The 72,089-nt window shown below is 41.8% G+C and overlaps 3 protein-coding genes across 3 annotated transcripts in view; 1 reads left to right on the top strand and 2 right to left on the bottom strand.

The window, feature by feature from the left end:
* Window positions 1–22,516: 22,516 nt before the first annotated feature.
* LOC146507468 (alpha-(1,3)-fucosyltransferase 7) lies at window positions 22,517–37,321 on the bottom strand. Its single transcript, XM_085180346.1, has 3 exons — window positions 36,913–37,321; window positions 31,305–31,429; window positions 22,517–28,049 (listed from the first exon to the last, which is right to left on the bottom strand). Exon 3 carries the CDS (start codon window positions 27,995–27,997, stop codon window positions 26,957–26,959), a length of 1,041 nt encoding a protein of 346 aa, XP_085036472.1. The 5' UTR covers window positions 27,998–28,049; window positions 31,305–31,429; window positions 36,913–37,321; the 3' UTR covers window positions 22,517–26,956.
* A 9,342-nt stretch (window positions 37,322–46,663) lies between these two features.
* On the bottom strand, window positions 46,664–50,852 carry LOC146507469 (cytochrome P450 2K1-like). The gene is made up of 9 exons (XM_085180345.1): window positions 50,405–50,852; window positions 50,155–50,317; window positions 49,922–50,071; window positions 49,679–49,839; window positions 49,380–49,559; window positions 48,939–49,080; window positions 47,877–48,061; window positions 47,388–47,529; window positions 46,664–47,314 (listed from the first exon to the last, which is right to left on the bottom strand). Exons 1-9 carry the CDS (start codon window positions 50,609–50,611, stop codon window positions 47,127–47,129), a joined length of 1,518 nt encoding a protein of 505 aa, XP_085036471.1. The 5' UTR covers window positions 50,612–50,852; the 3' UTR covers window positions 46,664–47,126.
* Window positions 50,853–59,621: 8,769 nt separating this feature from the next.
* The window catches only part of abca2 (ATP-binding cassette, sub-family A (ABC1), member 2), an 87,413-nt gene continuing 74,945 nt past the window's right edge, over window positions 59,622–72,089 (top strand). Inside the window, exon 1 of the mRNA XM_085178918.1 lies at window positions 59,622–60,028. Coding sequence (XP_085035044.1) covers window positions 59,963–60,028 — 66 coding nt within the window. The 5' untranslated portion in view covers window positions 59,622–59,962. The remainder of the gene's footprint in view (window positions 60,029–72,089) is intronic.

The raw sequence follows: 72,089 nt of genomic DNA on the forward strand, positions 1-72,089 counted from the left end.
TTTGACCCAGCGCTTTGTGTTTTCTATTATTGTGATTTTGGTTCTGTTCTTCCTCTGTTTAGTGTTTATTCAGTTCTGCTCATGTGTTCCTGTGTTAAGTCCGCGTTTCTTAGTCTGTGTCCTTTCATGTGTAAGTTCCTGTTTTATTGTGAAAGTCTGTGTCTTATGTCAGTGTGTTCTGGTTACGTTTCCCCTGCCTTGTCAGCTGTGATGTCTTCCAGGTGTGTGCCCCTCCTGTTTCCCATCCCCTGATTCCTGCCATGTGTATTTATAGTGTGTGTTACCTCGTCCTCGTTGCTGGTTCGTCTGTGTTATTCCCCTCCATTTTCCTGTGTGTTCTGGCTGCATTACTCTCCCTGCATCTCCGTTTCATGTCTCAAGGTTTCAGGTTTGTTTTTGCTTAGCTTTTCCCAGTTTAGTTTACTCTTAGGTTTTGGTTTGTGTCACCCTTTGGTTAATAAACCTCGCTCACCATTTAAGCAGTCTGCATCTTGGGTCCATTTATATTCACACACGGCCAATAATATAATATTATTATTGTATAGGAACTAGTGATGGTGAGATGAAGCCTCATGATGAACTGAAGCTTTCCACCCAATTGGTCGACTCATGGTTCGAAGCATTGTGATGATTCATTTGCTCTACTGCGCCATCAAGTGGACAATTCAAGTGAAGGCTCTGTGATTATAATGATGTGTAAACCTCTAAACTGAATAAATAAATTGTTTTCTTGGTTATTTATCCCGAATATTGTCTCAGTATGTGTGATACAAAAGAGAAAGTGGAAACTATCAGGACAGAGTTTTGGTATGTTTGTGTAACTGTTAGCCTCAGACAGTCAGTCAATAGTATAATTCAGATCATAGATCAGTACATTTGCATATTTTTATAACTATAAAAAGAAAGCTGACACTTTCGAGACTTTATCTAATGTGTAAGCATCACAGCAGATGTCTTAGATTAGAATCAGTGAGCTGTCGGCTTTCAGCCCCGACCGTGTCCGTGCTGTCTGGTAAGAAAGGCGACATTTCACTGATTCTGACGCGTCAGCGCTTTGTGTTTTTGCACGTCTGCACGTCTTTGTGCAGAATTGGTGTACCTGCTCTCATTCACTGTTTTAGCTGTTTGGTGGTGGTTGAAATGTAGTAATATTTATATTAAAAATCGATTCAGAATTTTAATGAATCGATATCACGTTATCCAAGCTAGAATCGATTTTAATCAATAATCAAAACCCGCTAGTACCTGTGTAATCATGCTTATGTACATCTGGATAATGACACAAACTAGTATTTGGCGCTTCACTTTTTAATAAACTAAAAGACAGAAATCAGATTATAGGATCTGTAGTGTTGTTTATTTATATTATGGTGCTTATCATTTGTGATATTTATTACTGTGTGCATACTTTATTAGGAGAGATAAAATAAAATATAAAATCTCTTCCTTCCTGGTTCCATCGATTAAGGAAATGCTCAAGTAACTATGTAACACGTACGTAATCCAATTCCACAACACAGTGTGATGGAAATCAGCTGTGTTTTTCTGTCCATTTTATTTCGAATCTGGCGCGAACCGGTGAACCAGTCCCTGAATCAGTCACGTGGTACGGACTGCCCGCGAGGCCTCGAACGTCACTGCATACGTAATCAAAGCAAGCCTCGATACGCGCTTCACAGACACGCCCCCGAGATTACCCGGCACACGATTCGACGCTTCGACACACAGGACACATCACTAATAGGAACTACTACGTCAAATATATACCCTAGTAAGCTATAGTACTTTTTCCTTTGGGAAGATACCATCTGTGCAGTCTGCAATTCTGTTGAAGAAAGATGTTGAATCTATTTAATTATTGTGGAAAAATAAATAATTTATTGTGATTATTTTTTTTTTTTTTACACGTGCATTAAATTAAAGTTGATTACCTCGATTAAGCATCATGAGGTGGAGGGCGGGGGGTGGTTCCCTATTTTTCTCTGCTGGTAGTTGACAACCCTATTAGTTAGGTTGCTTAATATTTCTGCTAAGTGCTCTTTAAAATACCAGAATAGGGAGGATTGAGTAGGTTTAAATTTATTAGATTGATCAGTGTTGCTGAACTATGAAATATTTTGGGTGAGTGTATTTTTTGCATACAGGTATAACAGAATAGCTTTAGTGTTTTGTTTTTTTTTAAACTTGAGTATGAACTTATACAAAATGAGGCAAGATATTTTTAAAAAAAAAAGTTTTATTGATTAAAAAACACTATATCGGATTCATATCGGTATCGGCAGATATCCAAATTTATGATATCGGTATCGAACATAAAAAAGTGGTATCGTGCCATCTCTAGGCTTGACTACTGTAACAGCATCTTTACAGGTCTACCTAAAAAATCAGTCAGAATTCTACAGCTCATTCAGAGCTCTGCTGCTCGAGTCCTCACTAAGACCAACAAGTGGACCCCATCAGTCCAGCTCTGAGGTCTTTACACTGGCTGCCTATCAGAGGATAGACTTTAAAGTTCTGATGCTGGTCTATGAAGCTCTGGATGGTTTAGGACCAAAATAAATCAGTGACCTCCTGACCCAGTATGAACCTTCCAGATCCCTCAGGTCATCTGGATCCGGTCTTTTATCAGTTCCCAGAGTCAGAACCAGAAACGGAGAAGCTGCATTCAGCTTTTATGCTCCTTATATCTGGAACAAACTCCCAGAAAGCCTCAGATCAGCTGAAACACTCAGTTTATTTAAACCCAGCTTGAAGACTCACCTGTTCTCAGCTGCATTTGAATAAAGCACCAAATCCACACTGTTTTACTTTTAAGCTTAAATTTCAAAACTTACATTTTAACTACTGATTTTATCTACTGTTTTTTTAATCAATTTTAAATCACGCTTTTTATTTGTTTTTGTTTTTTAATGTCTTTGTAAAGCACTTTGAATCACCTTGTTGTTGAATTGTGCTGTATAAATAAACTTGCCTTACTTCGTAGGTCGCATCTGAAGGCCGAGTCAGTGCATCCTTCATAACCCAACCTATCCCAGAATTCATAGCGCTGCCCAGCCAATTTGTTTCCAACAATGGCGGCAGCTACTTAGTTTTAATATTACTCTTTCTGGGTCACAAAATAAACTTCTTTTTTTATCATCAACAATTTTTATTTATTTCATTTTAAACTTCAATAACAGAACTTAAAAATAAATACATAAATAAATAATTTTAAAAAACAACAACATAAACAAAATAACAAAAAACAACAAAAAACAAAAACAAAGTTATCCTATTCTTTCTTCGCGCACCAATCCCCACACCACCACTCTGTCATTACTCCTGTTCTTCAAGTTACAGAAAGCCAGCTTGTAAAGGGCCAAATACAATCATATTGATGCAATTTGTCTAATAAACCATAAGTCACTTTTTCGTAAGATGCCAACTTAGCCATTGTCTTTAGCCACTCTTCATAGGGAGGGGGGCTCTTTTTCCGCCAATGTCTTAGCAGTAAGAGCCAGAATAATCCATCTTTTTGTATAACTGGAAAAATCTCCATCAGAAGCTTCTGTGGTTATACCAAGTATGGACAGTTTTGGTGAGATACCAAATCTCTTTTCAAAACACTGAAAATTACCTCCATTATGTTTCCCACTGTCGGATTATGATATTATTTTATGCCATGTTAGACCCCTAATTAAAGATTGTGGATTATTATGTAGTTTTAGTTTGCATTATTCTCCTGAATTAGAAGAAGGTATAACTATTACATTTGGTAAACTGATTTGCATTACATTAGACTGCTGATTTATTGTGAATGAATGATATTGTTTTATGATGCATTATACTGCTGAGTTATAAGAAATACTGTTCACAGAAAGTCATTGTCTCATTTGTCTGGTTAGAAGAGAACAGAGCATACTGCCCCATCTCAGCAGGAGCAGATAAACAGGGAGCCAAGGTCGTAGCTTGGGCGCTGTGTGTGAGAAAGAATGTGAATGTTTAGGCTTTTATGATTAGGTGGGGGCCACTAGAGGCTATAAGAGTTTGATCAAGGCTCCACCATTTTGAGATCTGATGCTGTCTGCTGTATGGTGTCCATCTCCCACGCGTGTGTTCATTAAATCATCGTTTGACTTGACCCGGCCGGACCAGTGTTGTTATTTTTGGTTTTCCTCTTGTATCCATCCTCAATATTTGAATCCGTAACAGTTTTGGGGGCTCGTCCTGTGGTATTGGGGTGGAAGTTTTGGAGGTTTGGACGGTCCGAGGTGGTTGAACGGGCAGGCACGAGCCAGTGGTCTGACGTGAGTGGGCAAGCCGGCACATCTAAAGGTGAGGCAAAACCTGTTGAATGTAAATCCAAACTGTGCCAAATTGGACTGTATAAATTAAAAGCCTACTCACTGAAATTACTGGTGAAGGCCTGTTTTGATTTTGATGAAAAATCTCATGAGTGTTGAAACTTGAAGTAAGCTTATAAGTAATAATACTGGGTTAGAGTCCCAAGATAAGTAATAATACTGGGTTAGAGTCCCAAGAAAAAGGAAAATAATACTGGGTTAGAGTCCCAGGTAGTTTGATAGGGAATTGGTCAGTTTGTGAGTTAGAGTCTCCATTGGTCTAAAGGATTGCATCTGTGTTGGCCATGTTGCGAGTTAGAGTCTCCATTGTCCATAACGTTGCATCTGCGTCAGTCATACTCTTGTTTTAGAGGGTTGACGGTAGGGTTGCAAAGGGGCGGAAAATTTCCGGTAAACTTCCGAAAAGTTTCCGGTAAATTTCTATGGTAAGTTAAGCTTGGGAATTTTGGAAATATTCCATATTGGAAACTTTCCATGGAAATAATGGGAATTATGGAAATTAATGGGAATTTAGGAGAACTAACTGGGAATATATTATTTCCAAGCATAAATATAAACAGAAATCATAAGAAAACCTCCATGCAAAATGTTTTAACAGATATTTCAACAGATTTATTTGTAAGTACAGTAGAGTAGAACACGTTTCAATAACTTGTTTCATGGATGAATAAAAACAAAAATGTTGAGTTCAATATTACCATCCCCTAACCCCGCTCATTCAAAAATGCCCCCTGTCCAAAAATCTCCACAAAGTCCCATTCAAAAGGTTAAATGAAAAATGCCACTTATCCTCCAAAACGACCCATTAAACATGCAAATCTTCCTTCAAGCAATCCTCTTTTCTCATTTTTGCTCAGTCAATAGACTCTTCCTGGACCTCATCATCATCCAACAACATGTCCACTTCCTCAGCATCCAACTCTGAGTCTTCCTCTTCAGTGTCACTTTCCAGCCTTGTTGAGGATGGCTCTGTGTCAGGCTCAAAGAGCCGTAGGTTTGCCCGAATGCCGACCAGCTTTTCCACTCTCACATTTGTGAGCCTGTTGCGAACCTTTGTGTGGGTGTTCCCAAACAGTGACCAGTTGCGCTCGGAGGCGGCTGATGATGGTGGGATTTGGAGGAGGATGGAGGCTACAGGTGCAAGGGCCTCAGATTCACATAGTCCCTTCCACCAGGTGGCTGCAGATATGTGCTGGCATGACTGCCATATTCCATCCCCTTTCCAAAGGCCTTGCTTTGTTCGATACTTTGCCAAACTGCCTAGAACTTTGCCTTTATCGAGACCCAGGTGGTCAGACATGGCTGTAATGACCGCATAGGCACCGTTGATCTCTTCCCCAGAAAGTATGCCCTTGTCATATTTGGGGTCCAGCATGTATGCTGCTGCATGCACTGGCTTCATGCAGAACTCCCTCCGCTGTTCCAATGACTTGACCACAGCCGTTTCCTCTGCTTTCAGTAGTAGGGAAGTGGGCAGAATTGTCTGGATTTCTTCTTTGAGTTCTGCAAAAAGGCACTGGACATCTGACAAGATGGCACCATCCCCCTCTATCTTCGCTAATGCTGCTGCAATAGGTTTGAGGATTTTCTGACTGCTAGATACTCTTTCCCAGAACACATCATCCAAGATGACCTTCTTGATGTCACTGTCGATACCTACAGACTGGGATATGGCCATTTCTTGCAGAGACTCCTTTCCCTCCAGAAGGCTGTCAAACATGATAACAACATCACCCCATTGCATTATGCTGGGAAGCTTCAGTGTAGTACTCTTGTTCTTTTCCTTTTGCTTTGACAGAAATGTAGCGGAAGTTACTTGTTTGCCTTTAACATATTTCAGAACTTGCTTCGCTCTCTTATTCAGAGTGTCCATTGTTTTTAGTGCCATTATGTCTTTTAGGAGAAGATTTAGTGTATGGGCAGCACAGCCAATAGTAGTTATATGAGGGTAGGTCTCCTCCACATGTGCCCAGGCAACCTTCATGTTGGCTGCGTTGTCAGTGACCAGTGCAAAAACCTTATCTGGTCCAAGGTCATTGATGATCACTTTTAGCTCATCTGCAATGTATTGGCCTGTGTGTCTGTTTTCCTTTGTGTCTACACACTTGTAGAACACAGGCTGAGGAGTGGTGATTATGTAGTTAATAATTCCTTGTCCCCTGATATTGGACCATCAATCAGAGATGACTGAAATACAGTCAGCTTGATCAATGGTCTGTTTCATCTTTGCTTGAACTCGACTGAACTCTTCATCCAGTAGATGAGTAGACAATGCATGTCTGGTTGGGGGAATGTATGCTGGTCGGAGAACATTCAAAAATCTCTTCCAGGACACATTGGATGTCAGCATCAGGGGTGAGCCAGTTGCATAGATTGCACGAGCGAAACACTCATCTGCGTTTTTCTGACTAGTGTCATCCATAAAATCAAAGAATCCTCTGATGCCAGAGGGACTAGGAGCTGATGAGTGGGTATCTGACTCTGATACAGCTGAAACAGATTCATTTTCCCCTTGAGTGGAACTCCTGGCTGCTGCATGTGTTGGGCCTTGAGGAATTTTTTTGCACTTTGCAATGTGCTGCATCATTTTTGTGGCATTCTTCATGTACGTCTTATCACAATACTTACACATATATACAGATTTCCCTTGTACATTAGCTGGTGTAAAATGTCTCCACACATCAGATAGCACGCGTGGCATTTTTCTGTAAAATAAAACAAGAGCTTGTAAAAATGCTAATGCAATGCAAGAGATCGTAATAATACAATTGCAATATGATAATAAACAGATATAAATAGTAAGGCTAGCTAAACAACTGGAATGATCTTCAAAACAAAACAGCCAAATGAGGAAGCTAGCATCTTCTTTATGTTATACTAGCTATGGCTTATTTAGCATCTAACAGATGCTAGCATTTTATTTAGCATCTTATCAGATTGCTATCTACCAGATTAATACATTTTATGTGATATTCACAATTTAAACATTTAATGAATATATTTTCCCATAATATCATCAAAACTTACCTCACTTGTTAAGTCCACAGGCTCAAATGTGTGCCTTCAATACTCTTTGTCCTTCAGGCTCAAAAGTGTGGTCCATGTGTACATGTGATGGAGGCATGCACAGTGCCAGTAGGTGGTCTCAATAGCCATGCAGCAAGCATGTGCTCTGTACATGTGATTAAGGAATGGCATGGATATTCAAGTGTATTTGAATTGCATTTGTTTGTTTTTGTCAATATTATGCTAAAATATACTTTGCTCAACTATATTTAAGTTCCCTAAGAAGAGCCAACCTTCAATTTTGAAAATTCCCAGTTTATTCCCATAAATTCCCGTTAATTCCCATTTATTCCCATGGAAAGTTTCCATCTTTGAAAATTCCGGGAATTTTGCAACCCTAGTTGACGGCGGTTTAAAAGTATTATAAATTTTGTGAGAACGGTGGTTAGAGTCCACTAAGAGGCGCATAGCCCGGAGGTTACGCTCCCTCCTGGCCGCGGACGCGCGACCTTGACCTGTCGGCGAACAGGGTTAGTTCAGTTTGGCTTGACTGTGGGGTACAGGGCATCCTGGAATAAGCTAGGAGTTAGTCTCCTTACCGTTTGAAACAGTATCTGCGCTTTTTTGGGCAGCAAAGGTTGGACCTTGGGTGTTGGACACTTTTAAATTGAGTTAGGGATTTTAGAGATGAGGCCAGATACAGTTAGAGTCTGATACTGGTTAATTGATTACAAAAAAGTTGGACTTTCTTCGGTTGGACCCGTTATCTTAAATTTGTCAAAATTGTGTAGGCGCTAAAACTTTCAGGCCTGAGAGTGATTGTAAATATAAGACGTCTTTGTAATATAATAGAGAGTTGAGTGTGAAACGAGGCTGTGTGTGACGACAGCGCGCTGCAGCGCTGCGAGCTATTTTTTAGATAGTGTGTGAACATGCAAATGAGGTGGCTGCTTTGAAGCCCACAGAGGACTTCCTGTTTAGCGTGTTATTGAGTTTTATAAGTATGATTTGCAAACAATGATACATGCCTGTAATTAAAACGCTGATTTTGCTGATTATAATATTACAAATAAAGTTTTGAATGACTACAGTGAATGTTTGATGTTTGGCTGGGTTTTGATATAGGAGAGACGGCTTCGCAGCTGCTGGGGGTGAGTGACCGGAAATTTGTATGCCCATAAAAGGCAACTGCCTGACTGTGTGAACTATGCACCAAGAGAGAGAGTAAAATCTAGGCAGATGAACCAAATGGATGTTGTAAGAAAAATAGTAAATGAATGTTTTAGTCTCTTAATACAGGTGGATTTCTCTCAACCAGGAGACCTGAGTACAGCAGCAAAAGGATAGATTAACAAAATTGGGACGACAGACAGGCCAAGCTCTGGCTCAAAATTTTACAGCTTGACCTCTTACGTTGTCCTCACCCTGAAAAGAAGCTTAAAGGACATCTTCTCCTCCAGTTATCGGTTACCATCACTGGAAATTTTCAGGCAAGTTTTTCACTGAATTGTTTTTGGCACCATGTGTCCCTGAACCTCACAAGCAAGCTCTAATTCCTGGCTGAAGACATGGAATGTTGTTATTTAAGGTGGGAAATCAAAATTTGGGAAACAAAATTAAAAACACACACAATTAGAGAAATGCCTTGTTGGAGAAAAAGTTAAAATAACCCACCCACAAACGCACACACACGCAATGAAGAAACAGCTTACATTCATGAACACGTGAAGATTTTCCAGCAAGGTTAAAGCAGCGAAACTTAAAATACACCTGATGTTAAATGATAAAGTTTATCCACTAATAACAAATAAACTCTCTGGGTTGCAGGACAACAAATTAACTTCAAAAAGAAAGACACTGGTATGATAAACCAGTGATGAAACAACAAATTTAGTGGTTAAAAGAGTCGAATTGTGACATGTTTTCCTCTGATTGATTAATATAAGTGATTATTGAATGAAATAAAATTCATTTTTTGAGTTATTAAACATGATCTTAAGAATTTTAACATGTACCTGTGTTGTCCTGTCAACTTGGTGGGTTATGAGTTGATTATATAGTGAGAAAAAACAAAAAAAAGGGGGGGAGAAGGCTGACACAGGGCCTGGCCCCTCTCTGAATAACACAGCCAAAACAACATCATTTTCCTGTTTTTCTCTTTATGCTTAATTACAGGCTGCTTTGTCGGCCCGGAAAGCCGAGGCTGACCTGGACTCCTGCTCTCCCCTCTACCATCTTTGCTCTCCCTTCTACCATCTTTGATGTGACCCTGACCAAATGCTACAGCAGCTGGACCCACAACAACAGCCTGAGAATGTCAACAGTGCTGCAGGAAAGCGATCTCATGCAGCGGAGACGGAGAACGTTAAATCCAAGGCCCGTTTCACTACACGGGGGAGATTTCCAGACGGCTTCAGCTGACAGAGCTGTGACGAGACGCCTACTAAGCCCGGATGAAAAGTGAGGCCGAGCAAAAAATGCTGACCTTAACAACTCTGCATTAAACCTGTGCAGGACAGTGACGGACCAACACGGATGATCGGGCAGCAAAAAGGGCGTGCCAGAGACATGAGGAGTAACTGAGGTCAGGAGGCACCTCAGATTGGACAAAAGCACCAGAAGAACATAAGCTGAAGGCACAGGTGTCGGGGCTCGGCCAGGAGCTGACCTCTGAGAAGAGCCGAACAGCAGAGCTGCAGAAGGCCGTGGAGCAAAGCAAGGAAAACATCAATAAACTTCAATCTGACGTGTACGGAAAAGACTCTGAGGTTTCTGCCCTCAGTGAGAGCTCAAGACATCAGAGCAGAAACTGAGCATGGCTCAGGAGGAGCTGGCTGCTAATCGAACCCATCAGTCAGGCTTGGAGTCCCAGATACAGGACTTAAAATCAGGCCGGAGCTTGCTGGAGCAGGAGGTTGCCAAATCTGACGAGAAGCTCCAACACAGGAGCAAACCCTGAAGGAGCTACAGAAGCAAAAGGGTCAAGTTAAGGAGGAGCTGGACAAGGAGAAGATGCAGGACACTGGAGAAAAGGACTGCCTCAATTGGGGCCAGAACCAGTATGGACAGAACTTTGGGCAGCAGTACCAATGGACCCAAACGGACTGAAAAGGGGGAGGCAGGACCCCAGGGGCTTCAGGCCATGGTTTACCCAGAACACCAGAACAGGAAAGTGATGAACACAAACACACACAAACACACACATCTACACACACTGACTCATAATCAAGAGAAACACACATATGAACACATATGCACTCGTTGATTGACTGAGAAATGACACACACACACGCACACAAATCGAAATGCTGATTCAATTCACTGAGAAGTGATCCACACACACACACACACATACACATGTTTGTGCAATGAAGAGTGATACACACACACGCTGATGCAATGAAGAATGCTTTACTAACAAATGCTATGCTGATACGCAAAATGCTGCACACAGACCTACAAATACAGAATTTGTTACAACAACAAGAAGCCATTGATTGTTAATTGGTTAAATGCATTTCATGTCACCCAGAGGGCATTTGTGTAGATTTAGGGGACAGGGTCTAGAGCAGTTTGGTTATGAAAACAATGTCTGTGAGTGATGTCTGTTTATGGCTCAAGGCCTCGACTGAATTGTTTACTGTGCTTCACACAGCCTGATAAGGAGCAGTGGTACAGAGTGAAAATGATGAATTAACGGTGTGAGTCGTATTTCGGAGCGCCACATTTTTGTGATTGAGATTTAATTGAAGGAGGAACACACTAAAAAAAAAAAAGAAAAAAAAGAAGAAAAGGGGGCCAGCCCTTGGATTTACGTAAGCATCCCATGTGTATTTAACACAATTGCCTCAGGCTCTAAAGATCTGTACAAAATTCAACAGGAAATCATAGCTTCCCTGTATTTCCTACATTGTTGGCATGCTGGTGAGTGCTGTTGCTCCACAGTAAGAAGGTCCTGGGTGCAATTCCACAGTCTGGCTAGTTTGCAGTGGTTTCTCTCTGGGTATTCTGGTTTCCTGCCACAGTGAAAAGTCATGCAGCTGTTAGAGCTAGGTTAATTGATGATTCTAAATTATCCGTGAATGTAAGTGTAAATGGTTGTTTGTTTCTAGGTGATAGACTGGTGACCTGTTCGGGGTGCACCCTGCCTCGTAACCTACCACTTCAGGGTTATTTCCCAGCCCTCCTGCAATCAGGATAAAGATAGGAGGATGGTAGTTGTTGTAGACCCATTCAATTTTTATGGTAACCAGAATCTAGACTTTGTTGAACCGTAGGCAATAGGGATGGGTATCGTTTAGGTTTTATCCGATACCGGTGCCAAACCGGTACTTTTGAAACGGTGCCGGTGCTTAAACGGTGCCCAAACCGGTGCTTAAAGAATGGAAAACACAAAATTGGTCCAAAAACCTCTCATGTTCAGCTGTTTTTTTGTAAAAAGATAACAATGTTAGCCTTTTCTGCAGCTATAGGGCATATATGGTATCACTCTGGGCTGGAAGCAGCTTAATCAATGGAAAAAACACAAACTTTGTCCAAAAACCTCTCATGTTTAGCTGTTTTCCACTTTTTCTTTGGTCATTTTAGCCTTTTTGTCCAGGGTGAAGGGAGTATCTGCCATCAAACAAGAAGACAGCCGCATGTAGCTATGATGGTGTTTGCTAGTTCACGTTACATGCATTAATTTAATAACGTGGTTAGCTTACTCAACGTAAATTACACACGAACAACATTAAGCTACTCACGCAGAGAAGAACGGCTGCTGCTGCATCATCATTTCTGCTACACTGGCAGGGCTAGGTTCATCGGATTTAAAGTGTGACCTCCTTTGACAGTATCAGCTTAAAGCACTTGTTGCAGGCTGCTGAGTTTGCATCTTTTGCTGTGAAGTACAGCCAGACTTTTGACCGCTTTGCCTTGGGCATTTTTAATCTGTAGCTCTGCTCTAAAAGAACGTACGTACCTGGACCCGCCTACTATCCTCGAAACGTAAAATGATTGGCTAGAATCTAAAGTGTATCATTCCATACCAGTTGGTGGCGGTAATGCACCTTTCAGTTGTTTGCCAACCGCCAATAGAAATGTAAGGAAGAAGAAAGTGTATCACAGCTCAGGAAAAAAAAGCACCGAAATAAAGCACCGAAATGTGCGCTGCTTTTCGGTCTGGTTACTACCGTTTATGTCAGAACCGGTGCCATCATGGCACCGGATACCGGTACCCATCCCTAGTAGGCAATATGAAGACAACATCTTGTATTTAAGGGACCAAGTAGAATTTGGATAAAAGTTATTGAATAGTGTTGAAATAAAATGACAGAATTGTGAAGGATTAAAATATTCCAGGAGCTCAACTTACTCCATCAGAACATGTTTTAATTGTGTTTTATGAACTCCAAATGCACAGGTTTACTGAATATGAAAAGGTTGTGTTGATTCGACTCAGTTGTTTAAGTTTCTACCAAAGCAAAATATTTGTGTGCAACTAGTGTCCACTATTGAATCAAATAAGTCCAACATGTTTTTGTCAGTGCAAAAGAAGTTACGGTACCTGTATGCTTACACAATATTGTCCCTGGACAGAGAAAAACTTTCTGGTGAAGTTTTGGTTGATTTTTGGGTTTTGCTTAACACTAGGTTGATTTTATCAGTGAGGTTTGGATTGTTTTCTTTCTCTAAGAGAGAGAAAGATGGTTTTATGCTTGGACATGTTTGCAACGGGCCCCAGTATTTGTTATAATATGAGTATTTTATTGGTTACGTTTGTTTTTGCTTTTGTTACAGTGCACTGAAATAAGAACATCTGAGAGGAGTGATCCACCGGTGGTGATATTTTGGTATTTTGTGAGTTCCTGATTTAACAAATCAGCTCTTTAATCCAGGCCTGAGAGATTGAACTTTAAAGCTCTATAAAACATTCTTACTGAAAACAGTTGCAAAGTATTTTTCTCCATGTTTATAATGGGCTTGGGAGAAATTCACTTATATGGGACATTGATCACATGAGAAGTCCTGAGCCTAAAAGGATTGCAGCGAGTCAATCCAGTCCAAAAAAAACAAGGAACTGTTTTCCTTTAAAATGATGACGTCATCTTGCTGGTGATGGAGCCTCGAATAGGTTGCGCGTGAGACTCCATTATCAGCAATATCTGGTATGAATGTGTGGATGTATGCATGTGACTGGACTGTGATGGACTGACGACTAAAAGTTTAAACTGACTTGATACTGAGACAAAAACGGTACCGACTTTAGGATTAGTACATGTCCACAAACAATTCACCCAGCCTGTAAAAGAAGGGTGGATGTTTTGTCTCGCTTTGTTTTGTTTTTGCAGGAACAGAAGGATGACAGAGACTAAAGGGGGAGGCTGTAGCTTCACATGAGTGTGAACTGCAGACTTAACCCTTTGGTTGCTAATTTTGAGTTACTGATGTTTGCATTAAGAAAATTGTGTTTTATTAGCTGTGTTTCGATTAATGTATCACATTATATTGTTGGGAATGTTAAAATGCTAAAGTGAAGAGAAGCTTTGATTTCACTCCTGACTGAACATGTTATTATTAACCATAGCAGGCCACTGTAAAGAGTCAATTAACTTTTATAAAGAAAAAAACTCTATTGATGTCTATGAATAACAGGGGAATGATAGACGTGTCACATTCAAAATAGAGATATGTAATGACAAACCCTGGTCCACGTCATTTAGGTTCTCCATTGAAATAGTCAATAATTTAGAAAAGTAGGATAGAACCGACAGGGGCATGTGCTGAGATGTGGTGCTGCACAAGAACAAGAGCAAAATAAAGAAAAATTATTGTGTTTAGCTTTGATAAATTCAAATTAAAATGTACCATTACACTCAGAGGATCAATATGAAATTCAATATATGCTAATTTTGTATGAAGTACATGACTGATAACTGTTCTGTCCTGAGCTTTTGTTTTTACAGCACCCACTTGACCACACCAACAGTTTCTCGCCACCAAAAGGGGGTACTTTTAAAGAATAGGGAGGAATATCATCAGAAGTGGGAAAGCTAAGCCCCGATGGGGGTGATAACATCATTAATTTCACGTATGGTCAAATTCTTAAAACTTGACCCCAAACATGAAAAACTCTTCAAACATTTAGAGACAGAGTGGAGTTCTAGATAAACATAATGCAGCCAACCACATAAGGATGGAGCGTTGGAATCAATAAGATGGTGAAATAACACACAGAAAAAATGTTGATCATGTTGATTATGTTTATTCCAGTGTGCAGGGATTGGCTAATCTGACCAGGAAATGTTATAAAATGGATTGTCGGAACAGTCAGCGTTAAAGTCACCTTTGACAGTCCAGACTAAGATGGCGTTGGACATCTTCAGGGCGGAAAAGGGTTGGTGTGACCAAGGTGTGGTTTGGCTTGTTGTATGTATATTTCAGTAGGGGATAAAAAGGGTGTGTTTTACGGTTATTTTAGCATCAGCATTATTGTTACATCAGAATCATATAACAAGCATTGCATTGAACATTTATTGAAGCTATTGACATTATATTAATATTTGTATTACAGTGATTGTTATAACTTCATGTTAATCTTCTATTTACAGGTGTCAAAAGTAGTCAACAAGTTTATGTTGAAGTGAAGTTTATATTAATACAGGTTTTGTTTGTAGACTGTTTGGACTGGTCATGCAACACAGAGCACCTGTACAAAAAAGCCCAAAGCCGACTGTACTTCCTCAGGAGGCTGAGGTCTTTTAACATCTGCAGGAAGCTCCTGAGGATGTTTTACCAGTCGGTGGTTGCTGGAGTACTTTTCTATGCTGTGGTGTGCTGGGGGAGCAGCACAGCAAAGAAGGACTCATCCAGGCTGGAGAAACTGATCAGGAAGGCTGGCTCTGTGGTCGGCATGAAGCTGGACACTCTGGTGACAGTGGCAGAGAAAAGGACACTAAAGAAACTGCTGGACATTATGGACAATGCTGGGCATCCTCTGCACACGGCCATAAACAACCAGAAGAGTCTGTTCAGTGACAGGTTGCTTCTCCCAAAGACAAGAACCAACAGACTTAAAAACTCCTTTGTCCCACACGCCATCAAACTGTTTAACTCCTCTCTGGAGGGGAGAGGGAGGGGAGACAGGAGGACAAAGGAGGGGGGAACAACTAAGCTGTAGTGCCTCTTCACTTCACTGTGCAATCACCTTTTGTGCAATACTTTTTGTTAATAATCAGCAGTGCAATAGACTCCATACTTGAAATGTGCAATTCACTTGTATTTTTATTTTTATTTTTATTCCTATTTATTCTATTTATCCCCTTTGTATATTTTATCTATATATGTCTTTGTATTTATATATGTGTGTATATATATATATATATATATAATATTCTTAACTCTGTAACTTCTGTCGGTGCTGTGCTTTTTGGAAAACAAATTTCCCAGAGGAACCTACCCGAGGGATTAATAAAGTTTTATCTAATCTAATCTAATCTAGACAATTGTGAAGACGCAGGCTCTGGGCGGAGCCAGGAGTTGAACAGATCTAACATGACATTTAAATTGATTTCATTCCCTAACACAGGATAACAAGACTGGAGCAACGACACTGGATAGGAGAAAGTCTGATACTTTCTAAGATATGAGCTCACTAACCTTTTCTTTTAATTTTCTAGCTTCATTGAATGGACACATTTTGGTTGATTTTTATTTTTAGGTTTTAGCTACTGTGAAGCACTTTGTGATTTTTATCTTGAAAGGTGCTATACAAATAAAGTTTTACTTACTTACTTACTTTACACGTTAGAATTAGAAATGGCTGATTTGTTTTTGATGTCTTTTATTAGAATGAGTGGTTTTAATCATTTTTATACATATCTTGCAAATGTGCTTATAATGAGTTGGCACTCGGTTTTTTGAAGGTCATAAGCTTCGTTCGGCGATAGTCCGGACTGATAAAGTGTAGGAAATGCCAGTGCAGCGGGCTAAATGCAAACACGCTTACACACACATACACTAAATTAGGATAAGTCCTTGGGACATTCTGAATGTTCTAAACCAATTCTGAACACCAAAAGATCAGTAGACAGCAACATTAGATTGTTAGAGCTAGGAAGAGAGGTGTTTTGGTTTTCTGTCTCTTACAGAGAAAGGAACAGACACCAGACGAGGTCACAGATATACGAGGATCCTTCACAGCAGAGACAGACACGGTGACTGCTGAAACACCAACTGGGTTCAAGTGTCATGGCATCTTGGGCTCCAGCTAAGTCACCTCAAAAGGATGGATCCCATAAACACAGCAATAACCATGAAGGGGTTGGTGGAAATCCAGGAACACCAGACCAACGACGTTCAAGAGGCTCTTGGGCGAAAGGAGAACACGTTCCTGTTCCTTTTCCTGGGGAACACAGCTGTGACCCCAGAATACACAGATCATTGTTTGAAATCGGGGCAGAATAATCCCCTGATCTGTGCAACGACTGAAGGGTTGTCTAACCCCTGAGGTTGAAGGAAACAAGAGCAGAGGATCACCCGACTGGAAGACACTGGTGCCTACAGCAATAAAATAAAGGTTAAAAGCTCCTCGGACAGAGGTTCTAGTCTGAGTACGTTTGAAGGGTATAAGGTAGCACCGAAATAAAGCTGTGGGAGAACTGGGGAGTGATGGGAGTCTCATCTGTACCTACTGTTGTTGTTGTAATAAAAGTTTTTCTTGCATCTGAACTGCGCAAACACAGAGGTCATCTCACATATGGTTCACCCAACAGGGGGACAAAGGGCCTGAGGAGTAAGGAGAAATGAACCCGGCAACACGGGATTGCAGGGTGTAAGTGAGCTCTTTAAGTCTAAAGAGCTCATCAGGGGGAATTGTGGGATTATGATATTATTTTATGCCATGTTAGACCCTAATTAAAGATTGTGAATTATTATGTAGTTTTAGTTTGCATTATTCTCCTGAATTAGAAGAAGGTGATAACTATTACATTTGGTAAACTGATTTGCATTACATTAGACTGCTGATTTATTGTGAATGAATGATATTGTTTTATGATGCATTATACTGCTGAGTTATAAGAAATACTGTTCACAGAAAGTCATCGTCTCATTTGTCTGATTAGAAGAGAACAGAGCATACTGCCCCATCTCAGCAGGAGCAGATAAACAGGGAGCCAAGGTCGTAGCTTAGGCGCTGTGTGAGAAAGAATGTGAATGTTTAGGCTTTTATGATGAGGTGGGGGCCACTAGAGGCTATAAGAGTTTGATCAAGGCTCCACCATTTTGAGATCTGATGCTGTCTGCTGTATGGTGTCCATCTCCCACGCGTGTGTTCATTAAATCATCGTTTGACTCGACCCGGCCGGACCAGTGTGGTTATTTTTGGTTTTCCTCTTGTATCCATCCTCAATATTTGAATCCGTAACACCACCAATCCCGAAGTGCTGAACAGCTCCATAAGATATGTAAAATCAAAGCGTTTTGACCATCACATCTCCAACATTCGTCCGTCCATTTATACAATTGTTGCGGTGTTCGATGCCACCTATGAATTATCTTAAGTTGAATAAATCTACTACCTGTTTCTTTATACATAGTATTAACATTTTGAAAACATGAATCCCATTCAACTGAAGATATGTCCAATGCCATGTCCTGGGCCCAGTAGCCATTAACTTTCAGGAGAGGGTCAGCTGACCGTTCTTGCAATAAATGATAAATCTTAGCGTTGATGCCTTTACCCAAGGATGATCTTGAGAGCAGGACTTCCACAGGGCCGCCCACAGGACAACTGAAGGGGGTTCCCAGCCACTTCGATAATGAACTATGTATTTGGACATATCTCCAGAATTGATCACGCTGCAACTTATATAACTCCACAATTTTATCAAAGCTTAAAAAACATTTAGTCCCACAGTCAAATAAATCTGATACATAAAGGATGCCTGCCTTACGCCACTGTAACCAGTCAACTGATGTCCCTCCAATTAAAATTATTTTATTCCCCCACAAGGTTGCCAAAGGAGATTTAATAAAGTCCCAGCGACCTGCCCTATGTAATTTACACCACAATGTCTTCGCGTTTGCAATTATAGGATGGGTAAGTTTATCACTGGTATCAAACAGCTCCCTCCAAGGAGAAATACCGCCATTAACTTCCGTCTCTATATGGGACCAGATGGGTTTAACTGGTGAAGTAGGTAACCAAGCTCTAAGTTGTTTCACGTTCATCACCCAATAATACCATTGGAAATTAGGCAATGAAAAACCTCCTTGTTTTGCACTTGCTTGAAGTCTCTTAATACGTAAACGATGTGGTGAGCTACTGCCGGATCAAAAAGTCTAGATCTTTGAAATACTAATCTGGAATGTGTAATGGAATATTGGATAAAATATAAAAGATCATGGGTGCAGTCATCATCTTAATACAACTAATTTTACCCCATATTGTGAGACGCACTCTGGACCATCTACCAAATTCCATTTTTAGTCTTTCAAACATTGGCTCCATATTTGCTCAAACCATCTTAGTGTAATCTGAGGTAATTTGTATCCCCAAATACCTCAAACCATTCACGGACCACCGAAACTCCCACTGTTTAAATAAAGTATGAGGGCAGTGTCCTGACATAGGCATTGCCTCTGATTTATCCCAGTTGACGCGATACCCTGAAAGCAGCGTAAAGCTTTCTATACATTCTAATAGGGCTGGAATTGACTTCCCAGGCTGGGTCATAAGTAACAACATATCATCTGCATATAATAGAAGCTTATGTTGACTATTACCCATCGAAATTTAATACATTATTTCTCAGTTTTTGTGCCAGAGGCTCTACAGCAATTACAAAAAGCCCGGGGCTAAGGGGACAGCCCTGTCTTGTGGATCTCTGTAAAATGAATAGGTCTGATATGAGCCCATTCGTCAATACTCGCGCTGAAGGCGATTCATATAATATCTTTATCCACCTGATAAAATTGTCACCAAAACCAAACTTTTCTAATGTCTTAAACAGATAATCCCACTCAACACAATCAAAAGCTTTAGCAGCATCCAGCAAAAGGGCCACTGTTGGATATACTGAATCATATACATAATTTTGCAAATTAACCAACCGCCTAATATTATCTGAACCATTGTGGTTTGGAACAAAACCAGATTGGTCTGCATGAATTATTTTCGCCATTACTGCTTTTAATCGACCCGCTGAGACCTTTGCCAAGATTATTTGGTCAGAATTCAGCAAAGATATGAGGCGGTAACCACTTGGGTCTAAAGGGTCTTTCCCAGTTTTAGGAATAAATGTTATAATTCAGAGTGCATTGACTGAGGTAATGAGCCTGCTTTAAACGCCTCATTATAAACATCGAGCAACAGGGGACTTAACATATCTTCAAATGCTCTATAGAAGTCCAATGGTAACCTGTCTAATCCTGGAGCTTTATTAAGTGGCATACTGTTAATTGCACGGGTAATCTCCTCTACTGTAATTGGAGCATCTATAACCTGCTGGTCAGTAGTAGAAAGCTGTGGCAGGTTTAAATCAGTAAAGAATGCTTCGAATTTCTGTTCATCTAAACTACCTTGTGTAGAATAAAGATTATTGTAAAAGGCCCTGAATCCATCATTTATATGTCTAATAGAAGTTGAAATAACCCCATCTGATTGCCGTATGCCTGCGATATGGTTCATACTGTCTTTCTGTTTAAGACGGTATGCTAATAAACGACTCGGCTTTCCCAATATGCTTGATTAATGCAAAATAAAGCATATTCTGCCTTTCTGTTGTACAGTACATTCAACTTTAACAATTTTATTCAACGTAACTCTGTCTTTTGTATGGGTATGTACTGCCTCAAGTGCCTTTAATTTGGCTTCTAACGTAATGATATTCTTGTTAGCTGCCTTCTTTTTAAAGAGAGTATAAGAAATTGTCCTCCCCCTTAAGTATGCCTTCATAGCATCCCACCAAGTAGCCAGTGTAGTGTCCTCTCGATTATTTGTCTGTTTGTAAAATTGTATTTCATCTCTTATCAATTTAATAAACCCAGAGTCTTTAATTAAGGACACGTTTAAACGGCATCTGCGGCTTTGAGGAATCTGTAAAATATTTCCAAGACATAAAAAAATTGGCGAGATTACTATATTACCAATGCTTGAATCTATAGAGTTATTCACTAAGGCTTCAGAAATAAGAAAGTAGTCGATTCTAGTATAAACATTATGAGTTGGAGAGTAAAAGGAGTATTCCCTGCCTTCTGGATGCATTGTCCACCAAATATCATTCAGGCCTAAATCTGAGGTCATCTTATGGCAGCTACAGATTTACTCTCTGTGCCTCTCCTAGGAAGTGATCTATCTAGGTCTTGATCCAGTATTTGATTAAAATCTCCTCCTACCACTATTTGTGCACCTTCTAATTCCAAAAGATACTGTGACAGGTTATGAAAAAAGGCGAGTATGTCCACATTAGGTGCATAGATATTACATAAAATTATTGGTGTGTCCAGTAGTTGTCCATAAACCAATATAAATCTACCTTCCTTATCTGTTATTACTTTTGTTTCAGTAAAGCTAACTGCTTTATGAATCAGAACTGACACTGCCCTACTTTTACCAGTTCCAGGAGTGGAAAAGACTTTAGCTGCCCAGGAACATTTAAGTTTTAAGGCTTCTGACTTACACATGTGCGTTTCTTGAATAAAGGCTATATCAACTCTCGATAACTTTAGATATGTTAATATTTTCTTCCTCTTAATCCCGTTATTCAACCCTTTAACATTCCAGCTGGCTATTTTGAAATCTGTCTGTCCATGTTACAATGTGGAATTCCATATAATACTCCAATTCATAAATATATCCATTGTAGAGAGTGGTTTTATGTGAAGATAAACCAATTTATAAATACAAGCATTCAAACTAAATAGAAACAAACTGAAAACAGCTCCAGCAAAACTCCAAACAAAAAACAGGACTCAGTCTTGCTAACACTGGAAAACCCAGGGTTGGTGGTCACCGGTGCCCGGCTAGCAACCCAGAACATAACTACTAGTTTATAGAAATATTAAAATTAGTCGAGTAAAAAAAGAAAGAAAATCCCTGCACCAAACCCATCTAACAACCACAAACAAAATAAACTTTTAAGATATTTTGAGGCATAAATGTAGCTGTGTAAACTTCAAATAACTACTTGGTTTATCAAGACATCACATATTTGCAAATATGCTCCAACGTTTTCGGAGACGTCTGTCACCCACCAGCTCGAAGCTAATGGGAGGTTGAAGCCCACTACAGCCAGGGGGAACACCGCACTCTTGGCACATCGTTCCTCGACCTCCCGGTCGGCTTCGGGCTGGAGGCCTCCAAAGAATGCCGCCAAAGCATTTGCGAGATCTTGCAAAACTTAAGCTTTATTTTTTTCTCCCATGTCCCTTGTGGGGCTCCGTAGATACCATACCTGTTCCAAGCAGTGACATAAAAAGATGCAATTATTGGCTCACTTAAGGCAAAATGTAGTGATGCCACTGCTTCCAATCTTCATGCCAAGAAAACCCAACTTATTTAAAGCCTATCAAATAACAATAACAACACACACTGGAGTAATCAGGGAAAGGGAGACAGGATGGAAACACAGCTGGGAGAAATCAGACTTAACAGCACAAGGGAAGCAAAACCAGAAGCACTGACATAGGACATAGACTTTCAAAGTAAAACAGGAAATATAACACAGAGGCACTGACATCACAAGGGGATACAGCTGACAGGATAGACCGCAACCATGGACCACAGAGACAGAACCAGAAGACTTAGAACTGTAACATTGTAACAAAAGACTAGAAATGATAAATGATGACAAAGTCCAATAATAATGTAAAAGTCAAAACACTGGGGCACTGACATATATATTATACTATAAGACTCTTTTTTTTTTAAAGATTTATTTATTGGTTTTCCAACAACATTTTAACCACCAGGAAGAGAGAGGTCAAATAAAATAGAGTGTATAATAGTAATGTATGTACATCGTATATGAACAGTGTTAGGGAAACACATAGATATAGTTATACATACTCTCCCATGTAGATCATTCAGATATTATTACAGGAAAATATATATATAGATAAATAAAACAAAACAAAACAAAACAAGCCAATACTACAAGACTCTTACCAGCTGCTCTTGGCAATTTTATTTGAACTGTATTGTTTATTTGTATATACCTCACCCATGATGTTGATGGGCCATTTGTATTAGTTGTAGTCATTTTAAAAGATCATCACATTAAAAACAGAAACTCAGACACTCATAGAAGATGAAACCACAGAGGGTGAAACATGGCCACAGTGATGTCCTGGTATAATGAAGTCTCGACTCTGAGGTTTTTGTCCCAACCTCCACACAGAGAGTTTGAATTAGTGAGGGGTGGATCTGAGTGTGAAACCACAAGCTTTTATCTCAGTCATCGACGCACCCATCACATCTATCGCTGAAATAACACACACCACATTTTCATTGTTTGTTATTCTCTTTATTCATCCAATAACTAACAATCGTTGGCTGACTTGACTTGTGACAAACCGGCATTTCACAAAGAAAGGGCCGAAAGTTTTTACTGATGTAGACATTTGGACACTGAATCAACTCCACCCTCATCAGGAGGAAGTGGCACTTTATGCTTCAGAGAAATGCTTCACATTCTGCTTTGCATCTTGTGAAAAATGGTCCATACTGCAGCGAGACAATGGAGCTCATTCACAGAGCAAATGCACCAAATCGTGTGTAAACCCTGCATATCATAGCACGTTTTAGAAACATTCAATACAACTTTAAACTGAAGCTCCAACCAGCACCAAATTAGTCCGTGTCATCCTTTGTCTCTCAGCAAATCGTGTCTGTGTCGGTGGAACGGTGGTGAAAAAACAGATGCAGCTAAATGTTGAAGTACAGAGAGCGAGTCAGCTAAAACACAAAAAATAGACACAGCCTATTTGTATCTGTGTGTTAATGGGGTAATTGAAAATGTGTATATGTGCGTATGTGTATATACGTATGTATGGATAGATAGAAACATATATGTATATATATATATAAAAAATTAATGAATAATAAAAAAAAATACACACGACATATAATGTAATTGCAAGGAGGTATTTCTGTAGTCTATAGATTACTAGATAGTGGAAAAGGGGCGGGATTAAATAAGCTTATGCTTCTTCCTGCTCCTTTTTGAACATGAAAGTTATTTGTAGTTGTGGTTGCTCGTTTCCCTTTTGTTTTGCTTTGTTCATTTGTCTCTTTTAATTCTATGTTGTTGTACTTTTTCAACATGTTCAAAATAAAGATTCATTCAAATCAAATCAAATCTATGTTCTGTTTCATTCTGATATTTCCACATATACTTTTTAAAAGTTGCTTTTAACCCACTCTGGCTTCACACACCTTTAAAACTCTGTGTTAAGACAGACTCGTCTATCATCACACACATCATTTTCAGTATTGCAAACTGGAAATTATCACGTTAATAACAACACATGTTAAAAATGTCCGGTTGTTCTGCCTGTGCATCTTTTGTACAGGTATAAACAGCGACACTCTCCAGCTCCATTTGCCATTAAAATTGTCATCAAATGCCAAAAAGACGAAAAATGCATATTTAACTGATAGAACTCTCATTTTATTATTGCATAGCAGACATCCAATAATACCGTTAAAGTGAATTCTTTTAAACCACACAATCAATCAATCAATTTATTTATAAGCACATTTGAAAACAACACAAGTTGACCAAAGTGCTGTACATAGTAAAAAGTGAAAAGTAGATCAAACACACACAAAGAACAAAACAACACTCAGTAAAAATGTGTTTTTGTGTTGGAGAGATCCTAATATGAAGATGATCCAAAGTTTGGGTGCAGCGATCGCAAAGGCCCAATCTCCTCTGTGTTTTAGCAACTTATCAGCTACCTGAGTTCTGTTTGGAGTATTTAGTTACCAGATCAGAGAGGTATGATGCAGCTAACCCATTTAGAGATTTAAAAACAAGCAATAAAATCTTAAAATCAATTCTACAACGAAGCCAGTGTCAACGAGGCAAGACTGGGGTATGTGGTTGTGTTTACGAGCGCCTGTCAAGAGTCGGGCTGCAGCGTTCTGAAGAAGCTGAAGACGAGAGCAGAGCCTGGCTGATACCAAAATATTACAGTCATCAAGCCTGGATGAAGTAAATGCATGGATCACTTTCTCAAAGTCAGCAAATGATAAAATGTTCAGAATTTATTTGTTTCTTAAATGAAAAACTCAAAGATTCTTTGCAAAGACACTTCTGGACTTTCCAGAGGACCAACCTTAAGAGAAAAGTGAGGGTCAGAAGGTCCAAATAGTTCAATCTCAGTTTTTTGATCATTTACATTCAAAAGATTTAATGCAAACCATGATTTAATGTCACCAAGGCCGTCTAGCAAAACCTTTAGAGCCTTCATCATGAGGATGAAGAGCCACCAAACCTGAGAGAAAAACGTCTATCAGTTAGATAAGATCTGAACCATGCAGTTCCTTACCCACACAGCTCTCCAGTCATGATAAGAGAATCCCGTGATCCACTGTATCAAATGCCGCACTTAGATCTAAAAGCACTAAAATGGCAGAGTTACCAGAGTCAGCAATTAATAAAAGATCATTAAAAACGTTTAAAAGCACAAGCTCAGTGCTATGTAGCGCTTTAAAACCAGGCTGAAATGTTTCTGAGATGTCATTAATTTCCAGAAATTCCTGGAGCTTTTTCCAGGACTTTGGACAGGAAGGGGAGTTTAGAGACAGAACTGAGGGTTGACAACAGAATTAATGGTGTTGAATAAAACACAGGGCGTGTAGCTGTAGTTAGAGATGATATCTGATAAATACTTAGTTTTGCTTTTCGAACAGCATCCTGATAAAGAAACAGGGCTCCTCCTAACATATGAAAGGAAATCTGGAGTTGATCTTTTTTCCATTTTCTTTCCGCTTTCCTGCACGTCCTTCTGAGGCCCGAGTGACATCGTGGTACCAGCGATCAGTTTTAGGTCTAGTGCACTAAGGAGCATCAAGAACATTTGAACAAAGTGAGCAAATGTTAATGCGCCTCCCAAGGAAGGGGCACCAATATTCTGATAAACAGCAGAGAAATGTCCAGCAGTGGCAGGAGAATATCTGCTACACGGCGACAGCCCTAAATAAAACACAGTGGCCCAGCATGGAGCCCTGAATTATTATTCCAGTCTGGTACCATGTAATGAAATGTATCTGTAGTGTATATCTGCCATCGCTCATGTCCTTTGAGACGATACTACACACCAGCAATCAGTACTAACAAAAACTGTGCTTCTTGTTCAGTGGCACATGTTTACCTGTAGTTCGAATGTGTAACGTGATTATTAGCAACCTACCCACCTGCTTCAGATCTGCTTTTGCAACTTGCAGTTTCTCACCATTTACCAAAATTAACCCTTTAAAGCCGGTCAGAGCGGCACGCTCTGTTTTGCGTAACTATTTTTAAATCCCGGTAGCTCTGCAACCACGTGAGCTAGCGCAATAATTTTTTTTGCATATGAAACCGGAGGAGTTGTACTTACATCTTATGCCATCAGCTTGTCCTCGGTCACAGTTTCCTTCCACATATAGTTTTGTAAAAACTGCATAAAAAGCACTTGCAGCAACAAAAACATAATATTCCAGAAACACGCTTTGCCGATCCGATCAGCTGTTTGTAACACTTCCTACGCTGGATAAGACGTCAGCGCGAACTTTTGCATGTCCGCCATGACCTGCCCGAAACCAGAAGTGACGTCATTTTGCGGAAATGTAGTTTTTTACCATCAGGGCCTCATGAGCCTATACTGGTGTTTTTAAAAGTTATGTTTGACTTTCTGACTTTCTGTGTGGTTTCTGGGATGCTTAGGACTCATATTGCACTGCTGGAAATAGTTTATTTTGATGCATATGCTGCTTTTTTGCAAATTTGCATTATAATATTTATTTTCGTTTTTCCTGCAGTGTATAAAAATTGGTGTATTTCAAAAATAAAACTATGAAGACACTCAAAATAAATTTCCTGTGGTGGGAAACTATTTTGTGCAACTTTTTTGTATTTACAGTTTTGAGGGATAAGCCTCTTAAATTTCTCTAACTAGAAATATATGTTAAAAAACAAAAACGATTTTCAATTTTTTTGTAGTTTATTGCACTTTTTTGCAATTTATGTAATTACTATGCACTTAATGCAGACATATTATTAAAATGTAGGCTGTAATGGTTGTATTGATGTATATCAACTTAAAATGCTCCCAAAAATGGCTCCACGGCATGTAAACATATAATATAAGCTCTGGCGGACTTGGTTCTATGGTCGGTCTTAAAGGGTTAACTGACTGTGCAATAAGTTCTCTTCCACTGTACTTCAAGTGTTCTGCATTTTACATTTGCATGTGGAATGACAGCATGTTTGCACTAAGTACCGCAGCAATTTCCTAATGTTGTAAACCTGCTCAACATTTGGCAATAAAACCCTTTCTGATTCTGATTCTGATTCTGATTCTGATTCTGAAACTCAGCAGAATCCACAGTCTGAAACCTTTGGTGAAGAAATCCGACACTAGCTGTTCACCCAGCTGTCCAGGTCGTGGTAGACCTTCCTGGCTGGTAAACTGGGATACCTGACACAGATCTGACACAGCCTTTCCCTCCAGTCACTGTAGGTTTTAATTTGGTAGGTGTTGTGCCACTCCAAGTATTTCTCATAGGCCTGCCTGTCTGCAGACAAAACCTTCAGATATGTTGCCAGATCAGCTGGGCTATTGAAATCAGCTACATGGATAAAGGAATGTGGGGGGGTCACGGCTTCGTAGGTGGCCTTGTTGGGGCCGAGAACCACTGGTACAGCCCCTGCTTGAAAAGCGTTCCTCCAGAGTTTCTCACTGATGTAGTCTTTTTTCTCAGAGTTCTCAAAAGAAAGGTAGAACAGACAGTTTGAAATGGTGGGCAAGAGCTTCTTGTCTGGCAACGGTTTCCTGTTCCACCTGCCGTACACCTCTATGGGGATATGCTTCTTTAGTCTTTGATAAAAAGCAGCCCGAGTCTGTTGAGGCTTGTATTTGCTGACCACCCAGCTGGCGAAGCAGGAGCGATTTGGAGCAGCTGGAAAACTTAGATTATCACCTCCCAGCATCGTTTGCCCATAAGGAATGGATATGTCTGCATCACGCGTGTAGCTCATCGTCCAGTTAAAGAGGCCGTTGAAACGTGTGAGGTTCACATTGTTGACAGGAGGCTCCAAGGACAGCCACACCCAGTGCTGAGACGTAGGTCGATCCAGGTGTAGGGGCACAGATGAAAGACCTCTGCTCAGCTCATAGTGGTGGAACACCACCACGTCGGCAGCAGAGAAGTCAGCTCTGTCATCAGTGAGGAAACAGCGGCTGATGTTATACATCTTCAGGCATTTGTTCCCGTCCAGACTGTAGGAGCGGCCAAACGGCCAGTGCCACACCAGAATCCTGATGTCTCCATGAGCACCGTTGGGGTAACTCTGCAGCTCGCGGTGGGTCAAGAAGCTGTTGTAGAACAGCAGTGAGAGAATAATGACGACATGCAGGAAGGTGAGAATAAAGCAGGCCCTGGGCCCAGATGTTGTCATGGCTGCTGGGTGTATTCCAGGTCAAAAGGCCACCGATCAATGGTATGGAACACTAAAAAGGAAGGAAGGGTAGATCAGAAATATTACTTTCACACTCTCATCAGTGCAGGAACTGCACATGGGCAAGATGTAATCAACCAAGACAGAAACTGGCAGGCATGTAGCAACAGTTTCCTTTTATTTTATTTTAGCTCTAATATGGAAAATTGCTGTCCGTACATGACACCTGTTCAATTCAATTCAGTTTTATTTATATAGCGCCAAATCACAACAAAAGTCGCCTCAAGGCGCTTCATAGATACAGAGAAAAACCCAACAATCATATGACCCCCTATGAGCAGCACTTTGGCGACAGTGGGAAGGAAAAACTCCCTTTTAACAGGAAGAAACCTCCAGCAGAACCAGGCTCAGGGAGGGGCGGGGCCATCTGCTGTGATTGGTTGGGGTGAGAGAAGGAAGACAGAATAAAGACATGCTGTGGAAGAGAGACAGAGGTTAATAACAGATATGATTCAATGCAGAGAGGTCTGTTAACACATAGTGAGTGAGAAAGGTGACTGGAAAGGAAAAACTCAATGCATCATGGGAATCCCCCGGCAGCCTACATCTATTGCAGCATAACTAAGGGAGGATTCAGGGTCACCTGGTCCAGCCCTAACTATATGCTTTAGCAAAAAGGAAGGTTTTAAGCCTAATCTTGAAAGTAGAGATAGTGTCTGTCTCCTGAATCCAAACTGGAAGCTGGTTCCACAGAAGAGGGGCCTGAAAACTGAAGGCTCTGCCTCCCATTCTACTTTTAAATACTCTAGGAACAACAAGTAGGCCTGCAGAGCGAGAGCGAAGTGCTCTAATAGGGTGATATGGTACTACAAGGTCATTAAGATAAGATGGGGCCTGATTATTTAAGACCTTGTATGTGAGGAGCAGGATTTTGAATTCTGGATTTAACAGGAAGCCAAAACAGGAGAAATCTGCTCTCTCTTTCTAGTCCCTGTCAGGACTCTTGCTGCAGCATTTTGGATTAACTGAAGGCTTTTCAGGGAGTTTTTAGGACTTCCTGATAATAATGAATTGCAGTAGTCTAGCCTGGAAGTAATAAATGCATGAACTGGTTTTTCAGCGTCACTCTGAGACAGGATATTTCTAACTTTTTTCTAATGCCATCCAGAGTAAGAATCTGGTTAGATACCATATTTCTAAGATTTTCAGGGCCGAGTACAATAACCTCAGTTTGATCTGAATGAAGAAGAAGAATTGGTCCTAGCACTGAACCCTGTGGAACTCCATAATTAACCTCAGTGTGTGAAGAGGACTCTCCATTTACTTGCACAAACTGGAGTCTATTAGATAGATATGATACAAACCACTGCAGTGCAGTACCTGTAATACCTACAGCATGTTCTAATCGCTCTAATAGGATATTATGGTCGACAGTATTGAACGCTGCACCTGTGTGTGCACAACCCCTGTCATCATTCTGCTCCTGCAGTTTGTTCATTACACTGCTACAGAAATGATTTAGGTTTCATTTTTAAATGCCAGCATTTCTTTTAATAATAATCAAATATTCATCGAATAATTAAAACGTCAAGGTAATTATTTCTGACTATATTTCATTCCTTTTCTGATCACTTTCATATACTTGTTAAACAGCAGTCTACTGAAATGAAAGTGGCACAGTGACAGCTGGAACGCCACAAACATGCGTCGAAGAACAGATCAGTTTCAAGAGAGAGAAAAGGGAAACCTTTTTCCCCATTTTTCATGCATCTGAAGACACAAACAGCCGTATTTCATGATTATAATAAGCAAAGACAGCCTAGCAGCTGAAAACAAATCAAAACAAGTTGGTGCTGCTTACCTGGGTGCCATACCAAGCAGTCTGCTGCTGGTGAAGCTTTTTCCTGCTCAATCTAAAGAACATAAAGGAAACCCTGCCTATGCCAAATCCTGTGACTCATTTCTTGCCTCAGTGTGGGCGAGGGGTGTGGCTGTTAATCTACGTGATTAATTGATCAGCCATCAGCAGAAACAAACATTTATCATGAAGTAATTTCAGATGAACTCATGAGGGCAGAGCTGATGATTTATCATATTAACATTCACCTGACTCTCAGTGTGGTGTGTTTACGCTCGACTCAGCTGGTTTTACAGTTACCACAGACATCTGCCACCAATACCACCCAGTTTTACACTCATTTAGTTATTTCTTAAATCACTCATGCATTCTGTTTTGCAGAACTAGCACAGCCACCAGTGGAGTCAAAAACATTGCCATTGCTGATTTTCGATTCGTAAACCACAAGCTGGTCTTCCTGTTCCTGTTCCCGTATCTCTGCAGAGAAAAGGGGCATTAGGTTACACCGCTCAATGAATGTGCCAACCACAATGTAACCGTTTCAGCCTTTTAGTGTGGCCTCCCTCCACTGCCTCTGCAGCCTCAGCGTTGATTTTACAGAGCAAAGCCGGTGACTTCTTCTTACTTTCCCAGCTTTAACAAACATTTAACGTTGTTTATGAAGTTGTAGTTATCAGAACATGGTGCAAAAACTTCCCACAGAAGCCCAGTATTCATGTTCAGTGATGCTTTTGATCAGCTTAATTCTCAAACCCTGGCCTTGAGATTCACCTTAATGCTCATATCTGCTCATGCTAAGTGATACAGTGTTGGGAGGTGTACATACCAAGCTCTAAATGTATTGTGTACTTTGAGTGCTGATGCGAGGCGCCGTATAGGAGGCAAACAACAGGGTCCCACTGATATCATAAAGGTATCTGGAGGCTGTATGAAACAATAACTGTTTGGATTAATTTTAGAGCTGTGCTAATAGTATAGAAGTTGTAATTCTACATTCAATTCTTCATTCAAATACACTAAGGCACCAGTTGAAAAATAAACCAGTTGAAAATAAAAAAGTCAACCAGACACCATTTTTGCCCTTTTTCAAATCACCTTAGGAGAGGGTGAGGCACGTTTCTCATGCACATGGTAAAGAAAGACCAGAGAGTCATTAGTGAATTAGTGTGGCGGAGTGAATTAAGGGTATTGGGTGGTTTTTGAAGTTTCTTTTTAAGTTTTCTTGCCATAAATTAAACAACAATGCAGACTGTATTCGTTCTTTAGAGGAAAAATAACGGTTGCACAGGCATTCAAACGAGTCTCGCCTAATATATATATATATATATATATATATATATATATATATATATATATATATAATGTCTAAAATATATATGTCAAGGCCACTGAGGAAAGCAAAACTCAAAGACAGGGCTCCTAACTAAAAATTCAACAGGAAAAACGTACGGTGCAAAGAGGAATAGTGATCCAGAGGTCCAGATAGGAAGGGAATCCACACATCTGGAATCCAAACGACACTCTCAAACTCAGGGCAACATCTCTGCACACCCAAGGAAGGAATCCAGAGGAATCTGTGCAGAGAAAAACACACAGTAAGTACTGTGAGTGCTCAGGTAGTATAGAAAAGCACTGTCTCTCTACAAGCAATTAAAGCACAAGAACCACAAACAGAGTATGTTGATATATTTTCTCTTTAACACATCTTAGTGTTAATTGGCTGAATGAGACGTGTTAAAAGTTTCACAGTCCTTTATTTACACATTGCCCACTAGCTCCGTTCCTCTGTAGGTTCCACCGTGTGACTCAAATAGAGGAGCCATGACCTGCAGATGATCCCCTCACACTTGCCCCTGAACCCACTACACCTTGCAGTTGAGCCATAAACCACACCCACCACACCTCTTATTTTGGCATTCATTTGAGAAAGAGACCAAAAGCAAATAGTAACTCACACACACACACACACACACACACACACACACACACACACACACACACACACACACACACACACACACTCTTATATATCAATATATAACCCCAACCCAAGAAAAAAGAAAAAGAACAATAAGCACATAAATAATCTAAACTTTTTAAAGAAAGGGTCAATGAACACAGGATTAACAAAAACATGCGAGGGCAAGGAATAAGCTGTACTTTATGAGATTATGTGGAGTTATAATAAACAAAAATACATCACTTGGCCTAGAACTTGGAGCCACTGTGTTAAAGGGAGCACTGCTGGACTTCCAGAAGAAGATCAGGTATCATCTTGCCAAACTTTATGAAAATGCTAAGACGTCTGTGAAGGTTCTCAGTCATCCAGGTCATCGTAGTCAAAGGAGCTTGCAAAGAAGTCCAGACGCTTTTCTTTGCAAGCTCCTTTGAAAATGCTAAGACCTGCAGCTAATTAATAGAGAATCAGTCGTGTTCTACTGTGAGACCAAAGACAGCAAAGTGGGATGACTGTGTCAGGTGTTGAGAAAATATTTTGGAAATTGTGTCATGATAATGTTCCCAAAACTTGTAAGCAAGGAAATAGTGGTAAAGTATATGAGTGGTTGGAATGTAAAATCTGACATTTATTGCAGTGGTCAATGACACTGGTAAACTCTTTTTGATAGGTGAATGCTACTGAAAACCTTGACTTGTGCAAGAGTGAACTGAGTGCATATGAAGGCATTGAAAGACAAGAGCTGCCTTGTACCAGTCATGGCTGAGTCTAGCGCCCCCCCCGTGCAGATTTAACCTTAGATGTTGAGGAATAAATAACAGGAAGGAGTCTGCCATGCACATTAGAAGCAGATGACTTTTGATGCACATCAGAGCAAAGGAGTTTTCTCCACATCTGCTTAGGGGCTATAGCAGGGAACATGTGAAACAGGGATATTGCACAGTCTGTAATGTCTGTGAAGGTTCTCAGTCATCCAGGTCATCGTAGTCAAAGGAGCTTGCAAAGAAAAGCGTCTGGACTTCTTTAAATTACTTGAAGACGTTTCACCTTCATCCGAGAAGCTTCTTCAGTTCTAAGGTCAAATGGTGGAGAGTCCCAGATATAACCCTAGTGGGAGTTTCCCCCCACAGAGGGACAAAAGGACCCCCTGATGATCCTCTAATCGCCTGAGCCAAGGTGTGGAACTGGGTGTGGGTCCCAATCAGCCAGAGTTTCGGGTGATTTCATTGTGAAACCTGGCCCCACCTTATCATGTGATTTCCTGAGGTCAGATGGCCCAGGGTGTGAGTGGGCCTTAAGGCGTCTGGGAAGGGATCTCAAAACTGGATTATAGATGGCAGAGAGTTGGTGTCGTAAACCACCGCCTCTGTTCAAAGATGGTCGCTCACAGTGGACATAGATGCTTCATTCACTCCTCTTTCAAACCATCTGTCCTCTCTGTCCAAAATGTGAACATTGGCATCCTCGAAAGAGTGTCCTTTATCCTTAAGATGCAGATGGACAGCTGAGTCTTGTCCTGTGGAGGTCGCTCTTCTGTGTTGTGCCATGCGCTTGTGAAGTGGCTGTTTGGTCTCTCCGATGTAGAGGTCTGGGCATTCCTCGCTGCTGTACAGCAAACACCACATTGTTAAGTCTGTGTTTTGGCGTTTTGTCTTTCGGGTGAACCAGTTTTTGTCTGAGTGTGTTGCTGGGTCTGAAGTACACCGGGATGTCATGCTTGGAGAAAACCCTCCTGAGTTTCTCTGATACACCAGCTACATAGGGGATGACAATGTTGTTGCGTCTGTCCTTCTTATCCTCCCTCGCTGGTGTCTGATCTTCTTTTCTGTGCCTCTTTGCTGACTTTAAAAACGCCCATTTAGGATAGCCGCACGTTTTGAGTGCTTCCTTTACATGTGTGTGTTCCTTCTTTTTCCCTTCAGGCTTAGAGGGAACATGTTCTGCCCGGTGGTGTAGGGTCCTGATTACTCCAAGTTTGTGTTCCAGAGGGTGATGGGAGTCAAACAGGAGGTACTGGTCCGTGTGTGTGGGCTTCCGGTAAACTTCGATGTTGAGGTTGCCGTTCTCTTCAATGTGCACAGCGCAGTCCAGGAAAGGCAAACAGTCGTCCTTTGTGTCTTCCCTGGTGAACTTGATGTTTTTATCCACAGCGTTGATGTGCGCAGTGAAGGATTCCACTTCTTGTGTCTTGATTTTGACCCAGGTGTCGTCTACATATCTGTACCAGTGGCTGGGTACTCTTCCTTTGAAAGAGCCAAGAGCCTTCCTTTCCACTTCCTCCATGTAAAGGTTGGCTACAATAGGTGACACGGGGGAGCCCATGACACAGCCATGTTTTTGTCTGTAATAGCCTTCGTTGTATTTGAAATATGTAGTGGTGAGGCAGAGGTCAAACAGTGTGCAGGTCTGATCGGGTGTGAAGTTGGTCCTGTCCTCCAAGGAGCTGTCTTCTTGTAGTCGTTTTCTGACAGTCTCCACTGCCTCCGTGGTGGGTATGCACGTGAAGAGAGAGACTACATCAAAGGACACCATGGTTTCATCTGGATCCAGGGTAAGTTTCTGGACCTTGTTGGTGAAGTCGGTGGAGTTCTTGATGTGGTGTGGGGTGTTCCCCACGAGAGGAGCAAGGATGGTAGCAAGGTGTTTTGCAATGTTATAAGTGGCTGAGTTTATGCTACTGACTATGGGTCTGAGTGGGACAGCTTCCTTGTGGATTTTAGGAAGTCCGTAAATGCAGGGTATGGCATCCCCTGGGTAAAGGCGGTGGTAAGTAAGGCGGTCAATGATTTTGTCCTTTTCCAAGTCTTGAAGGCAAACTATAACTTTCTTTTTGTAGCTGCTTGTGGGGTCTCGCTTTAAGGCTTCGTAGGTATTGTTGTCACTGAGGAGAGTAGTGATCTTTGTATGGTAATCTGTAGTGTTTAGGACCACGGTGCATCTTCCCTTATCAGCTGGTAAAACAGTGATGTTGTGGTCTTTGCTCAGGGAAGCGACGGCCTTCTTTTCCTGTATTGTGAGGTTGGACGGAGGGACTTTGGCACTGGAGAGGGTGGCTGAGACTTTCATCCTGATTTGCTCTGCTTCTGTCTGTGATAATTTATTAATCCGAATGGCAGATTCTGTGGCTGTGATGAGGTCCACTATGGGCAACTGTTGTGGAGAAATGGCAAAATTGAGACCTTTGGCTAATACTCTCTTTTCAGGTTCAGTGAGATTCCTGTCTGAAAAGTTCTTAACCCATTTCTCCTGACTGTCTTCAGGTGTGTTTTCTTCTATGGGTTGTGTAGGTTCAGATTCAGAATGAGGAGTGTGTGTTTTTGAATGCAAGGTGTGAAATTTCCTGCGTTCCTGCGTTACTTTCAGATTACAGTCTGTAATCTGAAAGTAACAAAAGAGGTAGGTGGGCAGTGGGGAGAACTTGAAGGATAAAACAGTGAAGTTGCAAAACACACCATCTTTATAAAGATCCTTAAAAGATTTCACACCAAACAGTAAAGGATGAGCCTAATTCCTAATGTTCATCTTCACAACATTGATTCTGCTTATTAGTGAGAGCGGGAGACTTGCCCATCTTTGGAAGTCCTGCTTCATTTTGGAAATAGCAGCCAAATAATTTGGAGAAAAGTGAGGGTAGCGTCATGGTAACGAATCACCTAAGATCTGACTGTTGTAACCTCAAGGCCTTCAACTGAATTTTTGGAGAGTTGATAGGATTGCTGGGGTTTAGTTGTTTGGATCAGGGACATATAGGAGTAGATCATCTACATAAAGAGATTTAAATGTGGTGCCAGAAGGGAAATCCCAGCAAAAGAGAGGGATTTTTGCCAGTGGTACCACAGCAAAGCAAAAACTAATGGGGATAACCTTGTTTAGTGCCCCAGGAGTTTAAAAGATTAGTGTGTAGTTTGTAGACATGCAGGCCAGTGGGGATGTGTATAGAAGACATACCTCATTGCCAGACCTGCTTGCTATGTGGGAGTTGTGCATTGGTCGAGTAAATTAGATGAAGGACAGCTAACAATCCGCTGATCTAATGTGGCAATGTGAGTAAATAATCTTTTAAATGAAGCTTTTAGTCAGATGGGCAAAGAAGGAAATGATCACCCCACAGAGATGGGCCTTTAATCATTCCCAGCATGGAGTATGAAAATGGCTGTTTCTCTGTTTGATTCATGAGACAAAGGCATTTTGAAAATACAAGTTTGGTGAAGTTGTCATTGAGCAACAGCAGTGGATTGCAGCTCCATGGGGAGGGAACGAGGTTGTGGATGAGACTTGTGTGATATTCAGGAGGGTGGTTCTATTGAGACCCCAGACCCCAGTCGGACGGCCAACTCCTCCTCCTTGCCCCCCCACTCCAGCAGGTCGCAGAGAACGGGTGTGTGAAGACTCCAAACCTCCCTCCGCCTGCTCATATGTAGTGTTGATGCATGTGTGTTCTAAGGTGCATTTAAAACCCAGGAGGGCATGGAGCTACCTGCCAGAGAGCAGCAGGTAAGCGCATAGCCCCTCCTGATAGCCCTCAATGTCTACGTGTATTTAAAATTGAGAGGTGGGCAACAACGCCAGGGGTGAGGTGTACACCCTGATGGTCTTTTGGATTACGTGTAGCGTGCCCACCCCCAAGATCCTATATGTATGTGTTAAGAGAGTGTGAGTAATGTGAATGTCTAAGTTGTGAGATAAAATTGAGGCAGAGGCAGCCATATTTTGTATTTTAAACATGTAACGTCGATACATGTATTCTGTTACTCCCCAACACTGCTCTCACCAAGGGCAGCTCCAGACAGAGTCCAGCCCCTTTCCAGGAGACTGGTTCCAGAGTCCAAGCCATGCGTTGAGGCAAGCCCGAGTATACCCAGCTGGTACCTGTCGACCTCATGCACAAGCTCAGGCTCCTTCCCCATGTGAGATTATTATACTATCCTATCCTTATACTTCTAATCAAATAACTGTTGAATCATTATACGGCTTTAGTCCACATTATGCCTCGGATTAAAGATTGTGAAATCACTACACTGTTTTATGATGCATTATACTGCTGAGTTATAAGAAATGCTGTGACCTTCCTTTTCGGATTACAAAGAGAACAGAACATACCGTAGAGGTTTTCTGCACCATCTCATCAGGCGAAGATAAAACAGGAAGCCAAGGCCGTCACTTAGGCGCCGCAAGAGAGAAAGAATGTGAATGATTAGTGTGGAGGGCTGAAGCTATAAGAATGTGTCAGACACTTTGAGATCTGGTGGATGTAACATGTTGACCTATGTTTGTATCAGCCACTAGATGGCACTGTGTTGCTGCAATGTGTGTAATTCACTGGCGAGCAAGAAGCTCCAAAGAAAAAATGGAGAATAGGAAATAAAGTGGAATCGGAGCAGAGATCGGTGTGTGCGTGCATTTAATAAGAAGCTCGGTATACAGACAAAGATAATACATGGTGTCAGAGTAGCGGTTTTCTACGCAATCCCTCGCCGTCGGACAGCGCAGACATGGAGGCTTACGGCGTTCCCACCAGTGTTGCCAACTTAGCGACTTTGTCGCTATATTTAGCGAGTTTTCAGACCCCCTAGCGACTTTTTTTTAGAAAAAAAGTTGCTAAAAAAAGACGTGAAAGTGCGTATCGCTTTTACTCTCAACAAGCAGCGGGTGCTGTAACGCAGTCAGTTCTTCTTTTACTCTTTTACTCTTATGCTGTTTTGTGGATCACAAGGTTTAAAACTACTTATACACACACACACACAAAGTAACTCCACCAGAGTGCCTATTTCGGGTCACTTTTGCCGGTCCAAGCCCGGGTAAAGGAGCAGGGTTGGAATTGTGACATTACAAAAAACAATAATTGCTAAAATAAATTTAATTTGTAGTTATAAATAAATTCTAACTGCATTTAGGATGTTTTTTACTCACTTTATGTCTCTACCACGATTTTATTTCTCTCTCCAGCAGCGTAGGTTACAATTACATTAGCATGACCAATTATGCAAATTAGGTTATGACGTCATTTAGCGACTTCTAGCGACTTTTAGGACAACCAATAGCGATTTTCCTTACTGAGGAGTTGGCAACACTGGTTCCCACACCGCGCATGGATTGGGACTGTAGCAACCTGCCCGAGGCATGGCGGCGTTTCAAGCAGCACGCCGAGCTAATGTTCTCTGGTCCTCTTCGGGGGAAGGAGGAGGCAGACAAATGCAGCTACCTTCTTCTATGGGTCGGTGAGAAAGGACGGGACGTCTACAACACGTGGACGCTCACCGCAGACCACTCCCAAACGCTTCAGACGTACTACAATAAGTACACTGATTACATCACACCGAAAGCTAACCCAATCTACGCCAGATATAAGTCCCATGAAAAGATGCAGGGTGAAAATGAGGCGTTTGAACAGTTTATTACGGAACTGAAACTGCTTGCTAAAGACTGTGGGTACCCAAATACAGATGAAATGGTCAGGGATCGTATTTGCCACTAACTCGCCACACGTCCGAGAAAAGCTACTCAGCCAAGGCGCAGAGCTCACGCTAGAGAAAGCTATTGATATAGCACGATCACACGAGCAAAGCAACAGCTAAAATCTATGGGTCACTCCAGGGGCCAAGAAACTGTGCACGCCATCGGCAGGAAACCGCACAGACAAGAAAATCAAACAAGAAGCGTGAAACCAAAAGAACACGCTAATGTAACGCTAAAAATGTGCAGCTATTGTGCCGGACAACACAGTAATAAAGACACCTGCCCAGCAAAAGGGAAGCAAGAAAATGAACCATTTTGCAAGAGCATGCAGGTCAAGACTCCCTTCGCAGACAAAAGCCCACCTCAAATCAGTACACACTGAGAGAGAGAACATAGAAGTGACAACTAAGGACACAGATGAGGAGCAAGACTGTTTCTACATTGATAGCATCACCATAGAAAACCCAAGACAGGCAGACTCAGAGTATGTCTGGACCCCAGACCCCTCAACAAGGCTATACAAAGACCCCATTACCCTCTACCCACCTTGGAGGATGTCACCACAAAACTTGCTGGGGCCAAGTATTTCAGTGTTTTGGACGCCAGATCAGGCTACTGGGCCATTAAGCTAAGCCACGAATCATCTCTGTTAACCACATTTAATACTGTGTTTGGCAGGTACCGCTTCCTCAGGCTGCCATTCGGCATAATCTCAGCCCAGGATGAGTTCCAGCGACGCGTGGATGAGACCTATGAGGGCCCGAGGGGCGTGGCAGCCATTGTGGACGACGTGTTGGTCTTCGGAGGAACCAAACAGGAGCCGACGACAACCTGAGGGCCATGCTGCAGCGCAGCAGGGAGAGAGGTGTAAAACTGAACCCTGACAAGTGCACCATCTGCGTCAAAGAGGTCAGTTACTTCGGTCACACATTGTCACACGAAGGACTGAAACCAGATCCACAAAAAGTAAAAGCAATCCAAGACATGGCGCCCCCACAGAACAGGGCAGAACTGGAAACAGTGCTGGGGATGGTTAATTATTTAGCAAGATTTGCCCCACACCTGTCAGAGATAAACGCACCGCTCCGCCAGCTGTTAAAGCAGGACAGTGAGTTTGTATGGGACAAGAACCATGACAGATCCTTTCAACACATGAAGGAGCTGATCACTAGAGAACCAGGCCCAGTTCTCTCCTTCTTCAACCCCAAGAAAGCGCTACGACTCCAGGTCGACGCATCCAAAAGTGGCCTCGGTGCTGTGATGCTGCAGGACGGCAAGCCAGTCGCCTACGCATCCAAGTCACTTAACAGCACTGAGCAGAACTATGCTCAAATAGAAAAAGAGCTATATGCTGTTCTCTTTGGCTGCAAGCGTTTCCACGAGTACATGTACGGTCGACATGTGACCATTGAATCGGACCACAAGCCACTCGAGTCCATACTCAAAAAACCACTAGCATCAGCACCACCACGGCTACAGAGGATGATACTACAGCTGCAAAAGTACAACATCATCCACAAGCCAGGGAAAGACATCCCGGTAGCCGACACGCTCTCCCAGAAATCCATAGAGTTCCACGATAAATCACTATGTGACGGGATGGATGCGCTGATCCACTCAGTCCTCAGCAACATGCCTGTCAGTGATCAGAGACTCTTAGAGATAAGAAACGAAACAGCCCAGGACCCTAAGCTCAACACTCTGAGAAGGACCACATTGAGTGGATGGCCGGATAAAAGGTCTCAATGTCCGCCTGACATCCAGGAGTTTTGGAACCACAGGGATGAGATCTCACTGATAGATGGGATCATGTTTAAAGGAGAGAAAATGATCATCACAAAAAGGCTCAGAAAGGACATGATAGATCGGATTCATTCCAGCCATATGGGCATAGAAAAGAGTAAAAACAGAGCCAGAGACCTTCTGTTTTGGCCAGGCATGGGAAAGCAGATTGAGGAAGCAGTCGGAGCCTGCAGCACATGCCAGGAGAGACAAGCTGCTAACCCCAAGGAACCCCTGTTGTCACATGCAATACCAGAACGACCGTGGCAGGTCATAGCCACCGATCTGTTCACAACTCGGAAGACTACATCATCCTCGTAGATTACTACAGTAGATTCTTCGAGTTGGAAAGACTGCACAGCTGCACTGCAGAAGCAGTGATCCACAAACTAAAGTCAGCCATGGCCAGGCATGGTATTCCAGAGTCGGTGATTAGTGATAACGGCCCGTGCTATGCTTCATGTAAGTTCCAACAGTTCGCAAAGTCATGGAGTTTCACCCACACCACTACTAGCCCCCATTACCCACAGAGCAACGGCCTAGCCGAAAAAACGGTCCAGACAGCAAAAAAACTACTGGACAAGGCCAAAGCTGAACATAAGGATCCCTACTTGAGCCTATTAGAATACCGGAACACCCCCGTGGACAACTTAAAGTCGCCTGCACAACTACTCATGAGCCGGAGACTCCGCTCCATCCTCCCTGCAACACCAAAACAGCTGGAACCACAAGTAGTTTGCCAGCAAACCGTGCGTGAGAGGAGAGAAGTCTGCCAGCAGCGCCAGCAGACTTATTTCAACAGAGCAGCCCGACCTCTGCCTCAACTATATCCTGGCACACCGGTCCGGTTCCGGCAACAAGATGGTTCCTGGAAACCAGCTGTGGTCACAAGTTGTGCCGACACGTCCAGAAGCTACAACGTAACCACAGATACAGGACAAGTTTATTGCCGTAACCACCGACACCTCCGACACCTCCGTGAAGGCAGAAACAGCGTAGGAGGTGAGGAGTTCATTCAACCAACAGTCAACAGCGATGACAGCCCTGTGGTTTCTCAGCCCCCGCCTGTGGAGCCCCCTGATAAAGACATTACAACACCCGGATACACGACTCGATATGGGCGTGTTACTAAACCAAGACAGGTCCTGGACCTGTAATATTGTAAAGTGTGCAGGCGGATCGCTGCCCTAAAAAAAAAAATACTGGCTGTTCACATGTTTGTTGTTCCAATGATGTCACTAAATGCATCTGTTTATTATGGTAATGATGTAGCCAGTATTGAGTCAAATGCTATGTTATTAATGGATGTTGCTCAGGATGTTATTCCCGTAATTTCAGTTGCCTTAGAAATTTTACAAGCCTGAGTTGTTTTGTTGTTTTGTTTTTTTTAAGAAGGGAGACGTAACATGTTGACCTATGTTTGTATCAGCCACTAGATGGCACTGTGTTGCTGCAATGTGTGTAATTCACTGGCGAGCAAGAAGCTCCAAAGAAAAAATGGAGAATAGGAAAGAAAGTGGAATCGGAGCAGAGATCGGTGTGTGCGTGCATTTAATAAGAAGCTCGGTATACAGACAAAGATAATACAGTGGACACCCCCTTTATGCTCAAAGTGTTTTATTTAATAAAGAGATTGTTGATTGAGCATTTATACACCGAGTGTTGTTCTTCCTTCAGCCCAAAGATCAAAGAACTGGGATATTTAACACTCATCAGAAAGGTGGCATCCATGTCCCAGTCGCTGGCCTTGGTAGATAGACTTGGTACATTGCAGACTTTGTTTTTCACTCCAACATGTCCATGGGTGGTGAAAGACGGTTTGACTTTCAGTGACAGGATATAAAAAGAAGGGAATCTGTTTTGTGCAGATAAAGTGTTTCTGTTGTGGAAAATCTTTCTTTAAACTGTGAATGGAAAGTAGAAATAAACAGATGCTGACTTGCAAACCAAGGTTATGCATTTTGCTGCCTGACAAACTCACCTGCTGCTACCACTCATCCCTCCCCAGCTTTCTGGAAACTCAAAGGTCAGCGCGCCATCCTGCTTTTCCCAACTGCTCAAAGTCAGACCTCTTGTTTCCTCCACTCTGTGACTCTCTCTGACACTCACCCGGAAACATCCTCCCATCTGGGACGTTGGATCTTTGCCGTGTCTGAGTAAGCAACACCTTCTGTCAGTTAATGGACTCACCTTGACTCTCTCTGTGGCAGTGGGCTCCACTCCTGTCTCGTCTGCTTTTGAGTCCCAACTTTGTACTGGCCGTTCCAGCCTTGACAAATTTTACTTTTGTATAGCACTAAAACAGCTACTTCCCTGTCTGAAGTCACGACTGTACAGTGTCAAAGTTTTTACTCTGTTTTTAGAAGAAATTGTGGAACCTTGAGGTAACTGTTGTTATGATATGATGCTGTATAAATAAAGCTGAATTCAGTCAGATATTTCAAACAGGGGTTTAATATCTACACATACAAATGAGCTTATTTATTTTAGAGTCATGTTTTTACACTTTGAGGGACAGTATGTGGCAGTATGCACCGAGATAGCAACAGGGAGCCGTTTCTGGGCTGTGTCTACTATGCTATGAATCTCAGTGTTTAACAGAAACTCATTCAGTGGCAATGCCCAGCATTTTATTTCTCTATTTACACAATATCAACATTAATAACGATTCTGGAAACTCATGCTGACAAACTTAGTTGTGCTTAGCTTATAGCTAACTAGCTGTAATCCAAAGGTTGGCGGTCTAAGCTAGCATTACACTCAGTGAAAATGTGTAATGAAGAAAAAATGAGCTTCACGTCACCAAATATAATCCCTGTGTCATTTTACCTCATTTTAGTAGATTTAGTTTGAAGTATAAACATATTCACCCCTGTTTTCCTTCTCTGTAGAAACTGCAGAAATAGTTACCAGTCCATTTTTACAAAGAAATATGTTAATTACTCAATCTGGGCAGCCTTCCTGTACTCATTTGTTGCCCCTGGATGCCAAACACCTGGTGACTTTTGTCATTTAGAAATACTATATTTTTTGCTCTGTGCCTGACTCCTCAGTACCAAGAGGCACAGGTGTACGAGTATCCTGCAGCAAACCTATAAAGGCTTGGATGTAAGCACCTAAACGACACCAATATATCAGGTATTGTTGTACCCCAGTTGCTTTGCACACAACAAACACTTCACCTTGAAATAGAAAACCCAGACTTGAATATTAAAGTAGTAATGTGGAGGTAAACACAGACGACACGAGAGCTCTTGATTTACACTGCTGGTTTATTACTCATCACCACACAACTGAACAGGCACGTGCAGAGGGGGGAGCTAGAGGGGCTTGAGCACCCGCCCCTTTCCTGATGGGTGCCCAAAGTGCCCTTTTGTTGAGGCAACTTTTTAAAAAATATATATTATTTTTTTAATGTGTGTGTGCGTGCGGAGTCCTGTCTGTGCCCCTCAACAATAATATTTAACTATTAATCACAGTTTTGCTAAATAAAAGGATCTGGCTTGCATCAGTCACATGATCACATTTAACCAATGATCGCCCTTGACGGCAGAACGCGCTGGTTACGAGCCGGGAACGAGCTCACAAAGAGCACGCGCATTTTTTGCGGTCCGGAGCTGCAGGAGAAACACAAGTTAACTCAGAGACACAGACTGATGCGACAAAACCAGTAAGTCGGTGTACAGCGTACACTGTAGTGTATAGCACACAGGAGTATTAGCTTATTACGTACACGTTGGTCAGCTGTCTTGTTGCAACTGACGAACTGAAACAAACGAGCGTGCTGTGTGTGCAACAGCATGACAAACATTACCTGTCCTTTTATTAACTGCACAAGTAGTGCTGGTCATAGCTGCTGGCTACCTGTGTAAGGCTGTCATGGGTCTGCAGCTCTGTCACCGTTTTAGGGAACATATTTAGTTTTAGAGAATTTAGAACATATTTAGTTTTAGAGTAAGTTTGAGGGCTTTTCCTGCCTTTCTGGAAGGATTATATTTCACTAAAAACGATCTAATATGCATGTCCACATAATTATGCAATATTATAATTATAATATATGAAAAAACACACGCTGTATTTTAAAGAACATACATTAAGAAGCAGATTATATTAGATTTCTATTTTAAATAAGACAAAATTTGGATTTTACAGCAGTAAAATTATTGTATCTCTACAGTTTAAAAATGTAATAAGCTTTGCTCCTGCACAGAGTGGATAGTGAAACAAATGGAATCATCATAAATACATTATTTCATATTTATTACTTCCCCCTCCTCATTGCTTTATTATTGTAGCTCTAGTAATAAATAATAATGTTTCTGGATCAGCACCGTGATGCCCATAGTATATACAGTATTCTGAAGAAGGTCTAAAATGTCACTGTGTGTGCGTGCATGTGTGTGTTTTATTTAGATGGATTTTTTTAATTATTACTCATGATATAACAATGTCCAGACATGGCTGGTAAGGACATGAGGAGGAAACAGTAGGAGCTGTGTGAGGCTACTAAAGGCAGTGCTATAACATTTTTCTGTCATCATTTTATTATAGATTAAGTTGAGAGTTGTTAGGTGTGGATAATTAGATTATAGTTTATTGCAATAGCAAGTTGTGCCTTGTTCTCAGATAGACAGCAAGTGGAGAGTGATATATGAGATGATGGAAGGAAGAAGAGAAGCAAAGAGTGATTCACAGGCAGAGCCTAAATTATTTCTCACCGTTTTTTGTGTCCTTATGGTTCCAAGCGCTGTCACCAATCTCTGCATTTTGTTATTATCTCATGACACTTGTTTAATCAGCTACCATCTCTCCTGTGGACTTTTTAATGTCTACAGTCTCAGATCAACACAGCCCTGCCCTCCAGCACTATCAGCAGCAACCCCTCAACATCAACATTGTACCCATCAGGTAAAACATCGGCTACGTTTGCTTTGCCTTGTTGCCCATATTAGATTCTTGATGAATGTGTGTTGTTGTTATTCAGCCTGGTTCAATGTGCCCCTTTTTAACTTTGAGCACCCGCCCCTTTAAACCTCTCTGCACGGCCCTGCCTGTTATCCTGCCGCAACGTGTCTGTGGACTTGCTTTCCACGGATTTTTCCTCTCTTGATTTGGCCTCACTTGTGGTTCTCAGCATCCTTTCATAGCAGGTGTCCTGCCCTTGGTCTAAGGTGCGCCCCTGCAGTGTTGAAACTGTGTTTTCCCACGATGTTTGCTACCCTACAACCTGTCCTACTCTGTAGTAGAATCAGCGACATTTGACCGTCCTGTTGCTCCCGTTGAATTTTATATAGCATATTTAAGATGTAAAACTTAAAATTGTCCGTAGCCTGGAACAAATGTACATCTTTTATTAGATGAACACGTGGTTTGGTTATTTGCCTTGTGGTGAAAACACACTGAGAGAGGACTTTTTGTTAGTGATCTTAACAGTATTTTTTTTTTCATATTAATGTAATTTGTTCATCTAATTGAATACAATCTATTTGTTTATGATTGTCAGTCCAAAGAGGGAGAGAGGAAAGAGGGGAACATGAGGAGAAAGTACAAGGTCAGGAAGAGCCAGGTAAGAAAACAGACAGGGAGCAGTGACAGGCACAACAGAAACCGTTTTACTGCTTGAGAGAGTTGACCACCAAAAAGTGATAGACAGATGTGCCAGTCAAGGTGAGGCGACACAGGTTAAAATAAAAGTTAAAAAAATCTACAGAGCCATAGTAGTATCTGCAGTAAAGATCTTTTCATACATTGTACCGTAGGCAAAGTTGCAAAACAGTGATGTCATGTATCCTGACGAGGACCCAGGCACAGAGAGACTTGATGAATTTAAGAATCTTATGATTTAATAAAGAAATTTGCAGACTTGCACAGAGATGGTAAAATTATGATGACTGATAACAGAGACGAGGACAACAGACGATGAGGACAGAGAGGAACAGGGGTTTAAATGCACCGAGGAGACAGACAGAGGACAACTGGAGACATGTAGGGATGCAGGGACTGCAGAGACAGGGAAGACGTCTCATCGTGATGAGTAAAGTTGATCTTGCCTGGTTAAGCAGCTCTCTGGGTGCTCAGCACCCCCAAAGCTCTGATCCTAGAATCGCCCCTGGCAGCAGGTAAATAAAGTGACAATATCTAAGAGAAGCAATAAGGTTGGAGAAACCTGCATTCAGCTAAGACTGAAGAAGTCACTTGGATGAAACGCTTCTCCCGCTGAAAAAAGTACGTCAAGATGAACTGAATACACTTTAATTATGGGTGACTTAGACAGCTACAAGTGTGAGTCATTAGTTTGTCTTATCACTAAATGAAAAAGTGAAGCGGACAGATAGAAAATGGCCCAAAGGGTCTGGTAACCATTTTATGTCATCAATTAGCCCCCAAAATAAAAAATTAAAAAACAATTCATCTATACAAATACATTGATATATATTTCAGTCCCTTTCAGACATTCTTCTTCTCTCTAAAGAGGTCACATGGAAGACCAACAATGTAACAATAATGTGTTGTCAACCCATCTGTAAACTTCTACAACCACCAGGGGGCGTGGCATGGGGGTACTTACTAAGAAAACTGAGGGTGTCTTCTTTCTTGAGGGGGCAGTAATGAGCATGACATGCACTGATGCAGCATTTGATCTTTATTGTGGAGGAAAATGTTTAACATCTTACATCTTTATGAGCAAGCGAGCGAGCGATACATGTGCTGATAGCGTTTTTAAGTAATCAAAACATTCTGCCTTTATTGTCAGTCAAAACTTTAAAGACAGCTATTCAGAGACTACTTTAAAGCCAACAGGCAATCTTTACCTACATGAGATGGGGCTAATAAAATCACCTTGAAACTAAAGGAACAATTGAACTAAACATTTTGTAAATCATGTCAGTGAGTCTGAAATTGTTGCCATGATGCCAGGTCTCGCTTGGAAATTAGATTTTTAATCTCAATGAGATTTTTTTTTACCTGGATAAATAAAGGACTAATAATAATTAAGGACACAAGAAAATATTCTGCTAAAAATTGACTGGAGCCTTTTCACAGAACAACAAAAGCTTATAAAGACCATCTCTTCCTCACATTTGGGAAACAGCACATAATTTGTGAATCGAAGGGCTGAGAGTAATGCTGACAACTGGAGTCAGATCCAATTCATCCTCTGAAACTCCAGGTGCAGGAGTGAAACGAAAATGCTGCAGGAGGGTGGTGAAGAAGAGGAAGAGCTCCATCCTGGCCAGACTCTCTCCGAGGCAAATCCTGCGACCTGCAAGAGATGAATAATAATCAACTGTCCTGTGAAAAGATGTACCTCAGTGGTAATGGCTGAGTTCACAAACCTGCAGAAAATGGAATGAAGGCATCTCGCTTGACAAACTTTTTCTCTTTGTCCAAGAAATGAGCAGGATAAAAGCTGTGAGGCCTCTCCCACTCACTTGGATCATGCAGGACAGATGTCAAGAGAGGAAACACTGTGGTTCCCTGCAGATAACAGCTCATTTCAGAGATGCACAAAGTACAAAACGTACTAAGACAACATATAAAAACAGCACATACTTTTGATTTGGATTCAGTTTCAAACTTTCCCATATTCCTGTGATTGCCCATCCAAGATGGCATCAAGCTTCTGTTCTGTGCACTCAGTAAACTGATAACAACTGTTCCCACTCATGCTTGCTCTTTGTGTCTGCACTTAGGTTTTTTGTGGCTTTAGAACTTTGGCACCTCAACTTAAAGTTAATGCAGGACGATCCAGGATGTAGTTACATTTTCTCAAAACATGTTGGCTTGATGCCGAGCAGCTTTGAATAGATAACAATTAGTCTAACCTTCTCAATAAAGTGACCCTGAAAAGTGATGTCTCTGGTGGTTTTGTGAGGAAGTGCAGTGGGGATGATGCTGCTCAGTCTCTGTATCTCATGGATGACGGCGTCAGTGAAGGGAAGGTTTTTCCTGTCAGCAACCTGCACCTGTCGATCTCCTATGAGCCTCCTCAGCTCCTCCTGGACCTCATCTTGAGTATGAAAGTAACAATAATTGAATTTCATCCCTATTAGAATCCTCTGGAGTCTAAACAAGAACAGTGGACACATTACACTTGTGTTACACTGACAATAACACTCCAGTATATTTGATAAATGTATGCTTATTGTGATATTGCCCCATCTTATCTTAATGACCTTGTAGTACCATATCACCCTATTAGAGCACTTCGCTCTCGCTCTGCAGGCCTACTTGTTGTTCCTAGAGTATTTAAAAGTAGAATGGGAGGCAGAGCCTTCAGTTTTCAGGCCCCTCTTCTGTGGAACCAGCTTCCAGTTTGGATTCAGGAGACAGACACTATCTCTACTTTCAAGATTAGGCTTCAAACTTTCCTTTTTGCTAAAGCATATAGTTAGGGCTGGACCAGGTGACCCTGAATCCTCCCTTAGTTATGCTGCAATAGATGTAGGCTGCCGGGGGATTCCCATGATGCATTGAGTTTTTCCTTTCCAGTCACCTTTCTCACTCACTATGTATTAACAGACCTCTCTGTATTGAATCATATCTGTTATTAATCTCTGTCTCTCTTCCACAGCATGTCTTTATCCTGTCTTCCTTCTCTCAGCCCAACCAATCACAGCAGATGGCCCCGCCCCTCCCTGAGCCTGGTTCTGCTGGAGGTTTCTTCCTGTTAAAAGGGAGTTTTTCCTTCCCACTGTCGCCAAAGTGCTGCTCATAGGGGGTCATATGATTGTTGGGTTTTTCTCTGTATCTATGAAGCGCCTTGAGGCGACTTTTGTTGTGATTTGGCGCTATATAAATAAAATTGAATTGAATTGAATTGTGACATGTGTCATGTGATTTCCATTAAAAGTGTATTCAAGTTGTGGATTATTTGAGCTCCTCACCCTGTATCTTCGGATATTTGGCCATTAGCAGAAGTCCCCATCTCAGTGTAGTTGATGTTGTCTCAGTGCCGGCAGCAAACAGATTCATGACTGTTATCAGAAGGTTTTCATCATGGAAGTGACTTTTGGTAATCCCAGATTCCTGCACATAGACATTTAACAGCAAAGTCACTCAAATCATTCTAATCCCAAAGTTGGATGGGGGTTGCACAGTAGAAAAAGAAGTGTCAAGGCACCGAACAGTAACGAGGATGTAACATACACCAGAAGAATTACAAATGATCAATAGTGTTCGCATACATCTGCTGGGTGATAAAGGTATTAGGATGCAACACAGTTGTTTTGTCTTAACCATAGCTGAGCAGGATAAGGCACAGTTTCACCATCAGCTTAAGTTATTTATTCCTGAACACAAAGTTGAAAGATAATAGAAAGTCCAACCTCAAGATTTTGTTTGCGGACCAGAAAGGCATCCACAATGCCTCTGCACATCTGTGGGTTCAGAGTCTCTTTTAAGCGACGGAAGAAGGCAAGGTTTTGCATTTTATTGGCAGCAACCAGTTTGAAACCTTCGTTCCTATCAGCAGTCCACTTCAGGATTGATGGAAACATTTCATACATCTGTGAATCATCAAATATACATCTGTACATAAAATACCATTTTTCATTTACAAAGGTTATTGAGTTGTACCTTGAAAAAATCTGTAACTCCATAAGTGTCACAAAGTAGGAATCAATACCTGTATTGAGGGACTTCCACCGAGTCTGATAAATCTGTTTGTTCGATCTACCAAAGATGTAAACTCTGGATCATTATATTCAAATCTGCTGCCATAGACGATGGAGCAGATAATGTTAGAGACTGCACAGTTAATTGATTGGGTTGTATCAAACGCTTCTCCTGTAGCAAACACATACAGTCAGTGTAAGTTATTGGACCATTAATTCAATTCAGTTCAAACAAATGTGATCATTTTTTTTACCTTTAAATTTCTTAAATACTTCAATGAGATGTTGACATTCCTCAATTATTTTGTCCTCACATGCTCTCTTGCCCATTCCAAAGTCTCTCAGTTTAGTCAATGCAAAGCGTCTCATTTCTCTCCATGAGTCACCATTGGACCACAGAACTCCTGAGAGTGGTCATATTTCAGTTTGACAGTACCAAAATAGAAAAAAAGCTAAAAGATTTTAAGAAAAAATATTATTCCTTTACCATGCTCTTTGGTTAATTCATGCGCAAGTCTCGTTGGACTTCTGTCTCCAAACACATCATCATAGTCTACAAGTGCCTGCTTCACTGTCTTGTATCCTGCTAGGACCACCACCTTTTTAGGTCCCAGATAGACCGTGAAGACTGATCCATATTTCTTGGATAACTAAGAACAGAATATTTTCACACACATCAAAGAAACCAAAGCTGCCTGGAGAACTGTATCTGCAACATAGTTCAATTACTTTCCTACCTCCAGCAATGTTTTGTAAGGTCCTTTCAGGTCCAGTTGCAGCAGGTTCCCCAGCACAGGAAGTGGTCTGGGTCCTGGAGGACCCTTTTGTTTTTTTTGAGAATTGAAGCTTGGAGTGACGATGAAATAGACGAGGAGGCTGACTGTCAGTGCCACCAACAAGAAAGCAGAACTGAACGATTGGAGAAAGACATCTAATATCCCCATGGCTGTGAAACTAATTCTCTGCTATGAGTTCTTTGTACTGAGAGCCCAGAGACTTAGTGCTTTTTGCGTTGTCTGCCAAATTTCAGTCCTATACTGTGCAGCATATAATACAAGGTGTGACAGTAACAGAGCAAAGGTCCTCTATGAAAGAAATAGTAAATCATTAACGTTGCAGTTGATACTTTGGTCTGTAAAATAAATGGAAAAACATTAACAAACCAACAAAATAAATTAAACACAGAATAAAAATATCTACTTGGATGTTAGAATAATTTTTGACAGAAGTGAGTATATCTGTTAAAAATTTAATAATAATTTTCATTTTTGGTAGATTTTAGCATTAAAATGCAGGGTTGCCATGGCCGTTTTATCTATCTATCGATCTATCAATCGAGCGTTGTTGTTATTCAGCCTGGTTCAATGTGCCCCTTTTTAACTTTGAGCACCCGCCCCTTTAAACCTCTCTGCACGGCCCTGCTGATGGGTACAATGTTGCGCTTGAGGGGTTGCTGCTGATAGTGCTGGAGGGCAGGGCTGTGTTGATCTGAGACTGTAGACAGTAAAAAGTCCATAGGAGAGATGGTAGCTGATTAAACAAGTGTCATGAGATAATAACAAAATGCAGAGATTGGTGACAGCGCTTGGAACCATAAGGCAACAAAAACTGTGAGAAATAATTTAGGCTCTGCCTGTGAATCACTCTTTGCTTCTCTTCTTCCTTCCGTTGAATTTTATATAGCATATTTAAGATGTAAAACTTAAAATTGTCCGTAGCCTGCGAACAAATGTACATCTTTTATTAGATGAACACGTGGTTTGGTTATTTGCCTTGTGGTGAAAACACACTGAGAGAGGACTTTTTATTAGTGATCTTAACAGTATTTTTTTTTCATATTAATGTAATTTGTTCATCTAATTGAATACAATCTATTTGTTTATGATTGTCAGTCCAAAGAGGGAGAGAGGAAAGAGGGGAACGTGAGGAGAAAGTACAAGGTCAGGAAGAGCCAGGTAAGAAAATACTGTGCAGCATATAATACAAGGTGTGACAGTAACAGAGCAAAGGTCCTCTATGAAAGAAATAGTAAATCATTAACGTTGCAGTTGATACTTTGGTCTGTAAAATAAATGGAAAAACATTAACAAACCAACAAAATAAATTAAACACAGAATAAAAATATCTACTTGGATGTTAGAATAATTTTTGACAGAAGTGAGTATATCTGTTAAAAATTTAATAATAATTTTCATTTTTGGTAGATTTTAGCATTAAAATTCAGGGTTGCCATGGCCGTTTTATCTATCTATCGAGCTATCAATCGAGCGTTGTTGTTATTCAGCCTGGTTCAATGTGCCCCTTTTTAACTTTGAGCACCCGCCCCTTTAAACCTCTCTGCACGGCCCTGCAACTGAATACTTTTCCCTCCAAAACACAGCAACAACACTTTCTGAGAACTGGGTGTGAGTGGAGCCCTCCAGTGGTCTGCCACAGTAACACTTTTCATGATTTACAGGAACCCCAAATAACGTTTTCAGGGGGAGAAACGTTTCGTCAGGGGCGGTTCTAGAGGGGTGGCATGTGCAACCCCAAAATGAACTCTTGCCACCCCTAGGGCCTTCCTAGGTATGCATGTGAGAGTGTTGCTTATTAGGTATTAATAGCATTTACACTTTGAGGCCAGCTACAGCTAACAGTGAATGTATTGCATATTTATTTTTTCAGAGAAATACTCTGAATACTCACCTGCAGTCTCGCTCATGCTGCACCTCCAAATCACATGACTGATTTAAGCTAGCACAGCAACAAGCTGCAGCCACGCTGAGTCGCTATTTCAGTGTTGAAAGTATACACCAGTTTTTACATTTTAATACCAGGCCACTAAATCTAGAGTTATGATTAAAATATATATATAAGCCATCCTTTTTTCTGAACACTATTATCACGTTTAGTGTGAAATGGTTAAAAAAAAAAGGACAGCCATCTCTTTCCTATTGGTGGAAAAATGGACCATATACACCAATAACAAATAAAGGCAGCACGTGGGATTTGGTTGTGTAGGAAGGTCGCCGGTTCGATCCCCCAGCTCTCTCTGTCCTGGTCGTTGTGTCCTTGGGCAAGACACTTCACCCTAGACAGAAGCGAGGCTGCCATATCGCACCATTGGCCCCTCTGGGGTCCTGGTGGCCTACTGGTGTTGGCCAGAGGGGCCGATGGCGTGATATGGCAGCCTCGCCTCTGTCAGTCTGTCCCAGGGCAGCTGTGGTTTGCCTCCAGCAGTGTGTGAATGTGAGAGTGAATGAATAGTGGAATTGTAAAGCACTTTGGGTGCCTAGAAAAGTGCCATATAAATGCAATCCATTATTATTATTATCTTATTGTGGCACCTGATTGTTCTCTCATTTTAGTTATAGTGTTATTTTTAAATAATAAATATAATAAATTCTCTGCTCAGGCTGCTGCCCCCACGACGCCCCGGATAAAGCGGAAGAAGATGGATGTTATTTTTAAATGGTCGTACAAAAACACCCGCCAGATGCATCGGCTCCATTTTTAGACAAATAGTTGTTTATAACTTTATTGTTTACACATAGTTTTCAAAATTTACAATTTATATTTGCATTTCAAGTTATAAAAAATCACGCACGGAACATGTCTGTGGTTTTTACAGTAAGACAAATATAACTCCTGGTAGGATTTTATGTTTTTGTGTGACTTCAGATCTGTTGTGTTACTACAGTACAGCAGTGAAAAACTATCTGTAAATTCAGACACGTGAGGTTGTGCTGAAAAGAACGATACCAAGCAAGGCAAGGAAGAAAAATGAAATGAAACAATCTGAAGGTGAAACACAAACGTAAACTCAAATGGACGGTTATATTTCAAGTATATTTTGGACCTCAGAGGGTGAAGACAACAAATCAGGATCAGTAAAAGGACTCGATGTTCCCTGATAAAGCATTACTTTAGATGGAGAGACTCTTGAGGGACGGCTGTTATGAGGAACGCCCAGAAACTTTACCAGCAGCACACATCGTTGTGTGTCTCATCTTTCGGTCTTTTACCGACGCTAATCTGCCATTTTTCTTCCTTGGTTAGGTTTAGGGATCAGAGATCTGATCTAGATTATGTTATTATGATTTGGACACATCGTCAGTTGTGGACCTTGGATTCATCGGGTTCCCACACCTCCCCGCCAGATCGGGCTGTACGCTCTACCTCCCCACTGCCTCCCAGAAAAGGGAAGAAGAGCAGAGAGGAACATTTTTCTTTCCTATTCTTTCATTCTTACTTTTAGTTTCAGTACCATGAGGTTAACTGCACAGTCCCCAGGAGGCCCTGAGACAGCTGTAAAACCATGTTAAGGCTAGAGATGGCATGATACCACTTTTTTATGTCCAATACCGATATCATAAATTTGGATATCTGCTGATGGTAAATGGTAAATGGCCTGTATTTGTATAGCGCTTTTACTAGTCCCGCCTAGGGACCCCAAAGCGCTTTTACACGTCCAGTCATCCACCCATTCACTCTCACATTCACACACTGGTGGAGGCAGCTACAGTTGTAGCCACAGCTGCCCTGGGGCAGACTGACAGAAGCGAGGCTGCCATATCGCGCCATCGGCCCTTCTGGCCAACACCAGTAGGCGGTAGGTGAAGTGTCTTGCCCAAGGACACAACGACCGAGACTGTCCGAGCCGGGGCTCGAACCGGCAACCTTCCGATTACAAGGCGAACTCCCAACTCTTGAGCCACGATCGCCCCCACTATATTGGATTCATATGATACCGATATGAATCCGATATAGTGTTTTTTAATCAATAAAACTGTTTTTTTAATATCTTGCTGCATTTTGTATAAGTTTATACTCAAGTTTTTTTTAAAAAAAAAACCCACTAAAGCTATTCTGTTATACCTGTATGTAAAAAATACACTGCACCCAAAATATTTCATAGTTCAGCAAAACTGATCAATCTAATAAACGTAAACCTGCTCCATCCTCCCTATTCTGGTATTTTAAATATTAAGCAACCTAACCCCTAACCCCTGGCAACACTTTGCTAGATCCGCCCCTGCACAGTTACCAGCTGTCAGCTACTTAGAAAAGGATCCTGGTGTTATTTGTCTCTCAGAAACAGTTCATAACTTCAACTCATCCATGTCACCTAAAAGGTAAACCTGTTTCTCCATCACCTGTTCAGCTCTGATGATTCAGTAAGGACATCTCCTGGTTTCATCTTCATGTTTCCCTCTCACCACATATCCAAACCATCATGACCAGCAGCTTTACAGCTGTGGCTCCAGCAAACATCAGCTGATACTAGAAATTAAAATCAAAGGAATTCTAACAACAGCTGATCAAGCTTAAACGTGCTGCTGTTGTTTAGCGCGACATCGCTGGTTTCCTGTTTCTGGCGCAAAGTGGGCGATAAACAAGAGAGACGATCAGCTGATCATTGATCAGTTTCATGATTGAAGTAGCAACAGGAGAAAATGAGAGAAGAAGAAACAGCTGTGCAGCAAAGACACAGAATAAATCAGCTTTGTGTCTTTTTCATTGTAGCTGAAGTCCGGGACAAACTGTTCCTTTTCACCTCAACACGAAACGCGTAATATTTTCTCTGAATACGAGATGATTCCGTTTTTTACGGGACGGTTGGAAACTCTACTAACGAACCTTATGAATAAAATAAAGTTCACTATCAGTAACATCATAGCACCACCCAGCTGTATAGAAACTCCGTCAATTACAAGTTATTGTAACTGACTGTAAAAAGTCAGCACAACGAAAATAAAGTAAACTTGGTTTATATCTGACCCCCTCTTCAGTTCACCGCCTCGGGTCTCTGCTCCTCCTGCCTTTCCCTCATCCACCCGCTAGCGTGTTGCACCTGCTGGCCTCCACCACTTGCCAATGTTACTGAATCTGTGGAAGCTCCACAACAGCCACCACCAAACAACTGAGTTATTTTTACACATCTTCCAGTATCTGGCCAATCCACCACCTCTCAGTGTTTATACTGTTACGGAAAAAAAACAACAAAAAAACCCATCGGCCCATAAAAACGAAAAATCACCAACAGCTGATCAAGCTTAAACGTGCAGCTGCTGTTCAGCCGCTGGTTTCCTCTTTCTGGTGCAAAGTGGGCCAAAAACAAACAAGAGAGAAAAGCCGATCAGCTGATCATTGATCAGTTTCACGATTGATGTAGAGGGAGGGAGAGAGGCAGTCGCTCTATATATCGGTTGTTAAGCTTAACGTGGGAATGCTTTACAAACATTCAGAGATGAACTTACACACTTGCTTTACTTCTCTCTGGGAAAACTTCCTCTGAGATGAAATGCAGGTTTGGTAGCGACGCTACAAATACTCAACCAGACCGCTGACAGGTCTATCACGTGACCACACTGCTCTGATGTGCTACGGTTATGAGCCAAGTTACGCCGTGTCGCAAGTTTTGTGAGGTGCGTTTTTGATATTTAATGGATCGATTACATTTTTTATTTCTCTCCGATATCCGATCCAGTAATTTAGGTCAGTACCGGACCGACACCGATACTAATATCGGATCGGTCCATCTCTAGTTGAGGCAGGTGGCTGACATCACTTGCAGCTAAGTGATGTCAGCCCTTTTTAGCCATAGCAGTGACTGGTCCTCTCAGCAGTGGTAGCTAATTCTCTCGTGTCACCTGTCCTCTGACCCGTCTCTCTAAGCATTTTAGCTGTTGTACTGGCAACAAAGCCCCCCAGTAAAATAGGTTTAAACATTCTGTGTAAATGAAAGATGCAACAATGTGATTATTTCATTATTACAAAAGAAGAGTTAAAGTTAAGTTAGACTTGTGGTTGTAAATGAACCGTCCCATGTTGTTCTGGGTTTCAGGAGTCTCAGCTGACTGCTGGTTTCCAACCTTGACCTGTGAGGTCAGTTTATGATCATTAATATGATAACTGTCATGACCATTGATCAACAACTAGGGATTTACAGGAACATTATGTTAATACTTTATTGAGAGGGATGAGCTGAAAGTGTTGAAACCTTCTCCTACGTCACAGGTGAAACTCGAACATTAACATTAACACACATATTTTGGCAGGAATCCATTGTGCTTTATTTATTTTCATAAATGTCACCAACACTTGAAACACTGTCTGAAGTTCTGAGGCTTCAGAGTCATTGCCTCAGTGTGCACGTGATGAAACACTTCCTGGATGTCTTGACACATGCTCAGCGCATCCAATCACTACATCTCAGCTCCTTCACTCACCTGGCTGTCTCCCCCACAATCACTGCTCTATTCTACAGTCCAACTGTTCAAATTAAGTGGAGTAATCTGCCTCCTCCCCTGTGATGCTCACTCCCTACATTTCCCTGTAAACCTTCTTCTGTGTTTATTAAAATCCTCATTCAGAGCAATCAGCTGCTCGTTGTGTCTGCATTTGAGTCCAGACGGTGTCATCAGCCTTCAGGGGCCCTTTTTATGTTTTTGGTTTGTTTTGAAATGCAAATGTCATTTTGGTCGTTGTTCTGATAAAGCCTTTGTAATAATGTTGTGATGCTGCACTGGGCTCACAGCCATGACAACATACACAAATAGAGATTTTGGCTTCTGAACAGTTTTCCAGCCCCTTGAAATAAGAAATTTTTAACTTTTTAAACCCTTTTTTGTCAATAAAAATGCAGATGTGTTTAAAGTCTTTTCAGTGCTACAAACACACAGATTTGGACAAACAGTGAGAAAGAAGTGTGCAGAAACTGAGCAACAGTTTCCCTCTGATTCAGTCTTCTTCTGGCTGTCATGTCTGCGATTTGTTTCTATGACTTTGTCCTGACGGGATTTTTTAAAAGATGCAGGAAATTACTGTCTCGTTCCTTTTAATGGAGTCGAACTGTAAAAGGACTATTTTGATCCCAGTTAGTAAATAATTTCAAATTAAATGATTTTGGATATTAGTTTAATTATGTTCATGTGGAAAGTGGACTAATACGTGTGTGTGTGTTTGTGTGTGTTTGTGTGTGTGTGTGAGACATCACTTTAAATGTAATAATTTCCATAAATCTGATTTTGGAATAAAAATGTAAAATAATGACAAAAACCAGTTAAATGTTCCACATTTAAAGAACTAACTAAAACTTAACTGCTGTATCTTCTTCTTCTTGTTCTTCTTCTTCTTATTATTATTATTAGTAGTATTATTATTGTTACCTAAGAAGAAAGTAAATGTTTTGTTTGGGGGTTTTGTGTGTGTTTGCGTCATCATTATGTCAGCACACAATAGCTCAAAGTGTTTTGAGTTATTTTTGATAAAACTTTGAGGACATGTAGAGATGGGTGATGTCAACCATCCACTAACATCTGGCTTATGTCCACAGAGGTCTTCAGGGTCTTTTACTTAGAAACAGATGTGTTAGAAGTGTGTATGGATGTGTAAAGAACCGTGTCCTGTGTCAGGCTACTTAAAACTACATGTGTCATTGTTTGTATTGCCAACATACAGGAATATGTAGGGAATGATAAATTGGGATTTGAAATAGCACATAACTTTATTATAACTTTGTTATGTACGTTACAATAACAGGTTATAATTGTTTAAATACTATTTCACATGTTTACTTAATATTTAATAATAAACAATGAAATGAATGCTACACATGTTCTACAGGGTGGGTCATTTATATGGATACAGCGTAATAACATGGGAATGGTTGGTGATAGTAAAGTCCTGTTTGTGGCACATTAGTATATGTGAGGGGGCAAACTCCTCAAGATGGGTGGTGACCATGGTGACCATTTAGAAGTCGGCCATCTTGGATACTTTATTGTCATCTCCGCTACATACAGTCCAGTTTATAGAGAGACGAGACGACGAGGCTCCAGTTACAGCAGTGAAAGTAAACAAACAATAAATATAAGAAGAGTAAGAAAATAAATATACACTTTAGGACTCGGGGTAAAGGATCAATAACAATTTAAAATTTATAATTTACAGTTTGATGATTTAAAGTCTCACACACAACCCGTCGAAAGGGGGGGGGGGGGGGGTTCCTGAAATAGAGAACATTTCATTCATAATGATGTAAATCAAAGCCTATTATGGATTCATGATTTGAATCCTGGGTTGTGTGAAATCCCAGAAATAAACCTTAGACAAAGTGAATCTGTGAACTAAGGTGTAGGTCTGTTAGATCATGTTGTGGTGATCCTCGGGTTGAGGGATTTGTGTTCATACTGGAGTGCAAAATTAAAACCAAGATGGACAAGAAAAGTTCAAAGCCATCAGGTCCTCAGTTTAGAAAAAAGAGAAAAGAAGAGGAGGAGAAACGAGCAAAAGATGCAGGTAAGCAGATGTGTGATTGGATAATGGCAGGTCACCCTGAACCAATCAGAATCAGAATACTTTATTAATCCCTAAGGAAATGATGTGGGTTACAGTTGCTCCAAGAAGAAATGGTAAAAATAGCAACAGTAACAGACTAAACTCCAAACAATACATTATGTTATAGATTTTAATATTAATTAGTCATTGTCAGTTGTTGATTTGTCCTGTTCTCATTGTATGATGAATTATGATGGCTGTTTGGTAGCTGTTTGCATACAATGCATACTCTCTCTCTCTTCATACATGTGTGTATATGTTTTATGTGTGTGTGTGTGTGTGTTTCTCTGGCAAAATTCAGTATGGTTCCGACAACAGTTTTATGTTAATGTATAATCCTTAATATGTTTTATGTGTGTGTGTGTGGGGGGGGGGGGGGGGGGGCAGAGGGAGTGTTCGCCCGGGGCGCCATACAGGCTAGGACCGCCACTGGTCAGAGGACAGATAAAAGCTTCGTCCAGTAGAGAGGATCTATTCACAGCTTCTGTTGAGGGAAACAAGTGTAATCTTCACATTTTGACTTTTTAATCCAAATAGATTTGACTACTTTATTTTCATAACGATGAACAGCGTTTCTTTTCGTAATGTGGCTCTAACCGTCCAAATCTGAGTCAAGAGGCTTTTGTTTTGAAAGGTCCATCGGAAGTCTGTGGTTTGGAGCTTGTCAGGCTGCTCCCAAACTGCTTCCCTGTTCCAACTCCAGCAGTTGCATGATAAAGCAAGACTGTGAAGTGTTTACAGAGGATGACACACAGTCCCGTCACGCATTTTGCCGCCGCTCTCGGATAAATGCTCATTTTCCTTCCGCCTGCGCTAAAATAAGAATACTAATATTGTTATTGGCTGAATCGGATCCAGGATGCCCAGAAACGGGATAGAAATCCCCCTGTTTTCTAAATCCAGCGTGACGTCACCGCCGTTATGCTAATTTGTTACATTTAGGACACAGTGAAGTAAAAGTGGAAAGGAAAATGGGATTCCTGCACCAACTCCATCTTCTGCTGTGGAAGAACATCTCTCTGAAGAGGCGGGGGCCGGTAAGTGTGGCTGTGCTGCCCCGCTGCTGCTGCATTGCCCACAGATCATATTTGGACTAATTCTACCTCCGCCTGCTCCGGTCTGCATATGCTCCCATCAGGCATTAGGATAATACCGCAGCGTGAGAGTGGCTGGGTGTTGCTGAGCAGGGACGTGCACTGTGCGTGTGCCCGTGCTGGCGAACAGGTTGCTTCGACATAAACAACTGTATGAATTGTGAGCAGGCCTATGCAGCGTCTGTGAGCCATGTTGGCGTGGACTGATCACGATTATGATCGTGATCATATTCAACAGCTGTTGTAGTGTTTTAGAAATATTACAACATGTTTGGTGTCAGCCTGAGAACGAAGGCTGTAACATGTTGTTGTCATTGTGGAGCTACTTCAGCACCACCCAATGAAACAGATTTCATATGAACTTTTCTCACGTTAAGATTTATGGCAACAGGAATATTGTGAAGCTTAATTCTGACTGCAGTGTTCAGGTAATTCATTTATGCTGTGTGACATCCTTCTGCTCGAGCAGATATTTCAGCTTCTTGTTCGTGGAGTCAAACTCTGGAGTTGCTTTTGCAGTTTGATCATCACCAAATCACAACAGCAGTTCCCTGAAGTGCACTTGCACTCAGACAATCCCTTCTGAGTAAGTCTTTGGCAATGACAGACTAACTGGGACAGAACCAGGGTTAGGGAGGGCCCAGGACCGCACTCTACTCTTTATCACTTATATCATGTATACACACCTGTAACCCAGCTCCACTGGCGGCCATACCTGTCCATGTCATAATAACACATCCATCATGTTTGACAGATAATGGGGTTTGCTTTGGATAATCAGCTGTTCCATTATTTCAGGTGCAAACTAATCTCGGCTCCGTCGGTCCGAAGCTTTCCTGTGATAAATGTGCTGGTTATTACAGTACAACACACACGTTACACTGTGTTATGAAACCTTCTGTATTTACATTTTTACACTTGATAATGATGCTCCCACCTCCTTCAGAGTGTTCCTGACTTGGACAGTGTGTTTTGTTTTGTTTTTTTTGTTTATTTTTTATTTTTTAATTATATTTTTATTGAAGAAAAAAAAAGGGACTTGTTACAATCAAGTGCATTGACATTATTTAGTCAAAAGAAGAAAAAAAACCTTTTTCTTCGTCCTTTTGTTTTACATTCTGATAGCAAAAAAAAGAAGATTAACTCATTGGCTTGACAGTTACATGATGCAGCATGTTTGTTTACAAAGACTACATTAGGTACATATTATGAAGTTGAGGGTCAACCTGACATTGTACGATACATGGGAGATTCAATTCAGGGCTGGTCTTACCCAAATTCAGGGCGGATGGGGGACACAAAGCTAATCCATTTATTCCATATTTTGTAGAATTTGTCTTTTCGAATTTTTAAAAAGAATGTCAATTTTTCCATTTTAAATATTTTGAAAACCACAGTAAACCAATCCTCAAGTGTTGGCGGAGTTGGATTTAACCACTTTCTGGTTATTGATACTTTGCTGGCTGCTAATAGCGCTTGTAAGAGTTTTGTGTCCCCGGACAGTGTTTTGAAGGGGTTTTCTTAACCATGGAAACATTTTTGCAGTTGTCCACTATATTTGTCTCACATGGTGTTTTTGGTGTTGCTGGAAGACACCAACAAAATGCAGCCATGTCACTGATAGGTCTGAAGGGAAGCGGGCCTCGCCTGGTCACAGAACTGCTGATCAGTCGGTAGTTTTCTTTTTCTTTCTCTTTAAACGTAGCCGAGGCACCACGCGGCAAAAACTCACAATCTTACCGATTATATTTGTCTTATTTCTAATCTCATGACACTTAAAATAAGACACAATGAGCTACAGAGAAACATTTCAGTAAGATGTAGGAACTTGTTTTTAGACGGTGCATCTTGTATTAAGTGAAAACTCTCCAGTTTCGAGACGCACCTTTGTGTAGATGCACAATATAGAAGGCATACATACCTGTGACAGTAATGAAACCCAGGGCTCTGCTGTAATGTGGTGTGAGTCTGGGGTACCAGCAGCTAGTAGTGCGTCTGACCTAGATGTAGTAAACAGAAGTGGGCTGGCATGGTATCTATGAAGACCACGAATAGCTGAGGACTCGTAGAAAAAGATTTTAAATGAAGAGATAACACAAAAACGGAAACACAACAGGAAAGGAGAGGATACGAGAGAGAAAGACTTTAGAGATGGAGGGATGAAGAATGAAGCTCCTGCCTGATAACAGAGCGAATCTGTAGAGGAACGTTTTAAGGACCACCGAGGGCTCGCACCGGAGACGTGACATCGAAATCCTTGGGTTTCAAAGTTCGACTCGACTTCATTTAGATGCAGTTTGAGCTTCTGATTGTTCTGCTCCACACATGGATGAAGTTACTGACGAGGTTCGGATCTCCTTCACCAACTGTGTGTAATTTACATGCTTACAGACGAGGCTGTGTTCCTTACTCAGACAAGGCCTGACAGTGTGGTGTAGGAATATTAACAGATCTGCAGTGTGTGCTATGTAATACATATTAAATACTCATACCTGATCAAAACTGAATATAAACCTGTCCTTCAATACTGAAAACCTGGTTTCACAGAGAGAGTGCAGCACTCAGGTGTTTGTTGGTCTGATCAGATCTGATATCTAAATATCAATGATCAATAACGGTGACGTGAGAACACATTCGGGTTCTGGTTGGACTAAAATGTGAGGAATTAATTGTGAATTTCTGTTTAAAGTTTTGTGCACAAAGTGTGTGATTTTCCGTTTGTTTGCTGTTTTTTGGATTTATCACATTTAATTGTTAAAAAATATCTAAATATCTCTTTTCTGACAAATTTCGAGCTTGTTCCAAATGGGTTAAATGAAGACTTGGTTATTTTTAAGTATTCACAGCAGGCTGTCCACTATTATAAGACTATTAAAGCAGTTCTGATGCAAAATACTGGAGACAATGAAAGGCAGCTCTGAGCTTTGTCCACAGAGAGCCTGCTGTGAGTGGACGCTGAGTTTCAGGAGCTTGATATGATCCGTGATGAAACGCACTGCAATCTGTTGGTGAAGAAGTGATGACAAACATTTGGTAGTTCTGGACCATCATCATCTTTTGCCTTTTGTGATGGTTTGTTTTTCCACAGAAATGCTAAGATGTGTCAGTCAGGTGACTTAAACCAAGAACTGGAGGATTTATTAGTGAGAGGTGATTTTAGGCTGAAGGTAAAGACTTCAGTTTTAACTGTTCAAATATCAGAAATTCAAAGTCAAGCAAGGAAAAAATGCATAGAACCAAATTTTATTTTGGAGGGGAGGGTTCTACAGTATGGAAGAAGTATACGTGGCAGTTATGTTATGTTTGTGGAGTGCATGGATGAGGAGAAACAGGTATATAAATAAACAACAGCAATTGATGAAATAAAACTGTCAGCCCTGTTTCACAGCCTGTTGAGGAAAACTGCCTGATCAGCTGTGTCAAACACTGAAGTCGAGTCATGTTACTTAAGTATTGATTAAAATCCTATTCATAATCCTAAGCTTCCTGTGAACTGTTTTTAATAGTCAGACTGAAATTAATCAGCACGTTTCTGTGTTCCAGTAGCTATAAGCTGCTAATTATGTTTTAGGGGTAATTTGCAGATTGGAAGGTAGTTATGATCGAATATATCAGGGGTAGGCAACTCCAGGCCTCGAGTGCCGGTGTCCTGCAGGTTTTAGATGTGTCCACGATCCATCACAGCTGATTTAAAGCGCTAAATGACTCCTCAGCATGTCTCAAAGTTCTCCAGAGGCCTGGTAACGAACTAATCATGTGATTCAGGTGTGTTAACCCAGGGTGCGATCTAAAACCTGCAGGACACCGGCACTCGAGGCCTGGAGTTGCCTACCTCTGGAATATATAATCGATTTCCAATTAAATATTACAGAAACCTCTCAGTCTTCAACAGAGGTGGCGCTGACATTCGCTGGAACATGGTTAACTAGATTTTTAATGTTGTTGAAGACAAGTTACAGGTTACGTTTCATAGTGGGAACCATTTGATGTTAGTTAAATAAAAACACAACTGTCTCATATAAAAGGAGGTAGAGCAGGTCATCTGCTGATCAGAAGAACATGTCGATGCAGGTTCTCAGTCATCCACATCATCGTAGTCTGAGGACCTTGGACATGAAAGCAACTGGACTTCTTTGAGGTTCTTGAAGACATTTCAGCTCTCCTCCGAGAAACATCTTCAGTTCTAAAACCAAACGGTGCAGAGTCCCAGGCATGTGAACCCTAGTGGGAGTTTTACCTATTGATCATGTACCTCATCACATGAGCCACGGTGTGAAAAAAGGGTTATTATGGGCAGAGGTTTCGGGTGCAACCATTGTGAGACCTTCCCTCACTCTATGTGATCACCTGATGATGTACAGTAGATGTGAGTGGATATTAAAGCGTGTGGGTAGTGATGTCAAAACGGCATTGTTGGTAGCAGACAGTTGTTGTTGGTTTAGATTAGGGCTGCCACGATTAGTCGACTACTCACGATTACGTCGACTATCAAAATCGTCAACGACTAATTTAAGATAAGATAAGATCACCTTTATTAGTCCCACACGTGGGAAATTTGTTTTGTCACAGCAGGAAGTGGACAGTGCAAAAGTTCTGAAGCAAAAATTAGAATACAATAAGAATAAATACAGTACACAACTGTACAGAATAGAATAAAATACTATATACAGTAGGATAAAATAGAATAAAATATACAATAAGATAAAAATAGAATACAAATGCTGTATACAACTGAGTAAAAATACAACAATGCCAGAAAAGATTATTGCACATTTGTGGATGTGTGTGTAATTTAATAGTTCTTGATGCATCTCAATCATCTAGGAAAATAAATTTCCAAAAGTTGATTCTGTTCATCTGGACGTAGCGTTTTCTGGGAGAAACGTTTCGTCACTCATCCAGGTGACGTCTTCAGTCTCAGCTGCAGGTTTCAATCTTATAAACAGAACATTTGCATAATGACTGAAACCAGCCCACTGAGGGAACAATGGGCTGGGAGGTCAGTTCCTTAATCATAATTATGCAAATTCTCATGACCATTGATCAACAACCACTGACCAAAACCCACTGATCAATGGCCATGAGTACCATTCACAGAGAGTTGGGTCATGAGAATTTGCATAATTATGATGAAGGAACTGACCTCCCAGCCCATTGTTCCTTCAGTGGGCTGGTTTCACTCATTATGCAAATGTTCTGTTTATAAGGTTGAAACCTGCAGCTGAGACTGAAGACGTCACTTGGATGAGTGACGAAACATTTCTCCCAGAAAACGCTACGTCCAGATGAACAGAATCAACTTTTGGAAATTTAATAGTTGTTGCGTCGTTTGAAGCTTTGTAAGATCCCAAAAGAAATAAGTAGTTTGGCTGAGATTAAAGTTATAGTTTTTACACAGCTGAATAAACGTCAAGCAGACAGCTGATTATCAGAAGTGTGAGATGCTGGAGAATTTACTCCGGTGTCCTGTTATATTTTAGATAACAAGGAGTTTATTAAACTTCACCGAAACAATCTGCAAATTTCATTAAAATTTAATAAACTATCATCTTGTCTTTATTTTTAGTTAGCACAGACCTTAAACACTTAAAGCTGTAAGCTAATGATAGTTATATAAGAGCAGATGCTGCTGGTGCAATAAGCTGTACGTTTACGTCCAATGGATGATGATCTGACTAGTCGACTAATCGTAAAAATAATCGGTGACTAGTCGACTATCAAAATAATGGTTTGTGGTAGCCGTAGTTTAGAGGCAGATGAACAGCTGAGTCTTGTCCTGTCACGGGGCTCTTCTATGTTGTGCCATGAGTTCATGCAGTGGCTGTTTGGTTTCTCTGAGGTCTGAGTACTACTTGTTGCACTGCACAGCATACACTGTCTATATTAGGTTTGGGAGATTTGTTCTTGGGATGAACCAGTGTTTGTCTGAGGGTGTGGCTGGGTGACCAGGACGTCATGTATGAGCTTCTCTGATAAACCTGTTACATAAGGGATGACAGTGTTATTCCTTTGCATAGTCCTAAATTACTCCCAGTTTGTTTTCCAGAGGGTGGTGGGAGTGAAAGAGAAGGTACTGGTCTGTGTGTGTGGGCTTCCGGTAAACTTCAGTGTTGACGTTTCCATTCTCCTCAATGTTTACAGCACAGTCCACAAACAGGAAACTGTTATCTTTATGTCTTCCTGGTGAACTTTATGTTTCTATCCACTGAGTTGATGTGAGCAGTGAAGAATTCCACTTTTTGAGTTTTTATTTTGACACAGGTGCCGTCCATGTATCTGTACCAGTGGCTATATACTGTCCCTTTAGAAGAGCCAAGAGCCTTTCTTTCCTTTTTTTAAAATTAATTAATTAATTAATTTTTTTTTTTTGCCTGTCCCGCTTGACTCTTTTGCCATCAGAATTATTGTTTAAAGGCGAAGAAAGATGCCCAACGGATTTACTTTACCAAATGGACCATCCCAGCCTTGCTGTAATGGTCCATTTGATTGAACTTTTATTTTTTATTTTATTTTATTTTCACTAAATACGGGACAGATTTGACTGGGGAAAAGAAAGAGGGAAAGAAAAAGAGCAGGGAAGAGGGACGGGGATAAAGGGCAAAAAACAAAAACCAACAAAACAAAAACAGACAAAAAATACAAACATCAATCACCTGGATCACCTGTTGAGAGAGAAAAAAGAGAAAACAAGCAGAAGAAAAAAAAGAGCAACATAATAAACAACATCACAATGATATATGTGAATATAACAGTAAATACTAAATATTAAACATTATTGTGCAGCACGTAAGATCGACAGCGCACAGTGTGCTTTGAGGTAGGAGCCAAAAAAGGTGTAGTTTGTGTGTGTGAGCACCCGTGTGTACACCTGTGAGCATGGACGCACTTGTATTAAAAGGTTCCTTCATGTAATGATCTGCTAGAGGGTGTGTGTGTGGGGGGGGGGGGGGGGGGGGGGGGGGGAGCCACAGCCCCGTCCTCCAGGGCATGAAGCAGGTATGGAGGAGATCAAAACTCCAGACATCCAGAGGCCCCCAGAACACAAGAGACCAAGGAAGACCAACAGAGGGGCAGCCGCGCCACTGTCCCAGAAAGAGCTGAGGAGAGTCCCAGATGAGGGGTCACTCAGCAGCCACGGAGCAGAAGCCAGGGGGGGTTGCAGTGACGTGCCCGTGAGCTCCGTCGGCAGCCAGCTGTGCCAGAGTGACCGAGCCCCAGACTGAGAGGCTGAGGGCACCCAACCTGAGCCTGAGCGGGGGCCCGACCGGCTCACTCCTAGGAGTAAGCCATGTGTACCTGGACGCCCATCCCCGGACACAAAGAACCACCAACGCACCAATGTCTGAGGGCGTCTGCCACTGGTAGGGGAAGTGGTGGGGGGAGATAGGCCTCCATACCTTAGATGGCCTGAGATGTCATCAGAGAGGTGGCGTCTGATACCCAACCTGACATATAGACACAGACAAACAGGCACACACAGATACAAACATCCATTCCCACCCTCATGCTCTCATATGCACTTACTCAACACTCAACCAACATGGAGACAGACATAGAGAGACACTGTACACACAATCACACTCCCCAAGCGTACTCTAAGAACCGGGTCTAGGTACTCTTGCCCCTGGAGGGGGAAACTGCACCCAGACCCAGGTGGTGTTACCCTTTTCCCTGCGGTGGGGAGAAGCAGACCGCCCCGACTCGGCAGCAGCAGGGAGGCCCCACACTCCAGACCCCAGTCGGACGGCCAACTCCTCCTCCTGCCCCCCCCCCCCCCCCCGCTCCAACAGGCTGCAGAGAACGGGGGTGTGTGAAGACTCCAAACCTCCCTCCACCCGCTCATATGTAGTGTTGATGCATGTGTGTTCTAAGGTGCCTTTAAAACCCAGGAGGGCATGGAGCTACCTGCCAGAGAGCAGCAGGTAAGCGCATAGCCCCTCCTGATAGCCCTCAGTGTCTACGTGTATTTAAAATTGAGAGGTGGGCAACGACGCCGGGGGTGAGGTGTACACCCTGATGGTCTTTTGGATGCCGTGTAGCGTGCCCACCCCCAAGGTCCTATATGTATGTGTTATGAGAGTGTGAGTAATGTGAATGTCTAAGTTGTGGGATAAAATTGAGGCAGAGGCAGCCAGAAGGGGACAGAGGGGGGGATGCCTCCCCTGAACCCTGGTGACACATCTTTACCCCAAGGCCCTGCATGTGTGGGTGATTGTGGTGGAGCGGGAAGAGGGAGGCAGCTGGAGATGGGGAGGGAAGTAAGAGAGGGGCAAGTGACCCCTCCCTGTGGCCAGCTCCCCCGCTGACTCCAGTAGGCACCCCCATGCTCTGCAACCCGCCAGGGAAAGGGGGCCCAGGCCCATCTGGACCGGGGCCCAGTACAGCAGCGCCACCCGGCCCCACAGAGCCCGGGACGGCCCACCCGATCCCACCACAGAGAAAACTGCACCCACCCCGTCATCCACTCATCTTCCAGACTACACAAGACAATAGACGCCCAGGCTGAGAACTTCCTCCAGCTCTCCTGGATCTCCCCCTCCTGCAGAGAGAGTTCCTGAAGAGAGGAGAACTCTTGCAAGTTGTAATAACCTCCCCCACCAGTTGAAGAGTCCCCCAGGTGGCTCGATGCACCGGCGGCACCCTGCGCCAGAACTGGGCCCCCATACACCCACCCGCCCACAACCCCGGCAACACACCAACCAGGACCCAAGCCCCCGAGGCCCAGCCAGGGCCCTAGCCCAGAGACGGAGCGCCCCCAGAACCTCACGCCCGTCCCGGACCCACCCAGGGACAGCCAGGCTACCAGGTCAGTAACCCCCGTCCGTCAGCACAGACCCTCCCCTAGCCCCGCTGCACGCAGCCACAAGGAAACCGTCACCTAAGAGCCAACAGAGCCCTTAATAGGCCATGACCGCTACCTCAGGTTGAGCCCTCCAAGGGCGATGCTCCTGGGGAACCCCCCGACGCCCTAAGCCTGACCCTACCCCCACACCAATCACAACAGCGAAGGTGGGACTAAACTATGACCCCCCCACCCCCACTAGGTGATGGAGCTGATCAAAGGAGCCCAGAGCAATTGATCTGATGTGGTGGCAGAGGCTTTATCAAGACTAATGTAATCTAATAGATAATTTCTATATTGGTTAGAATTAAGATTATTTTTATTTTTCCAGTTCATGAGGACTGTTTTCTTGGCTATCCAGTGAAAACCATATGGGCTATATTCTTCTCTGTAGTGACATTATCTGAGCTGCCCAACAAACACACTAAAGGGGAAGTTGGAATGTTACATTTCAGACACTTTGATAAGTCTTCACATATCTCGCGCCAAAACTTCTGAACTGGTGGACAGAACCAAAGAGCGTGGATATAATTGTCCGGTGAATTGGTTTGGCAGTGTGAGCAGTTGTTGGTAGACGCAAAGCCCATCTTGAACATCCGATGACCTGTATAGTGCACTCTATGTAGTATTTTGTATTGAATTAATTGAAGACTGGGATTTCTAATTAGATGAAAGGTTTTTAAGCAAATCTGAGACCAGAAGTTTTGGTCATCATGGCACCGGATACCGGTACCCATCCCTAACGGAAACATTCCAATTAGACCATTGACGGAGAGTGACGGTGTTCATTCTGCTATGAAATCACACTTAAGATGCGATTTGATACCGGTAAGTTAAAGAGATGTTAATGCAAGTTAGTGTGAGTGGATAGGGAAAGGGTGTAGCGGATTCTTATCTGGTGTGAAGTTAATACAGCCACGGAGTGATGCCGGGGTCACGGTAAAGCTGTCCATCCACGTACAGCCAGTCCACAGCAATGACAGCGCGGGAGCCCTGGGAAGAGGACCCTGCGTTGCCGTTCCCTTTAATTCCCTTCCGCAACTTTTCACCCGTTCCTTTTGTTTGAAGTGGCCGAATTTGGCTACAATAGGACGTGGTCTCCCAGTCGCGGCCCGCATGGGGCCGAGGCGATGCACTCTATCGAAGGCGATGTTCTTCATCGTGTCCCCCGGCAGCGTCAGGTGGGTTTTGATGAAGCTTTTCACCGTAATCTCCGCATCTTCTCCAGCGGCTTCTGGAATACCAGAAAATACCAGATTATCACGCATGCCACAAGCTTGTAGATCAATAACTGTCTCTTTTATTTTTTTATTTTCTCTATTTAGCTGAGTAACATTGTCTGTGAGACATTTCACCGACTCCCTTAGCGTGGCATTTTCAGCAGCGAGCGTTTCCACCTGCTGCTGGCTGAACTCCAGGGATTCTCGCAAGGATTTAAATTCCCGGTGAAGAGTCTCCACCAAGGACAGCCTTGCATCGAAACTGGACAATCGTTGGTCGATTGACTCCAGTCGGCGATATCTTTGCCGGCTGGCAATGTTGTGCTGAGGGAATCTGCCGGGCGACATCTTTTCTTTTTCTTTTTTTTTTGCCTGTCTCATTTGGTTCTTTAGCCGTCAGAATTGTTGTCTGAAGACCAACAAGGATACCCAATGGATTTATTTTGCCAAATGGATCATCACGGCATTGCCGTATTGGTCCATTTGATCGACCTTTGTTTTTATTATTTATTTTATTTTATTTTCAGTTGTTACAGACGGGACAGACATGACTGAGGGATAGGAAAGGAGAAAGAAAGAGGAAGGAAAAGAAAAACAGAAGGGGAGAGGGACAGTGAGAAAGGGGGAAAAAATCTCCTGGATCACCTGTTGAGAGAAAAAGAATAGAAAACAAGCAAAAAAACAGAGCAACATACTAAACACAACACCATCACGTTAATCTAGCTAAGTGTAAACAGCAGTAAATACTAAATATTGAATGTTGTTGTGCAGCACGCAGGACAGACAGCGCACAATGTGCTTTGAAGTAGCAGCCAAGAAAGGTGTGATTTAAGTCTACGAATAGTGAACACCCGTGTGCACACCTGTGTGGATCGGCGCGCTTGTATTCAAATGGTTTCCCCATGTAACGGTCTGCAAGAGGATGTAGAGAGCCATAGCCCCGCCCCCAGGGCATGAAGCAGGCATGGAGGAGATCCAGGCTCCAGACATCTAGAGGCCCCAGAGTGCGAGAGCCCAAGGAGGACCACTGGAGGGGCATCCGTGCCACCTTCGGGCGACATCTTTTCGACGACAGGGAAGATGCACTCTGGGCCTTCTTCATTATGAGACGCTGGAAGCACTGATCAGTGTAATCTTGGAGAGCCTCTACACTCTCCCCGTTGTTCTCCAGGGTGTTGGAGATGATTTAGACAAAGGGTGTTAGTTATAAGACAATTGATAAGTGTATTTGGTAATACTGAAGCTTAAAGGAGTTTGTTCAATTCTAAACTACCATTCGCTTTAATTTTCCGCCAAAATCTCCGGCGTCTGACGTCAGTTACAACATGAGTCGCTTACCTTGTCCGTCGCTTCCGTCACTTACCTCTCCCATAATCAGCCTTCCTACAATGGATGACACTGAGGAGTCCATGGCACATCCATTTTTGTGTCTGTTCAAAATATGTGTATCAAAACAGAAGCCTTCACTGTTCACATCAGCTGGACACTAGCTTTTCTTTCCAAGCTCCATACATTACTGATCAGAAGGTTGGTGGTTTGATCCCCGGCAGCTCCAGTCTGCATGCCAAATCCTCTTGGGCAAGATACTAACCCAAGTTGCTCACTGATGCATCCATCAGAGTATGAATGTGTTTGAATGTTAGATAAAAAGCACTTAAGTATAGAAAAAAGTGAATGAGGCATGTTGTCTAAAGTGCTTTGAGTGCTCTGGGAGAGTAGAAAGCTGTTTAATTGATGATGTTGACTATATAAATTCATCGACACATCATATACTTATACCAAAAACTCCTCATCTTGAGGAGTTTGCCCCCTCACATATACTAATGTGCCACAAACAGGACTTTAATATCACCAACCATTCCCATGTTATTACTGTGTATCCATATAAATCCACCCTGTACTATACTTGTGAGAACCAACAGTCACTTGTGAGGACACACAA

Source organism: Neolamprologus multifasciatus, chromosome 12, assembly GCF_963576455.1.
Source record: "Neolamprologus multifasciatus chromosome 12, fNeoMul1.2, whole genome shotgun sequence".
NCBI lineage: Eukaryota > Metazoa > Chordata > Actinopteri > Cichliformes > Cichlidae > Neolamprologus > Neolamprologus multifasciatus.

Excerpts from the sequence above, each read along its gene's own strand:
- LOC146507468 (XM_085180346.1), bottom strand. The coding sequence starts at position 27,997 with ATGACAACATCTGGGCCCAGGGCCTGCTTTATTCTCACCTTCCTGCAT.
- LOC146507469 (XM_085180345.1), bottom strand. The coding sequence starts at position 50,611 with ATGGGGATATTAGATGTCTTTCTCCAATCGTTCAGTTCTGCTTTCTTG. Across the intron at positions 48,062-48,938 it reads CAAATATCCGAAGATACAGG|ATGAGGTCCAGGAGGAGCTG; the intron begins GTGAGGAGCTCA and ends TTCATACTCAAG. Across the intron at positions 47,530-47,876 it reads AGGGTCACTTTATTGAGAAG|GGAACCACAGTGTTTCCTCT; the intron begins GTTAGACTAATT and ends TGTTATCTGCAG.